Below are 72089 nucleotides of genomic sequence, written 5' to 3' on the forward strand. Positions count from 1 at the left end.
CACCCGCAACAGAAAGCACAGTAAACTGAAAGACAGAAGTTTGGTAAGTGAAGAAACCTCACCCAGAAGGGATAACACAAGCCAGACTCTCCTCTTTTTGATTCTAGGGATCACAAAAGTTGTTGTGATAGAATAATCACATTCCTGAAAAAACTTCCCACGTCCCAACCCGTTTTAGAAAATAAGTGTTTGCCAGGATTTATAAAAACAGGGCCAGACTAATCACCTAAAGGACACACCAACCTGATGAATCTGTGAAAGTCAGCAGCATACTGGCTGGGCATGTGCATGCCTCAAGTGCCATTCCTTATCTCGCCTGTCACTTTGGCCTTCTTATTTTCCCTCTTCCCTTTCCCCCCTCCACCCCCCAGTCCTACCACTGAACACCCAATAGGAGCTTATTTAGAAACCGATATATGTAGGAGTAGTTCTGTTTTTCCATCCGTGTATCGCTTTGCACTTACCAATATTGAATTTAATCTGCCAATGTGTTACTCATTTGCCTAGCTTGGTTAGGGGTCCCTCAAAAATTCCTTGCATCCTCTCTGAATTTCACTAACCTAAATGAGTCAGTAAGGAGGACAGTGTGGGCCTTTGTCTAGGGCACTGGACAGAAATCATAAGAACTGGATATTTTTTCCAACTTTGCCCCAACTTGTGTGTGACCTTTTTGTGTGCATAAAGAAAGGACATCATTCTCTCAAGCTGCCACAATCTGTCACCTTTTGTGAACTCTAAATTCACTAACAAACAAATAAAAAGTTAGAACAAGGCATTTTGTTAACTTTTCCAATATGGATTGCACTTCAAGCTTTGTTCTATTAGATCAGCACTTGACACACACAAAAATTTAGAGTGATCGTTAAAGACTTTTAGGTTGAAACCATAAACAAACAGAAGTCAATCAATAATTCTAACATATACCATCTTTTTCTTTTATTAGCCAAGTGTGAAACACAGGCTCAGCCATTGAACTTGGGTTTAATTGAATCACAGTTGCTTAAGTGCTCTCAAGAGGTGACAAATTAAAAAGAGTTATGCGTGAAAGAAATAGGCATCCACAAGTTCGAAAAGCAATATAGCATGAGCTCAGTAATAAATTGTTGGTTATTCAATAAAACCAAATTACTACCAATAAACATTATCTGTGAACATTTTAAGAAAGAAGGAAGAATAAACAGAAGATTTTACCCTAGAGAGAAATTAATTCCACTTTCCTTGTCAAATTAACTATAGGTTAAATATAGAGCTGGTCAAATGATTTCCTGGAAACAATTAACACACTGAATCTCACTTTTTTGCATGTTCAAGAATTGTACACCAACAGACAAAATACTGGTCCCACTGAAGTTAATTTCAAAACCTCCATTGATTTCAGTTGGACCAAGATTTTACCCTAGGTGCCTGACACATACATTAGAAATACAATGACTAAAGATAAAATCAGCAGCTAGAAAATAACCAACCAGTAATCAAGGTCAAACCCAAACTATACCCTCTTGACCCATGTCATTCTGCCCTCCTCACCTTAAAAGCCTATGTCAATAGCCAGGCTTTGTAGCACACTCTGCAGTCAGAGTATTTGAGACCAATGTGTGGGAGTGAATGCGACATTGATGGCACTGCATGGAAAATTTATGGTGCTAAGAAAGCTAACAGTAAAGGTATCACACAGCAAGAGAGGCAAGGTGTCAGATAGGCATATCCCAACCCTGCAGCTGAAGTCCCCCTCGGGCAGGATGTTCTCCATGTGGGGCCATGAATCTGGAATTCGTTTCCACCTCTGGTTCCATTTCAAGCACACTGGTAGGAATCTAATCTGGAAAGGATAAAGGCATGGATGAAGGGAGAGAGGTTTGTGTCCAAGAAAAAGTGTTGACTTTCCAACCAGAAAAAGTATTGCCTGGAGATGGCCCAAAAAATGGAATGGGGGAGGGGGTGGAGAGAGAATGAGAATTTTAACAATTTTGATGTTGTTTCATTTCTCATTTCACAGGTGACTATAAGACTGAAGCAGAGAGCACTGCCATTGCATAAGTTCCTCCACAGAACTGTTGTTGGATAGGTATATAAAAAGGGGTGAAACCATGACCAAAAACTGTTTACAGCTATTCCCTCATCCCCTGCACATTTGTCCAGGTGTGGTCAATTAGCATATTTGTAACCTTTAAGGCAGGCCAAGATTGTATTGCAAGTAAATAACTCCTGAAGCATCAGGACACCAGGTATATCTATTTCAGCAAATGAGATATTTTGGCTGTTTTAAAAGAACGTTAAGAGACTAGGCCCCTTAAGATTTCACAGAAAGGAAACTAAGCCCTTGCAAACATTCAGACCTTTTTCATTCTTAGCATCAGTACAATGTTTTGTTTTTAAATCCATCTTTTGCATTGTGCAACTGCCTCAAAATGTTACAGATCAGTATTTCAGGTTTTCAATTGATAGGGAGCAATATTTTCTATGTAAAAAGTGTTTGCCAATCTCAATATGGTCTCCATATATAATATACACCTTATCTTACTTTTTCTGTGGGTGGTAGTATAGTCATAAGAGTTTCCAGCAGCTCACCGTAATTATCTCATTCAAACTTATAAAATACTTACATAATGGAGCATTTTATAACATAAACTGAATTAATTTCAATTACACCTCATGCTCTTTGGACTCTCCTCCCAAACTACACAGTAGAAAGAAATATATTATGCCTTTGGGGGAGTACTTGAAAAAGCATGCCTATTTTCACATTTGCATTGAAACAATTTTTTTTTTGCAGTTTTAACCAGTTTGATAATGAAATCAGAGCTGTTTAAAACTCAGTATATAATACTAACATTCCCTGTATGTGCATATAATATTATGAAAGAGCAATCTGTTCATCAGGTCTGAGGACAACTAAACAAGGCTAAGACTCAGTGGCAACTTCAAAATTTATCTCTACAAATTTATATCATTGATTATATTTTCAAATGTTTTGTCCTTGATCTACAAGTTTCTTTCTTTTCTTCTGTTAAAAAAGCGTATAAGGTATTGAAGACATTTTGTTGCAATATATTTAATCCATTTAAAGTGTGCCTATTGTGAAGAATCTAAGAGCAAGTGAAAAAAACCTAACATACTAAAAATTTATAAATAGTAACAAATATCCAGTCAGTTAATTCAAGGACTAGCCTGATAGAACTCGAGCAAAGCCAACCACTCAGTTTATAAAATCGCAACTATTGGGAAGAAAACAGAAAAATAGGGTGGCTAAGATTAAAAAAAAAAAGGTCTGCTGGAATGTCATAAAGACAGCCAGAGATATTCACCATCTGTTAAAGAGCTCCACAACACAGGATCCTTGACAAAGAATGACCTATCATCTGGCCTTGACTTATATTTAGGATTGAGAAAGACCAACTGGATGTAGAGAGAGGTACTTACATGTATAAGTACTTGAGTAATGTCACATGGTATTAAATATATATAATATTTAAGGCCAATAACCCAGGGATTAACCCCCTGGAATAAGCCCCAATAACAAGAGTCATGGAGGAAAAGCTGAGGGACACTTCCCAATGTTTTGATGAACTCTGCAAAAGGATGTTGGAGGTGGAGGGGCCTCCTGGCACATGCAGCTATGAGGATGCAGACTGAGGAATAGGGATGTTCTTGACCCAAAAGTATAACTGGGTTCAAAAGAGAACTAGCTAAGGTTATGGAGGAGAGGCCCATCCCAGAAAGTGTGTGCAAACACTTTTCACAAAGAGATCACTCTACACCTGACCTATCGGTCTTCATCCTGAAAGGAAACCTGCACTTCAAAAAACAAACCTGGGAACTTAAATTAATATCTGTGAATGGTTATTAGCCAAGATGGTCAGGGATGCACACCCTATGCTTGGGGCAACCCTTAACCTCGGACTGCAAGAAGCTGGGAAGACAGGTGTGGACTACTCCAACTGCCCTGTTATGTACACTCCCGCTGAAGCTCTGGTACTGGCCACTGTCAGACAAGATCCTGGGCTAGATGGACCATTGGTCTGACTCACTATGACTGTTCTTAGAGGAGATAAGACTCAATGAACACAAGGAGAAGATCTTGTTGGGTAACCTAAATTTAACCATTTTTCCTTAATTTTTAAGAGGATTTTTTAAAGAATGTTGGAAAACTAATTAAAGTTACATAAAAGCTATCAAGAGGACCCAAGTTAATGTAATTACATCTTTTAAAGAGCTCAATCTTGAAGCCTGCTATGGTTTAAGAATATTCCTTTAAATTAGGTAAATTGCCAGTTGTGTGCCTAACTTTAGGTACACCCATTTTTTGAAACATTGGCTTGAATTTTTTTGTCTGTAGCAGTGATAACCACTATAACAGTAGATGGAAGAGGTATAACTAACTCCATTTTTACTCTCCAAAATTAACATGTGAGCAGGGTCATTATACAAACTTTAAAGCCTATCAATCAATTTCAAATGAAGCCACAAATCAGTAGATATATTCAGGATTATAAATAAAATTAGTTTAAGTTCATGTATGAACAATGGAGAAAAAAAGCAAAATGTTACATATGCATACCTAAGGTTGTAGAAAACATCGTATTACAAATACTTTTTCTATTGTAAAACCCTGAAAGTCATCTTTCTGCCGCTGAATGTGACTTCAGTCCTTCAGCCAATATTCAAGTGGCTATACAGATTTGAAGACACAGAAAAGATGCAGATTCTCTTAACGAAAAATCATGCATACCATATAAAAAGCAACAGAGAGTCCTGTGGCATCTTTAAGACTAACGGATGTATTGGAGCATAAGCTTTCATGGGTGAATGCGCACTTCCGACGATGTGGGCATTCACCCACGAAAGCTTATGCTCCAATACATCTGTTAATCTTAAAGGTGCCACAGGACTCTGTTTCTTTTTACAGATCCAGACTAACACGGCTACCCCTCTGATACTTGCATACCATATAGTTATCCTTCATTAGGTACATGATCCCTGAATGATTAATAAATTAACTTATGCACTGCAATTTTTGGATGTTCGATTTTATCAAGTCCTCAATTAGTCTGTAAGAGTTCTACTGTATTTCTGAAATGGTATGTGATCATGCAATTAAAGACTTTAACATAATGCACACACACAAAAGGGCAGTTAAGACTGAAGACTTAAGTAGAAATGTTGGCTCAGCTATTTAGCCATATATTTCTTTAGGGACAATTGTAAGAAGGGATAGGGAGGAGTCTACATCAGAACCCCAGACCCAACCTTCTTGTCCGAGGACTGGGGAAGTCCCATTTAGATCCAAAGTGAACATACTTCTCTCCTTATAACATTCTGAACCACATCCTGGCGAGTCACACATACTCAAACTCAGGGGAAGTTTTCATTTGGTTCCAAACTTCACAGCTGAAGTCAATTTCTAATTCCTGTTTGATTGCTTAAAGTTACAGACAGATGAGTGAGTGTGGCAGCCCATCTCTGATAACATGAAATACCCAAATCATTTACAATTCAAACTCCAACTCATTAGGCAGCAGGGAAAACAAAAGATTTTCAGAAATCATGTACTGCCTATTCTAGCGCCCCTCTCCCCCACCACCACTCCCAGACGGAGATCCACATGGATGGACCTTGACATCAGTGCATAGATGCATTAAAGTTAATGGGGGTCCACCTTCACAGAGCCAGCTGCAAGAACTGGCTTTATATTGAGACAAACAAGTTGACACAAGATAATTCCTATTATTAACTAATACAAATGTTAAGACAGCATTGTATTCACTATCATACCTCCTGCCATGCTGAAGTTCACTGCAGGTAACTGAAATGGCTATGCAATAGTTACCCAATATGTTTCCAGGAAGCTTAGCCAGGCTTAGCCTGAACCTGTCCTTCTCTATAAACAAATACAGTATGCCTGCAGTTGCTTTGGTTTGCACAGCACATTCTCTCTCTCAAACGTTGCTGGCAAAATTTGATCAAGGCTTTTTTTTTTTTTTTTTTTTTTTTTTTTTTTTTTAAGTGGCTGAATTAAATCATGGAACTGGTCAACCAGCTAGGGAACTCTTTAGGAATAGCACACAAACTTTATTTATGACTTATTCTCCACCTGTACTGACATGGCTGGGAATTTACAACTGTACTGAAAATGTTACACATGGTACTTCAAAAATTCCACATTTTACTGAGCTGCATTATTATGGAACATTTGTCATGCAGCCAAACACTATGTCAGTCCTATAATTGATTTACTGCAACATCTGTAAGAATGGTGGGAGAAGCAAGAAAAAGCAATGTCCACTTTAGACTCCACTGTTTCCAAATAGCATATGGCTGTGGAGGATTTACAAAGAATTGGAAATAAGCAACATGCTTAAAGATACAGATAAGATAAATGTTACACACAAAAAATTACTACTTTTCAGAAGGGAGAGTAAATGTAACTTACCTGTATCTAGCACCTGGCCCTAGAAAAGCAGACTTTTTTCCTGAGGAAATTATGAAACTTAAACAAGAAGGCCACATAGACTCAAAACTCCTCGTTTGTGAAAGGCCATATTAAAAATAAATAAAATAAAATAAATAGTCTCACCAGGTCTGTACAGTAGATTCTTTGTAATCTCTTAAAAATGTATCCACAAATCCATCTTTTCCATTTAGGAATGTTTTGTCAGATGAGAGAGGTCCAAGACTGTTGGACAGAGGGTAAAGATTGGGGGGCAGGGAGGAGAGATACCCTTCCAGGATCTACTCACTTCAGTTTCTGTGAATCTCTCTCTCTCTCTCTCTCCCCCCAGAACTTAACTTGAATGTGAAGAAAACTGATGGGGGGTGAGGCGGGAACAGATAATGGTACTTGGGAATGCTCAATCAGATTGACATCATCTCAATAGTTTAGTACAAAACACAAAAAAGCAATTCAGGTAGATCAAGCTTTATAGAATTTATGTAGTTTCCTCAGCTGGCCAATTTGAGAGAGGACTGTGCGATATGCCATTCTTACTTCAGTTCGGCTCTTAGGTAGAATGGTCCATTTTAAACACATTTCCTGCAAGGTTGGAACAACTATAGCCACTCTAAGTTTAATTTAGAAGTAAGAATATTATGCTAGATGAAGTTTCTAGAAAATGTTCTGGGTTAAGGATACACACAGGATACCACTATACTTAAGGTACATTAGAACTAAACAAAAACAAAAACCCAGTCCATCACTTTATAGGACCGTAAAGTCAAGATATTATTTTAGCCTGGGGGTTAATACTGTTTCTTGATTAGTCATATTTTCCATCATTGGCACCATTTTATTTTTCCACCTCCTGTGTGGCCACACTTATGTAAAATTAAACTCATTTTAAATGTTACTTTACCCAGTTTTTGTCTTTTTGCCAAGGCAGAATACACTAAATTTTCTCCGCTTACAGCAAATCCCTAGGAGACTGCTGGTGCTCTTGACACCTTTCATTCTTTAGCTTACGTAGCCCTGATGTTGAGGGTTACATTTCCCTTTTCCTTGGGGAAGATTAATGGGAAAAGCCATTTACACCAATAAAAAATAGCATCGGGATATGGCAGAAGCCAGACTCTGGTACCTAAGGTTCTATTAACAATATTGGCAGACAAGCACACAGGAGGTAGATGTACAAGTGCACTTCATTTTGATTAAGCCAGCAAAGTAGCTAACTACAATGGAGAAAGAGAAACAAGGGTTGGCTTGTTTACAGGGTTCTTCTGACATTTAACCAAGTAGAAGTGGTATTAATCATAGAATATCAGGGTTGGAAGGGACCTCAGGAGGTCATCTAGTCCAACCCCCTGCTCAAAGCAGGACCAATCCCCAGACAGATTTTTGCCCCAGATCCCTAAATGGCCCCCTCAAGGATTTAACTCACAACCTTGGGTTTAGCAGGCCAATGCTCAAAACACTGAGCTATCCCTCCCCCCAATGATCCACAATTATTTATAAACCCATTAAACAAAATCTTAATGCCTCATCCTAAAAAATAAAATGTATCTTTGTTACAAGGTACTGGCTGATAAAACATAAATATCCCATGTGCTAGACAAAAATGTTCCATTATTCCAGCAATGGAGCTAGTCACGGACATAGGCAATACAAGTATTAAAATCTTCATGGCAAAAGGCAGATGGTAAAGGTACTTCTGGCTATCTGGGATGCCAGCAGGAAGAGGTGTTCCAGAAGTAGCTCTAACAAAGATTGAACGAACCTCCTTCGACACAATCACTGCCCACAAGCTAGTTGTCTCCTGCCACCAAATCAGCATCACTCCTGTCTTATCTAGACGGAGCCTCAGGCATCCATTCTCACCCAAGATCTGCTTTCAGCCATTACATTTTCTTCATTCAGCAAAAAAGCGACAAATGCATCATTTTCAGATCGATAGCAGTGCAACCTCAATGGTCTGTCACAAACTCGCCAGGATGAAGAGAGAACAAAATTTGGCACAAATTTGTACAAGAAGATCCCCCAGGGCAGATGAGCAATTACCCCAAATCAACCTCTTATCTTGCAGAGAAGGGGAAAAACCAAACCAAATCACACAATCATCACTATCTTTCCTTCCTGGGGATCGCAGGCAGACCAACAAATTAGTCATGGTCAGATATTATCAACAGCTGCTGAAAAATCTAGAAGAATCAGCATGGGCACCTGCCCTCTGTCCAGCATTAAGCTATGGGGCCACAAAGAATCTTTGTTCTATATCCAGGGCAAAAGCCACACCAACACAGACAAAGGAAACCAGCTGAAATCAGTGACTATTTTTCCACCCCATCCTTCTCAGCCCTTGTAATTGTGGACAATCAAGACTGCAAACAGGATTATAATTCTCAGGACTAGCAATTAGATATACATTATTTTGAAAGAAACTGAAATCCTGCCCTGAATGGCAATGTTAACTTTCTCAAATGAAAACAAATTCAGTTGCTGCCATTTGATTAGTCAGGTGAGGCAAATTTTCCAAAGCTCCTCCAAATTAATCCAGAACCTAAGTGGGTAATAAGAACAGGCAGAATCTCAGAATGAACACTCCATCTGCAGACAGTGAATGCCCAGTTCAGTTACACCGCCAACGTTAAACCCAACTATTAAAAATTGTGTCTTGCAATTTACAAAAATGTCAGTATATCATCTGACATTTCACTACACTATCATAAGTATAGTCAACTTCCTAGACATTAAAACTCATGTGTCATTGCAAGAACGAAGACAAGGATTTTTATTCCCATGTTAGTGATATTTAAGTTACCAAGAGAAAAAAAAAGACACCACAAATACTGATACCTGTATTTTTAGGATACCATTTGAAGTAGCTTTACATCAGATGGGAAGCATTAAAATGTGGGCCTGGACCCGATAATGAGTTCTATGTTATTGCAGGATTGGGGAATTCATATAGTCTAACAGTTCAATTCATAAAAATATTTGAAGTAGTGGAGAAGGAAAGGAATATTGTCTTTTTCTCATTTTGTACATTAAAAAAAAAAAAAAAAAAAAGCATGCTTCCAAAGACTGTTTTTAGTCACAGCCTTTTAACTTGGATTTTTAAACATAACATTTTATTTTGTAATGAACAGCATTAAAAATGGTTTGGTTTTTTACTTTCTTTCTCTAGATATTTGGGAAATGATGTCTGGTTAGAGATCTAAGTTATGACACTTGGAGAAAAACTAGAGAAGCGAAAAAACTATTGACTTAGTGAGTGAATCTATTTTAAGATTTTAAGCATTATTGACTTAGAGATTTGTGCTTAACTCAGGAAAAATTAATATATTTAAAAATGCAGTTAATTATCATCAAATACCCATACCAATGTCTGTCACCACGTCGCCACATCTGGCTGCAATGAAGGCAAATTAACAATCAGATTCAGAAAATCTGGCAATATGATAAACTAAAGCATGCAAAATCCATTCTCTACATTCAGACCACCAGTGATTAAGGATGGATTAACTTCCTGTCTCTAATACTGGCGCCTAAATTAAAGGAGGGAAATTACTCTGCAACCTGCATACCAGGTTTCTGGCTACAAACAACAAAAAGCCCTGAACTCAGCTACTTTAGGCAGGGAAACCTTTTGCTCTAGACGTATCCTCTGAAAACGTCTATGATGTGCTGGTCTAACAGCTGCTTTCAATTTAGTTTAAAAGTAAGTTTGACAACTATATAAATTTGCACCTTCAAAGTGAGCAGATTTGAAAACCTAAGTCCTGTAATAGTAAAACTTGTGAAGGCACATTGTTTTAATACATTGCTGACAAGAGGATTCACAGCTTTTTAAAATACTGGACATCTGTATCGAGGAAAACAAAAGGGAGAATTCTCATTTAGTCTTAATTACCATCACATGGTAAGTGTCTTTCTTTGGCTTAGAGCGGCTAATAATATTGGGCTCCTCAATTTAAATTTAATCTAGCAAGAATTCAAACTTATAACAACTGCTCAACTTGAGTGAGGAATGAAGTACAGTTCACATTTATCTGTATGGAGAAGAGAGCAGTCAAAAAATGCAAGAGCAGCAGAAGGTTAACCTTATTACACTGGGTGTGGAAGTGATTGGGGGAGCAGCCGAGAAAACATAGGGGAAAAACACAGAATCTGACATGCACTGAATATCTGGGAAATATTTAATATTCAAACCATTTATTTAGAGGAGAATGATACTACCAGGTAAACGTCTAGGACAGATTGTTTTTGTTTTTTACTAAGTTGCTTGCTGTGTATGTGTGTCCACTCTGCATATCCACCACTAGAGGTGTACATTAAAGTTATTTGTACACTCACATGGCTAGACAGCTGACTAGACAGCCAGTCTTGTGTGTGTGTGGGACAATTTGGGGAAGCTGTATGACCAGAACTACTTCTAAGGGCAGCGGATATCTAATATGGTGAATCCATATGCTCTACATTTTAGACAAACTGATGAGATATGGGCCAGATATATTCACAACATACATTTTCAATTTCTATCAACATACCTCCACCTTGCATTCTTCATACTCTACTGTGTCTCAAGACCACAAGGCAGCATATTTTATTAAAAGTGATGTGCAAATAAGATGCATGGTACCTGCAAACAGCATGGAACGTCCATTCATAAAAAGGTACAGATATTGGTACAAGTTTAGGATGCTTTAGTACTCATTTCAATAAAATGAAGTCTGACAGGAAATATACATAGTATTATTTACATCATTAATTTACAGGAGATACCATTTGCATAAAACAAAGCTATAAAATAATTAGAAATATAGTACTTCTCTAAGGAATGTATTCCCTGTATAAATTTTTATAACACTTTGGCAATTATGTTTTATCTGTATAAAAATGTATCCATTCTTTCTGATTTCATAGCTCCATTAAAAACATGGATTCCCCCCGCCCCTTTTAAATAAAGCTCCACATTGAGGTAGTATGTCAAAAATATTTCTTTGGTTCCATCAATCAACGGTCATTCCAAAAGCAGCTATGTGTTCAGGTCATAAGACTGGAAAGTAGGAGTCCTAAAGTTTTCAAAGGCCTGTTTATAAGTACAAATGCTGTTTTCCTCATGAGAAACCGTCCTGTCCTTTCCATCTTCCTCTGCCTCTGAGTCAAAGTCCAATGAGGCTTGAGGATTATTATTATTATGGAAGGTTTTTGGTTGACAACTTGCTGGCAGCCTACAGCTCGAAAAAGAGTCCAGTTGAGGCCTCCATAGAGACTTTCCAAATGTTCCTGCAAGATAGAAATTTGTAAGGAAAGAAATGCTGGTGTTGATCGCTCTGTGTCTTACCAAGGGCTGTACTCGAGAATACAAGCCGAGGACAGACACAGCTCAAGTTCTCTGAAATGAGATTTGGCTTTATTTCTAAGCCTTACTATTATTCCCCACCCAAAAGAAAAAAAAAAAAAGCCCTCTATACTCATATGTACCCATTTAAAACTCTTAGCTGAGATGTTAAAAGTGTTTCCAAAGTAAATAACTTGGTTGATAGCCATTCAGAACAACCTACCCCCTTTAATTTCCTTGTTTATATTTTCATGAATTTCCTCATTCTCAAACATAAAATACAAACAAAAACCTGCAAACAAGTTACAAAGACATTCTAATGCATAACCAAGAACAATCTCTTCAACATGCTTTTTGGATTAGTGTACTCTGAAAAGGGACTCAAACATTCGCTCTGTTTAGCTAGGCTGATATTAAGATCTGTTTATAAAACTTTTTTTTTTTTTTTTTTTTTTTAAAAACAACACACCCTGCAGTCTGAATGCCAGACAGTGTTCTTTCTGGCTTGTGTCACACATCAGTAACAAAGATCCTGCTAGTGAAATTCTGCCTTCATTTATACCCCATTTGCGCTCAGCTGGCTAGCACAGGAGTAACCCAAGTAGAATTTGGCATTCAACTGCATCTTCATTAAACAATTTTGTTGGTGCACGAGCCAGAAAAAAATACATTTTCTCTTCTCCCTTTTCCATGTGGAGGCTCCACAGCTAACACCATTACACTGAAAGTCTTCACTTTTTTCACAGACAGAAAATATAATTAGATATGACTGACACATGGCATAGATCTGTTGATTAAGGTACCACACCTACACATATCACCCCCCAAAAAGTGGCTGGCACACATTGATTTTGAAACACTAGATGTTATTAATAATTTGATTCTAAAATGGTTTATTGTGCTAGAAGAGTCCTACTTCTCTGGCATTGTATCCATTGACAAAATTGACATAATCACAGGTTTAAAGGGAAACTGTATTTGGGGAAAAAATATAAATGACTTTATGGGGTTTCATATTTGCATCAATGTGCAGATCATGTTTGTTTAGCATAATACGAAAGATGTTCTTTATAGCATCAATCTGGCTTCTGAACAAAATCAAGCTATGACCTTTTGGTTCATGCATCAACAATGAAGCTAATGCCAACTGTCTTCAGTGGGGTTGAACAGACATGATTGGGCAGAATTTGAAGACAATGGTGCTGCAGAAGTGATTCTACAATTGGAAATTAGAAACAAATCACCACGCCTTCCACCTCCCCACGATCAACTGACTAGGGAACGAGTGGCTAGGCAGCATGTCTGCAGAAAAGGACCTAGGGGTTACAGTGGACGAGAAGCTGGATATGAATCAACAGTGTGCCCTTGTTGCCAAGAAGGCTAATGGCATTTTGGGCTGTATAAGTAGGAGCATTGCCAGCAGATCGAGGGACGTGATCATTCTCCTCTATTCAGCGTTGGGGAGGCCTCATTTGGAGTACTGTGTCCAGTTTTGGGCCCCACACTACAAGAAGGATGTGGAAAAATTGGAAAGAGTCCAGCGGAAGGCAACAAAAATGATTAGGGGGCTGGAGCACATGACTTATGAGGAGAGGCTGAGGGAACTGGGATTATTTAGTTGGCAGAAGAGAAGAATGTGGGGGATTTGATAGCTGCTTTCAACTACCTGAAAGGGGGTTCCAAAGAGGATGGATCTAGACTGTTCTCAGTGGTACCAGATGACAGAACAAGGAGTAATGGTCTCAAGTTGCAGTGGGGGAGGTTTAGGTTGGATATTAGGAAAAACTTTTTCACTAGGAGGGTGGTGAAGCACTGGAATGGGTTACCTAGGGAGATGGCGGAATCTCCTTCCGTAGAGGTTTTTAAGTTCAGGCTTGACAAATCCCTGGCTGGGATGATTTAGTTGGGGATTGGTCCTGCTTTGAGCAGGGGGTTGGACTAGATGACCTCCTGAGATCCCTAAACCCTTTGGAGCAGTGATTGTCTCACTGTAGGTTTGTACAGTGCCTAGCACAATGATGCTCTAGTCTGGCTGAAGCCTCTAGATATAAAGCTATAATATCACCAAGTACCAGCAGAAGGGAGGATATCAGCTACCCCCCAGCCCTGAGGTTGCATTGACTCCTAGGTAGCATTCTTTGCCATGAAATTGCTCCTCCTTTAAGGCAGACAGTGGCCAGCTGGTGAAGCCCTATTTGCACATTTCCCCCACAGCAGTAATGGTAGGGTGCCTCTGCCCAGGTCTCCTGGTAACAGCAAGGTTTTATAGTCTGTACCTGTGCTTCTGCCGGGGGCAAACTACAGCACCTTTACCCACAAAAAAGAAGGCTGGGTGGGTGGGAGGGGGAGATAAAGAGTCAAAGAACTTAGACAGGAACATTCTTCACTCCTTCCTGTGGGTTTCCCTACAGAAGGAGCAATCTGGGCCTTACGCATTCTATTGATTCATAAGCCAGGATATAACCCAGCCCCTTATCTCATAGCTGTGTTCGGCATTAAGATACCACAGTGGTGAAAGCAGTATAAACAGGAAATGTAGTGGGGTTCTAAGTTAAACCAATCTTGCAAAAGAAAACGTAGGACATGAACCCTTTAGTCCCCCTTTACAAGTTAAATGTGTGAGCCCTAAAGGAGTTAAACCTTAAAACCCTTTTGCGGTTCATTAGAGCAATGACCTCCATAGCACGCTTAAAGCTTGCAGTTTTGTTTTTATGTACTTAAATATGTTCTAAAATTTGTGGAAATATGCAAACGGTATTTGGATAAAAGATAAAACCAACCAATACAAAGGTTCATGAACAAAGAAGAAGAATTTGCACAAGTGAACAGATTGTTTTAGCTAGGCTGATAGTAAGATACTTTGTTAAAAAGCTACATGCTCAGTGGAATTGGTTGTTGATTCAAGACTTATCTTCTCTAGAAAGACCTACGGAATGGCACCAAAGCCACTAGAGAAGGAGTCAGAAATGTAACATTGCAGCAGGCAGAAGGGAAGGAGGAAAAGGAGAAGCTCCTAGTCACACTTGGCTTCAATAAGTTATGCTGTGTAGACCTTTAAAAAAAAATATGGCAGGTTTGAAGTGGGGTTGCAATCAGTTGCATTTTACTGAAGAAGGGTTTATCTTAAGTCATACCCAACAAACTCAGGTCTTCTGGGAGGCAACTGAAAGCTGCATGTAGTGTGCTTTTTAGGACCATCTTATATTACAGTCGTGAACTGTTCATGCATGATTGTGTTCTACTCCATGGGGGAGGGTTACCTCAGCTACCACAGGAACTAAAAACAGTGTGTGTGTGGGGGGGTGATTAAGGTGAGTGACTGAAACTTAGACTCCAGAGACATTCCACCCCCTGGGGTACTAGTTCATGCTGGGGTTTCCAGAGGGTAGGAAACAAAGGAAGAGCTTTTGATATAAAGGGAGGAGCATAAAATGACTTATGGCTTCTTTCTGACGCAGCAAATGGACAAAGGGAGGGCCTCATGGAAAGGATGGAAAGACATTGGCCTACTCGGGCCCCATAAGACTGGTGCATGATTCCTGGTATGCTAAGTGTGTGTCTAAATCTGTTTATTGTTGTGGGTTTTTTTTTTTTTTTTTTTTGGTAATGCTTTTATCTTAAGAAAAAGTGTGCTTGCTTAGAAAGAGCTGGGTGATAGCTTGTAACCTTTGGCAATACATTTTTCATAGCCATTGGAAAGAAGGCAAAGACACAGGCACTAGTCTTTAAGACGACTGGCTTGCTGGGAATATCATAGTGTAAGGCAGGGAGATGTGCAGTCTTAAAACTCCAGTCAGGAGGGAGAGACACGTGGGTCTTCACCCAAGAGAGGTGATAGCTGGGAGCAGAAAACCTTACGTGTGTGCCCTTGAGGGACCATGGAGGGGGAATAGAGGTGCAGTTACCCAGAAACTGTGATGCTACCAACTAAGCAATACATGCAGAAGTTATTCCCTGGTATAGTAGAAGATATTTTATAATGCACTGAATTTTTTTTTTTAAATCCATCAAAAAAAAAAATCAAGAAACTAAAGGCTTGCTCATAACTTCACAATAGTCACACTACTTTTTATTTCTCATTTGAGCCCCTCGAGTGTTGGTACACTGTCTATTCAAAGGCCTTGTCAGAGAACCTTGTCTGAATATGAAGTGCCCTGCATGCTCCTGGCACAACACAAATAATGGAGGAAAAGAGGTAATACTAAAGTTAGCTTTCACAAACTAAGGCCTTGCTTAGACAGGAAAGTTTCATTGGTTAAACTGCCAAAATTTTCAAACAGTATATATTTTATAAACTGTAGTATTCCACTGAACTCAGTGGCATTTGCATGTGCTCAGTATCTCTGAAAAAAAGTCAGGCTACTTATGTGACCAGCTTTTAGTTAGGTTTCTCACAATATGTAACAATCATATAAGCAATCACTGAGTACAGCCGTGAACTACTGTTCTGACAAAAGGATAAACATGTTTTCTAGTACATGCAAGTCATAAGGGACATGCATACAAATGATGTTTGCAGCTTTAAGAAATGTAGTAGCTGAAACATACCCATGAAAGTGCTACTAGTGGTAATACAGGATGATTCCTGATTTCTGTTCAAATCAAAGATGTCTGAGTTTAGACTCAAGCTTTTCACTCCAATTCCTTCATTTGGCGGGTAAGTAGAGTTAAGCAATTTGCTACTTGTAGCCTGCATTCCAATGCTGCCAACATACTGGTCAAAGGGATCTTCTGGTGAATGTGATAATGTTCCAAGTGAATACGGATAGCATTCCTTTTTCTTTAAGTAACTAGAGTCACATAGGTCCATGCACACTGTTCTTTGGTCAGGGCTGCAGCCTTAATAAAAAGGAGAAATCAGTATTACTAGGAATCTGCTATGGCAAAACTGAAACAGAACTAAAATATTTATTTGACTTACTTGTATGGTATGCTTCAAAAGCGTCAGAGCCATAAGCATTCCCTTTTAAATATACAGTCCCTGAAGTCCCCAGATAGTGGCATAAGAATGGATCTGTAACAACCTCCAGGTCTGTTTCACTGCCATTATCTAGATGACAAATGCCTTAAAAATAAAGACACAATGTATCAGCTAACAGACTCCTTTTTTCTAGGCTTCATCCTACACAGTTAGTTTTACTAGTGGAGTTTTGTTCTTCTGCAAATAAAGAAACTACAGCGATGAAACCTGCACTGGAATTTTCAGCACATGTTTCCTGGAGGGGCAGGAGTTTTCAAGAGTTCAGTTAAACAGCTTTATAAAGCTGCTACAGCCTAACCCTAACCCTCTCCAGAATGGCAATGTCAAGATTTCTCAGTATGTCACCACTCTGTTGGCCTGCTTATCTTCTAGGAGTATAAAATAAATACCAAGAGAGCCAGGATTTTATAATTAATTAATTAATAAATAAATAAATAATCATGCAATAAGTTCATTTGCAACAAAAGATTCTGCTCTGAATACTGAAGCCATGATCCAAATAATGGCTACAAGTCATCAAGTGTTACAGAGCAGATTACTGCTCTAAAACACAATGATCATTTTGAGGTCCTTTCACAAACTAAGGCCTTGCTTACAGGGGAAAGTTTCATTGGTTAAATCATATAGTAAAACAATATAATGCCCCCTAGGGGCCACTTATTCCTGTATAAAAGAGTGCTTTTGGGAAGTAGGGGGGTATAGCTTAAGTTATAATCCCAAGAGACATAACTAAAAACAAAAACAAAAGGGTACTCTTACACTGATAGAGTTCATGTGTAGACTTAATTTTTTTTGGTGTAAGTATGATCAGTTTAAATTCACACCTGAAGTGACACTGAAGAAGCTTCCCTATGTAGATAAGGCCATATGTCAAGTGGCTCAGTAAAACCAAGTTTCTGTTATCAGCACAAGCATTTCTCATTCCTGTATTGCATAGTAAAATCTCAGCTTCAAATATTATTTTAATGTGTTGAAGCAATCAGTAAGTCAGTCACAGGGCCTACATGGCAATCAACAAAGATGCTTCACTGGTGTCACTATAATTCATTACATTAGTTAGGAAGACAGTATCTGATTTCTAGTAATGAAAAACAGTGCCAAGTTGTATATTTAAAGTATTTACCATTACTATCTCTCTGCTGTAAAAAATATCCTCCCATTGAAGAAGTTATGAACTGATGATGACTTCCATTTTCTGATGACCCATCCTGCCTTTCAGCTAATGTTCCCTGGGATGACAGGTAACTTGGAATGTCAGCAGGCAAGTTTGTCTCATCTGTGATTTAAGGAGGAGGGGAGGAACACACATAAAACCATCAGTATATATTTTAGGTTTCTTTGAAATACTTTTAAACCAGCCAGCAACATGTTGAAGGCAACAAATGATTCATCGTTCTGAATTGGAGTCAAAACACACAAGCGTTTCTGGAAGAAAGTTACTGCAGAACAACCACAAACACATTTGATGACTCCTTTGCGCCGCCAAGCTTCAGTTTACACACCTGTATTTGTGATGCTGCAATCTTCATTTCTTCTCCTTGTGTGGTATATGATGACCACCCACACAAGGGAAGTGCCCACCACACAGCAAACCACTGCTATGATCACTACGCCGACTGTGGCCCATCCATCATTATCCAATGATGGAGCAATGTTTTGAGGCGAATCACAGGTGGGAGTGGGAATTACATTTAGACGAATGTTGCCTCTCTCTGTTCCAAGCGTATTAGACATTTCACAAGTGTATTTCCCAGCATCTTCAGTGTCTGTGTCCACAATAATCAGTAACTGGTTGCCTGCAGCGAAGAAGTGCCTTTCTGTTACCACCAATGGGCTGTCATCTTTAGTCCAGTTCAACCGAGGCGGAGGGCTACCACCAGCAATGCATTGCAAGACTGCAGTTTCACCTTTCGTTACTGTTCGGTCTAGCAAGGGCCGCAAAAATGACGGTGTTTCTGAAAAAAATAAATAAATTCTAAATTACCTGTACAAGAAAACATAGGTGGTTCCAACCCTCACATCGACCCAACCCACAGAAAAAAAACAAATGAGTTGGGGTAATATCAAATCACAGAATTTCTAACATTTGTGTTGTTCTAAACGTTAATCCTTAGAAAGATGGCATATTTTAGACAAATGACTACACAGTTATGCATCTGCTACATATACCTGCTCCTTGCAATCACCCCAAAATGTTTAAGACAAGATATCTAGGGTGTTGCCAAGCACCATTCAGAAGCAAATTTCTACACAAACGCTGAGGTAGCTAACAGTTTTGGGAAATGATTTAACTAAATTAAAAACATCATTAAGGCCTAATTATACTTATAGTTGTGAAGGGGAGACATATTCCAGGAGTCTGAGTTAAAAGATTGGCGTCAGCTAATGTGTTACTGGTAACAACTAGATGCTCACTAGCCCAACAAAAGAAAAAAAAACTAGGAAATAAGTTACATATAGCATAGTGTTCTCTAGAATATATTATTAGTAGAGATACCAACTCTGAATTAATAGAAAAAAGGAAAAAAGGTTTTGTTTTGTTTTTAAACTAAACTTTTCAGAAAAAATCCCAGCAACCTGCTCCTTTCTTTGTGTATACTAAATAATTTCTATTTTAAACTATGCATTTAAATGGAAAATGCAACTATTTATTAGTAACAATGATTGTGTATTAAAAATTATAAGTATGTATTTCTAACCAATAGCCACTGATTAATGAATGATGACTTCAGGAAATGCATTACCACTAATCTGAAAAGACATTTTTCAGCTAAATACGTGCCTCCAAAAGCACTCATTAGTAGTGAATTGATACATCTCCCTATTAAGCCCTAAAACACATTTTATTAAGTAACATCTAAAAGTATGGAAAAACTTGTCACACCACTTCAATAGAAAAGACTTGTATCATTACATGTTGACAGTTTCTCACCTAGTACTGTCAGTGTTGCATTAGCTGAAATGCTCCCAGCAGTGTTTTGAGCTGTACAGCTATAAACTCCAGTGTCCTCAATTTTTACATCAACAATAAAGAATACATCATCCTCGGGCATGACATGCATACGTCTCTTGCGTGCTGCAGGAAAGTCTGTGCCACCATCTTTCTGCCAAGCAATCTGCGGTACTGGATGACCAACTGCAGCACATTCTAATCGTGCCGTTGCCCCAGCACGAATGGTTAGGTCCATGGGCATCTTTGTAAATGAAGGCAGCACTAAAGCAAAGCAAAACAAAAAGTTTAACCAGATACATGTTAGAAGTAGGTTTGTTTCCAATTTTGGACCAATTATTTTTCCTCCTTTGCACTGTATTTTCTCAATTTCAGTACACCCAACTCCAATAAGTGTAAAACTTATACCAGTTTCAACAACAGCGATGTGCAAGGCTTTGCTGATAGGTTCTGGTGCATGGAGATGTTTAAAAAACCTTCACAAGACCTAAACTTATATCTGGACAGAAGATGGTCTTATGTTTAAATCAGGCGACATGGGTTTCATCCTCATTCAGGAAGCCTGTAGCAGAGTTGACCTCTGCCAAGTCACAGTCTGCTTACCTCAGTAGAGAAGATTGTTGTCCCCTGTAAAAGGCGGACAGTAGGACAGTAGTTCTTCCCTTCTCCTATCCTTTCCTTAGTCTATTTAGATTGCAAGCTCTTCAGGACAGGGATCGTTTCTTAACTGTGTTTGTACAGCACCTCACACAATAGTGACAGATTCTGGTTGGGCCCGTTAGTGCAACTTTAATAATAAACAGATTTTGGAAGCAGCATGCTTTCATGAGCTGAAATTAGGTTATAAAGCATTTATATTGTATTTTGCTTTACAATTATTTCCTCTTCAAATGCACAGGTTAAAAAAAAGGATGCTTACTGTTAACTGTAAGCTTGGCTTTGACAGAGTAGGATGAACCAAAGTGATTTGAAATAACACACTGGTATTTTCCTTCATTGCTGAATTCAACATTGCGTAGCCGAAGTATGGTAGTGTATTCCATCACTTCACCACCCTGTGCCCGGAGATGTGCATAATTCTCCATTTCAGCATCATGCAGTAATTCATTGTCCTTTTTCCATGCAAACGTCATAGGGGAGTCACTGCTGCTGGCTGCTGAACATATAAAATTCAAATTGGAGCCTTTGATTGCTGACTGGGTTTCTGGCTGGACAGTGATCTGTGGTTTAGGAAAATCATCTGTAAAGATGGGAAAGGGGAAAAAGTGTGACACTGAGGAAGAGAGGCAAATACCTGGGTCCACAGGACTCTAAAAGATTTTGTAAGCTTTGTTTTATAGGTTTGAGAGAAGAGTCAGACATGTAGTTATAAAGCAGAGATACAGTGGTTTAGTTTTAGATTTCATTTATCTCCAGGCATTTAAAGATGTCATATTTATGAGTTTACTGTGCTAAGCCATCTCTAGTGAAGAGAAAGCACATCTAAAGCAAACTATGTGCTATATATATATAAAGAGGAGAGAACTACAGTTTAACATCTGTAAAAGGTACTTTGACTGTCAGTCATGAAGCCAAGACTCTTTTTTTCCTATATCTTAAGGCTGCAATAAGTTTTTCTTCACTAAAACACGGTTCTTTCTGCCACCAGAGATTGTCAGGCACAGTCCAGGGTTCTCCCCCAACCTGCACACAGAAGTTGTGGTTCCAGTGATTTGTAGTCCTTTGCTCCAATTTTCAAATGCAGCAGTGCTGAAAATCTGCTAAGCATACTATACAAAGATCAAGTGTGGGTTTTTTTATGATGTGGGAGCCCCTAACAATTGTATTTTGTTGGATTCCATGTTTCTTGTCCTTCAATTATTTACAAGTAAAAATGTGTTCTACAGCCAATTCTTCAAATGCAACCTGGGATCTGAGAGTCCTGCTGGATTATTTCTTTCTTGTGCATCATACCTATAATAAGTTCCACAAGCCAAATTATGTCCTTGGTGACATCTATGTCACCACACTGCCATCAGTGGTTTTGCATCGGTATAATTTACTGAAACATACTACATGTTTATACTGATAATGTGAGAGGCGGAACAGGATCCATCAAGCTCATTCTCTTGTGGCCACGCTGTCTATGCTCTGCTAACAGACGTTAAAAGTATTAAAAACATTTGTTTGGTGGAGGGGAGGCACTAAAATAAGCATATGTGATTCAATATACATAAGGAACTGATCTGTTGAGTAGGATTCTGCCATTTTCACATAGCCCATTTTCAGAGTAGAACCACACTTTAAAATAAAATTGTGAAGGATATTTCTCATCATCTTGTTCAAGCCATTAACTTCAACATTTGACTTATAAGCAATGGAAAAACAGACAGCTATTAAGCGGATTGTATTTGGTTACAAAAATCACTATAGTAAGACTACTGTATAATTAAGCAGTTAATACAGGTCACTTAGGCACCTATTTTCAATTGCTAACAGTTTTCTCAAAAGTTAACTTTTGGCCTGAAATTATTCATGCTTTGTTTCATCTTGAAAGGCATAATTTTAGAAAGTGTGAAATACATCAATTTGGCCATTTTTGAGCTACACTATTATGGCCCACTCATCTCATGTGTCCATCCCATTAACAAATTTTAAATGTTTTTCCTCTGAGTTGTTTTCAAAATTCCAACTTGGCACTGAAGATTTAAATTTAATATACGAAGCATACATCATTCTGAAGTTAAAGAAAATAATTTGTTGTGTAAGAAGCATTTCTCCAGATCTCCAATCATTCTATTTGAAATATACAAAAGGAGAAGAAAGAAGCACACCTTGATAGAATACTAAACACTGCAGGAATGCACCTTCTCCCACTGAGATGTTAAATTAACAAATATGCTACGGAGCCAAACAAGGTGGCCTCTATTCAATTTGGAAGTTGTATTCAGGGAAAGGACTCTGCAACAATAACTCTTTCCTTTTAGTTTGTCACCAGAAATCCAAACAATTTTTAGAAAATAAACCACAGAACAGATAACAGAGCAGACACATAAATGCCATAAATTATGGGGGCCACAATGTGTTGCCTAAGGGCTGGATGTTGAGTGTAGGTCAATGGTACAAATGCATCTCCATTTCAACAGCCTCAATAACCAACTCCATTGGACAAGCACCACCAACATCACTGGCCTTGCCCTCTAAGTTAAGATTTCATCTGTGTGCTTTCACATGACAATGCAGGACAGCAACTTACTAAGAGATTTATTTCTTTGCCCTTGCTTCTTTTTCCTGGTCCAATAAAGGCCAATTTTATTAACCTTTTAGGCACAGTAAAAAAACAAACAAACAAACAAACACTTCTGTTTAGCCAGACTTTTATCTGACATGTGGAGAGGGGTCTCTTTATTCTTCTTATAAATAATGTCTTGTGCAGTTAATATATGTTATGTTAATTTTGTGTCTTTTTATGAACACATATCTAGATACATTGTGATTGCTGTATTTTAAAGATTTAACTGGCACACACCACTTCATTTATTTAAAGGATTGCATCTATTCCTGTTTCACAATTTACTTTTCTTGTTAAACTTATTCTAGTACTAATTTCCTTTTAGGTTTTCCCCTTTTAGTGGAAAGGGCTATTGTGCTTATTTTAAATGATTTGAAATCGATCACAGCTGGCATCAAGCTATAAACTACTGATAAAAATTACCTTTAGTTAAATGTAACCTGTCACTTAAATTAGCCTCTGTACTAGATGACAGGAGGCTAGCTAATGTAATGCTGATTATTAAAAAGGGCTCCAGAGGTGACTGTGGCAATTACCGGCCAGTAAGCCTAACTTCAGTACCAGAAAATTGGCTGAAAGGACAGTAAAGAATGGAATTATCAGAAACAGAAGAACAAGAGGAAGAATCAACATGGTTTCTGTAAAGGGAAATCATGCCTCACCAATCTGTTGGAATTCTTTGAGGGTATCAACAAACATGGACAAGGGTGATCCAATGTATATAATGTACTTGGACTTTCAGAAAACCTTTGACCAGGTCCTACACAAAAGGCTCTGAAGTGAAGTAAGGAGTCATGGGATAAAAAGGAAGGTCCTCTTATGGATCAATAACTGGTTAAAAGGTAGGAAACCAAGGACAGGAATAAATGCTCAGTTTTCAAAATAGAGAGTGGCAAATATCAGTGACCTGTACTGGGATGTGAGCTGTTCAATCCATTCATAAATGATCTGGAAACAGGGGGTGAACAGTGAGGTGGCAAAGTTTGCAGACGATACAAAATTATTCAAGAGAGTTAAGTCCACAGCTGAATGCAAAGAGTTACAAAGAGATCCCACTAAATTGGATGACTGGGCAACAAAATGGCAGATGAAATTTAACGTGATAAATGCAAAGTAATTCACACTGCAACACATAATCCCAACTATACATACAAAATGATAGGTTCAAAATTAGCTGTTACCACTCAAGAAAGGTCTTGGAGTCATCGTAAACAGTTGTCTAAAAACAATTTCTTAGTGTGCAGTGAAAGTCAAAAAAGCTAACAGAATGTTAGGAATAGGACAGATAATAAGACACAAAATATCATAATGCCACTATGTACATGTCTGGTATGCCCACACCTTGAATACTGCATGCAGTTTTGGTTGTGTATATATATATTATATATATATTAAATTAAATTAAATTAAATATTAAATTAATGGAGATATCCCATCTCCTAGAACTGGAAGGGACCTTGAAAGGTCATCGAGTCCAGCCCCCTGCCTTCACTAGCAGGACCAAGTACTGATTTTGCCCCAGATCCCCAAGCGGCCGCCTCAAGGATTGAACTCACAACCCTGGATTTAGCAGGCCAATGCTCAAACCACTGAGCTATCCCTCCCCACAAGGTACACAGCAGAGAAGGATAACCAAAATGATTAGGGCTATGGAACAGCTTCCATATGAAGACAGATTGAAGAGACTGGGACTGTTCAGTTTAGAGACAACTAAGGAGCAATCTAATAGAGGTCTCATCATGAATGGTGTGGAGAATGTGAAGAAGGAAGTGTTATTTACCCCTATAAATAACAAGAACCAGGGGTCAGCCAATGAAATAAAGAGTTTTCAAACATAAGGAAATATTTCTTCACACGACACACAGTCAACCTGTGGAACTCATTACCAGGGGATGATCTGAAGGCCAAAAGTAAAACTGGGTTCAAAAAAGAATTACGTAAGTTCATGGAGGGTAAGTCCATTAATGGCTATAAGCCAAGCTGGCCAGTGACGCAACCCTATGCTCTGGGTGTCCCTAAGACGCTGACTGCCAGAAACTGGGACTGGATGACAGGGGATGGATCACTCAGTAATTGCCCCTGTTCTACTCATTCCCTCTGGGGCACCTGGTATTGGCCACTGTTGGAAGACAGGATACTGGGCTAGATGGACCTTTGGTTTACCCATTATGCTCATTCTTATGTTATGTTCTTAATAGATAGTGCTATTTTCAGATGTCAAATTCCTCGCTGGTTTTCCAAAATGATTTCCTCATAAATAAGGTATATTCTTCATTAGCTGTCTATTAATTTGTTTACTTTCTGTTCTGTCCACATCAGCTTTAGAGGTTTATATATTAGCTACTCTAATTTAATACTGAAATATTAAAAACACTTGTATAAGATGGTAATGTTAATAGCTGCTGTTAAGACAGCAACAAGACCCTGCAAATTCTGTGCTCCTTTATACCTAGGCAATTCCACCAAGACTCGTGAGGTTGTATAGGTATAAGGATAGGATTAGTAAAAATTAAGCAATGTTGAATTTGTTGGGGTAACAAAATTATAGTGAAGAAAGATCAAATTTCCATTTTACCTCTTTAAATCCAGGACAGTAGAACGTTTTTTGTAAACTTTAATTTTTCCTCTATTAATGGAAATTGCAAGCAAAAATATATATGAATGTCAGATAAAGTACCAAATTTTTATCTTAAAACAGTCAAGAAATTAAGAATTAAGGTTCCCACTTTGTGCATTAGAATAGGGTCTTCCATTACATGATTAGACAACAAAGTGACAATATTTGACATGCAATATTTAGCATCAGTGAAAATGTTACATGTTAAGCTATTGTATAATTTACATACTGAAAGACTATTACGAAGTGATACTTTCAACCCAAAGTTGATAGGCAACAAATAAAACCTACGCTGAAGTATTTGCAGCACTACAAACCTGAAAATAAAACTGATTCTAATTAGTATTCACTGTTTAACCTGTGACAAATGCAAAAGGTAAAAACGTTACAGAAAAGTGACTTGGATTTTTATAAATGATTTTGATTTTATTAAAGTGAGGTGTTAGTAATGTAAACAAGAAATGTATATGCGGTCACAATGATTTTTAAAGTTGAAAATAGTGTTTTGAAGCCCACATAGAGAGGTCAAGGTTACCATGGGAACTATACTTCAATACTTAACTTCTGTGCAATTAAACTCAGATTTAATAAAGCACAAATGCAATTTGCATATATAATTAAATATATTGCATATATTAATAGACATGTCAGTTAAAGTACATCAAGCTGCACCACATTTTAAAATGGTGCTTACCTAAACAATATCCATATTTTAACTTTAACAGCACATAAATTTACCACCACAAACCACTGATCTTTCCTTTGTACACAACATGTAAATATGAAACACATGAAATTAAGTCAGAAAAATGTTATTCCCCATCTGGAATGAAACCACAAGCTCTGAGTACCTGCAGATCAAAGTTTGAGGAGCAGAGGACAAAGCATTAAAACAAAATATTAACCCCACTCAGTCCAACTAGAGAAAACAAAACATGCCAGATAAACCAGTGTAAAATAAATTCACTAAGCAAAACCTATGAAGGTGAGGAGAAACAGTTATACTCACCACACACAAACTCATCTGGGCTAACAGCAAAGATACGTCTGCCTTTTAGCAGCGGAGGATGGGCACAACTGGCATTCACAAAGTTCTGAAAGTTGTTTTCTGATACCCACTGTGGTAGCCATTTTAGCTGGCAGTCACACAAAAGACTTGATGTATTTAAATGCCTAAGGAAAACAAATTACATTCAATGTTTTCTGTATAAAATGCAGATCCACCCAAACAGTACAAGTCAATAGTATTTTTGTAAAACTTCATGTTTTAATGATTTATTATAAAAGAAACTAATGTCACCCAGTACTCACAGGACACCATTATTGGACTTCAGGTCTACAAAGCAGACATTTTCATTCTTATTCAATTCTTTGAAAAATCACATTTGTGACTCTTTACAGTTTCATGTCTCCATCTTGAGTCAGGACAAGGACAGTTACGTAAAGGGGCAGGGCAGTGATGTAAAGAGGGCACCTGAGAGGACACTCAGAAGAGAGGAGTTCCAAAAACGACATAATGCGAATACCCTCACAAAAGAAAAACTTTGGGGGGCGGGAGAATGTTCAGCCCAACTACAAGCTGTATCCCAACTGAGGTCTGTTGGGGTACAGCTATCTAAACAACTGTACCAGGACTGATGAAAGGAGCATGAGTAAGGTAACAGTGGTATTTATGTGAACAGTGGGTATACACCAATCCCTATGTTGTGATATGAACAGCAGAAATACTCATCCCCATGGCCTTAAGAACCCTGTTGCCAAGATGAAGACCAAAAGATCCACTTTGCAGTATCTTCTGATACTGCAAGTAAAATCTTGCCCCTGACTTCATTAGGCCTGGATTTTTACCTCAGATTCCTGGCTTTAAACCAAGTCTCCTGCCCTCTCTGCCTCAGACGTTGCTGGAGATCTTGTACTGAGAGTCTTAACGTTTGCTGGAGCTTGAACATCCAGTTTTGTAAGCAAGTGAACTGCAAATGCATCCAATTGCAGATAGTACATAACAAAATTTTGTTTAATTTAATCTCAGATTCAAGGTCAGAAACAGCACTAAAAACTCACAGCTTCACATCAGTTCAAATAGCTAGAACCCTAAATATTCAATTTATGTCATCTTTTCTCCACAGGATTGGCGCTAAAAGATAGATCTCAAAACAATTGGAGTGATGGAAATTACAGTTCATCTTGGAAAGGAACTAGGAAGATATTTGAAGGACCACAAATGCAGACATAGTCCTCCATTGATAGCACAGTACTACCAAATCTAGGAGAACAGCCACATTCAAAAGGAAGAAATGGGAAGAAACCAAACTAATAGTTTCAAAAGAACATTCTGTGAGTCCATATAGGACCAACTTAAATTTCCACTAAAAAATTGAACTCTTCCTACTTGGAAGAGTTAGTTTGAAACCTCTTACAAATCTGGACCAAAAATAATGAGGAATCAAACTTCTCCCCGAGGACTACTGATTAGCTCTATCTAGATCCAAATACTTATTATAAAAGCCTTAAAAATTATCTTGATGAAGGAAAGACAGTATTAATTTGTGTGTGTCCATGGCGATAAACATGTGTACTTGTAGTGAGTGAAACATTCCCATTTATTAGTATAGAAATTCTGTGATGACTACTTTCCAGAAGCAAAAAAGGAGGACATTACCAGCTCTGAACATTTCCTTTTCAATCAAGTTTTTCCACACAAGTGCTCTGTGCTCAAAACCTAGAAATGCCATATCATCAGGCAGAACTGGATCCAGAAGAAACAGGTATTTTTTAATAGAAAATTGAAGAGTGGTCTTGTTGCTATTCTTAGGATGGAAGAAAACCATGGCCGTCTTGACCACTTGATGCAGTGAACATCAGTCATACCCTCACCCTGCTAACCTTCTCTAGGGTCCTTTGAATGGGCGAAATTCCTGGGAATGCATATTATGAAGAGTTAATTTAGCAAATTTTGGGAAAGCACGTTCTATCATCTGCCCAGTTATTTACCAGCCATGAGGGAAACACACTTGAGAACTTTGGGGAGCGGGCAGGGGAGACATTAGAAAAATCTCTCGATAAACAGAGGGAATGTCCAAGTCCCTGAAGGACTCAGAACTTCCCTGAGCACGATGTCCTTAAGCATCTTACTTCCCTTGGTGGATGCTACTGTCTGAAGGTTGCTCTCTGCTTTCTCTCCGTGGCCTGAACACTGGGAAATGTCATCAGGTATGGGAAAGGAAGAAGAGGGCCAGCCTCTAAGCAGTTCTGAGTTTGACCCAGAATAGCAATCTTGAGCCACAGCAGAACACACATTTTTTCTCCAGCAAAGTTTCAGGTAGTTTCTCTTCACAGAAAGAGCAGCTTCTCTTTTTGACTTATTCAGCTTTGTCATGTTGCAAACTCTTATTTCCAGAAACTAGACTGGGAAGGGCTGAGACAAGAAAAGTTAGAGAAGGAATGAGACAGGAGCACCGGAGACAAGAAATTAGCTGTGCCTCAAGGAAAGAAAACAAAGGTCTTTTCCGTTTCAGCAAGAGTTAGCTGTAACAGCTGCTGCACTGCTCAACAGAAAAAGAGCTTTTACAGCATTCCCTCAGAAAGGGGGACTTTACCTTGCAATTGTTCGTATGTTGCCTCAGGACAGAGGGAGCCAATAATAAGGATCTGCAGATGGGTCTTTGGTAAAGAATTACGATATTGCATTTTACTGGTCCAGTAAGTGGTAGTTCAGTGATACCAGTACTCACTTTACAATACATTAATAAGTCTTTCTTATCTCATGCATTAGGGATCAACCAGTTTAAACTCAGGACTCTAGGTACCAAATGGAGTAGAAAATGAACACCTGCCGCCTGATGCTACCTAGCTTATATGCAGCAACTACAGAGAAAAATCTGTTGATGCACCATTTGTTACATGACTTCAGAATTGTTGCAATGAGAGGTTAACACTGAATCTATCAGTATCTTATATGGCTTACGTATTTTCTAATATGGAGATTTTAGGGGCAAGAACTTACAATTCTTCAAGTTTCTTCATTTGTGAAAATGCATTTCCTTGCACTGACATGATTGCATTGTTACTTAGATCTCTGGGGAAGGGAAAAAAAAAAAAAAATCAGGAAAAAATCCATTTTATTAACTCAAATAAGGTTAAAGTAAAGATTCAAGCTATACTTCGCTCCATTCTGTACTGATAATGTAGAGATCAGCTCAGTAACCAAAAGAACAAAGACCAGTTTCCATAGTATGCTGATGTTCACTTAAATATATAGCACTTTGAGCAGAACTCCTAGACAGAAAGTTCTTAAGAAGTATCACACTACTGATCAACAAGGTAAATCTGCTTCATTCAGACAGTCATGAGGTAACCTTGGTAGTCTTATATTTGTTTTGGTTAATCTTGATATTTGCTTTGGCCACTGTTGGGTTAAATATGAATTTCAGCTACTTACAGGTGTTCAAGTGCATCCAAACCAGAAAATGCTTTCTTTGTAATGGACCTAATCCTGTTTCCTTGGAGTATCCTGGAAATATAAATACTTAATGCAAAACAGATGCAGTAAAATGGGGGCATTTTTTGGAACTATGAAGAAAATCTTATACAATTGCTTTTTTAGGCAATTATTACTAAACTGTGACTAACGTTCTCCATTCTGCCTTTCTTGCTGCAACAAAATACCTCATCTCTAAAATATACCCATTTATTCTGCTTCAGTAACTATATAGATGATGGTATGATTTTCAAAGATGTTTAATGAGTACAGTTCAGTAACGTGGAATTTTGTTTTTTAAAATCTATAAATGTAAGCATCTTTTCATTCCATAGCTGTGTATTTGGAATGACATCTTTGCATTAGAGCAGAGCCATTGCCACTAGATGCTGGATTACTTTATCAAAGACTTCCCTTGGGCACTGTGCTTTTGTAATCTTTGAAAACACACCTCCCTTCATTTCCTATTATGAACAATCCTAATTCAGTGTGAAAGGTTTCTATGCAGCAACTGCATGAATCTCCATATTGATAACATTCAAGAAGGATCATATTCTTCAGATTTTGTTTGACTAAAAAGCTGGTGTTTTGGTTTCTAGAAAAGGAGGCTTCAATGAAGAGCAAAACAGTAAGGAAGGAAGTCACAAATTTCAGAGACTAATAAAATTCCCAAGGTTGGGCTCCCTCACAGTATATTTTATCTGAGCTAGTCCAATATTAATTTTTTTTTAAGTAACTAAGAAAATCCAAAATCAGGTCAGTCATACTTACAGCATTCTAAGTTTGTCAAGTCCAGAGAATGCACCATTCATATCTTCAATAGTCCATGAGATTTCATTGTTCTTCAGATCCCTGGTTGAAGAGATCAGACCCAATCACAAAAAGTACATTATATTTAAAGCAATTTCTAGAATAGTCTGTGTAAGGAACATTGTGCAATATAATATCAATTTTAAAAGATGCTTGACCCAATTTGTTTCTTTTTCTAGTATGTCTGAAGTTCAAGGGCCTAACCCTTTTCACCACTACTTTAAAAGATGACAAGAATCAATTTATTTAAAAGAAATTCAAGGGCATTCAAATACCAGAAGGGAAAAGGGAAAGTGGGGATGGTAAGAAATGAGGGGGCCAACAGTTGTCATATCAAAATAAAACCTAAGACAAAATCTTTAGAGAGTCAGTTAAATATGGTAACAGATGGATGTCAAAGGGAACAAGTTTCACACCCTTGGGCCACGACAGCAAAGGTGTGCGACCAGATCTGTGAAAGAGGAGTGGTGTCTGAGCAGAGAACTAGTAGGATAGGATTTAAGAAAAAACTCAGAACCAAGTCACAGGAGAAGAATATACAGAAAGTCTGAACCCTAAACGTAAAAAGTTTAATGTACACTTTTCCAGCCCTTGGAATAAGTTCAGCATGCATACAGCCAAGCTCTAACTTATTGTTCTGGCCATTGGAAATGTCAGTTATTAAACTGATAAGAACAGATAGTAGATAATGTTTTCACCCCTCAGCTCATAGAGAGCCTACACTGACGCTGAACATCCTCCAGAGTATTACAATTTTAATTCATTCACACACTTCTCACCTCTCCCCCGAATCACAAATTTAGTAAAACAACATTATTTCAAAAACAGTGCTCAGACAAATGCTAAAGGCTGACTAGCTGAATAACCCAAAGCCTTGATAATCATCAACCCCTAATCTTTAATGACCCACTGAATCTATCTATGTCTGGGCTTAGGCTTCTACCTTCATGACATCTACCAAGAGGGAAACTCTTATTTAATTAGGTGGAACCTATAATCATGGTGCCTAATATGTCAGTGCTAGGCTCACAGCAGTGCTGTCTTAGCCTTTCTGCCACTCCCTCTTAGCTCCACTGGAATTTGCAAGAGTCTCTGGAGCATGGCAGCTTCATGCTTTAGACATAAATTATGACATTTAGCAGTTAGGGTATTCATCTCATTAGATTTAAAGGCAACTTTTTTAAAAGGTTAGACACAGGACAGAGGATGGTCAGATTGCAGTCAAGTGACATAGGGGCTGACAGAACAGCTCCTCACAAATCCTTCCCTTAAAAGGCATGAGGTTGTGGGGAGGGGACAGGGATTGGGAGCAATGTTGGCAGAGCTGCCCTCCACGTTCCCTTACAAGCAGTACCTGGAGAGGAATGTTTCTGGGGGCTACGAACTGGATGTGAGGGAGGGAGCAGGACTTAGTCCCCCCCTCCAGTCTCTAAGTGACAGCCAATTGCCAAGGCCACCCATGTGCATCCGAAGAAGTGGGCTGTAGTCCACGAAAGCTTATGCTCTAATAAATTTGTTAGTCTCTAAGGTGCCACAAGTACTCCTGTTCTTCTTTTTGCGGATACAGACTAACACGGCTGTTACTCTGAAACATGTACATATAGTTCGTTTGGGGTGCACATGTACAGCAGATGCCACGATGCGACTGCTGAGAGCTAGTATTGTGCTCCCTGCCATGAGGAGAATAGAAACAGCCATTATTAGTTTCCTTTTCTCCCCTCAGAGATTCTTTTAAGAAGCTTCCTTATGAAATCACTGTGACAAATAGGAAGGTCTGGGGACGTATAAATTTGTACACAACCTGTATTGCAAGAAAAAAAAAAAAAAAAAAAAAAAAAAACATACTACTATCCTGGATGAAATCTTACCAAAAAAAAACAAAAAAAACAAACAAACAAACAAAAAAACCCCCATACTAAGGTCTAGGAAAGATTAAAACAAACTTCTGTAGTTCTGCACTTCCTTCAAAACAAAATAAAAGTAATTCAAGAAAAAAAATGGGTATATTTATGCACCATCTAGGTTTCTGACCTTAAAATAAATTATGTCAACTTACAAAGTCTTTAAACTGGAAAGTCCCCGGAAGGCACAATCAGCAATGTAGTTTACTTTGTTGTTCCCAATATATAGTCCAACTAGTAGGCTTAAACCAACGAAGCTTGAATCATCCAATCTTGCTAAGTGATTAAATGTTAAATCTCTGCAAGTTCAAGATGGAAAAATTTCTTTCAATGGTTGAATATTTATTACTCATTTCTCCCTACCACTTCATTTTTTAAACAAAAAACCTTCTTAGTTGCAGCTATCACAAAGCCTCCTACACAATTTTTGGTTATTATACAGCTTGTGTATTATTTCCTGCTATTCATAAATGGATTTCTTTCATTTGAAAATTGCTGTGTCAAAGCCCTAGCACAAGTGCCATGGAAAACTGAAATGGTCATGGTTGGCTTCAACTTTTCACAACAAAATAGGACTATCTTGCACACAAAAAAAAGCTGTTGTCACTTTGGAAACTTTGTTATGAAAAATTCACAGATCAGTGGTAAGCAGCTCATGCTTTGGCATGTACCCTACTCTCAGAACTGGAATAGAATAAAAGCTACTCACAGCTCGCTGAGTTTCTGGCAAAATTCCCAGGCATCGGGGCTGATCCTGCTGATGGCGTTTTGGCTGAGATGGAGCTGCTGCAACATCAGCAAGCCATAAAGCCAGCCTTTGGTAATCTCTGTTAGGTTGTTATGGTCCAGCTGCCTACAAAACACACACAGACAAAATGTAGGGTAAAAAAATAAATAAAGTGCATGCTTCATCATGGATCAGAAATTGATTGTGAGATGTTACTGGCTAGATACCTGGTTACCACAGAATGAATATATAGAAAAAAAAAAAAAAAAAAAAAGAGGCATGCAGAGTTGCGAGAACTGCATTTACATATTAATAATGCTCACGACTTGTCAAACCAAACCAAAATATTTTAATTTGAAAATATCTTCACATTTGAACAAGCATGTCTATTTATTTTGAATTACACAAATTATGTCTCTTATGAAAAGACTGAAAGTTTATACTTACAAGACTTCCATGTTGGTTAGTCCCCAGAAAGCTCCATCCATGAGTCTATTTACTCCATTTCGTTGCATTTTTAGTGATTTCAAAGCAGTAAGTCCTTGGAAAGTAAGCCCATCTATTTTTTTTATTTTGTTGCGATTCAGCTCCCTGCATCAATAAATTTTACAGTTACAACAGAGTAAGTTTACCTGGATGCCTGTAACATTTCTTCATCATCAGACTTTAAAACACCCACGCTACACATAAAACAAAGTAAACAAGATAAATGAGAGACCTTTTTACTGTAACACAGAATAGTCCTAGCACAGTTAATCTTAATGTATTTCAGCTATAGAAGGACATGTGTTTGTTATTACATTGATTTTTAAATTTAAAAGGTCCAAGCTGGTTTAGGAGATAACAAATCACCTTCTGAAGTTTACATTTATTTTTAAGTGCTTGATGTTTAGTTAGCAGCAATTAGTGTGTAATCAGGGGGTTAAATAAAGAAGGATCATTATAAAGGGACCAAAGTTGGTCCTCTGTTTTCTCCATAAGGACTACTTACCTGCCTCCCTAAGAGATTTCTGCTTCTACACCTTCCCACCCAGAAACACAAAACGCTATACCTCCAACCTAGTTCACTTTTCAAATTTGTAGCTTTTCAGGAATTAAACCACCACCAGGAATTAAACCTGCTCAATCACCCAAATTCTGCATCTGGGGTTAATGTACAGAAGCACTAAAAGAATCACACTTAATAGCGGACGCTGGTGTTTCCCTGCTCCTCCTCTGCCTAGCTTTGCAAGTCAAGGTGAACATGATTATGAGATCACACACAGTCATACAATTCCTTTGCCTCTACAGTGGTAAGTAAACACACTACCTAAGGTAATAAATCCACCTGCATAAGGATTGGCTTTCCATTCATCTGAATCCCTGCATATCAGAACAGGCAGGAATGACAGTTTCAGATGGATCTAAAGATCAAGAGGACCACGGAGATCATTAATACACCCTGAATTTTAAAGTCTACTTTCACTTCCATTGAGATCTGATTTAAACTGCTTTTCAATATCTGTGGATGGCACACAACCACCTTCCTCAACAGTGTATCCTCCTGCCTAGCTGCCTTTATTATTTATTACATACTTTTTCTTAAAAGCTAATCAAATTAAGTTTTGTCCCTTAAAGGGGCATTATCAATTTGAAATCCAGTCAATTAAGAGTTATTTTGGGTATCACACTACAACTCCCCAAACTCATGTAAATCCCCCTATCAATTTTTGTGGTTTCAAAGTCACATTTGCATACTAAGAAAGATGTATAGGAGACCCACACAACAGAAGAGTTCTATTCAGGAGAAATCCTGAAACTCGCTAGACACAAAGTACTATCAAATGCACAGAGAAAACAAAAAAGCCTCTTCTCTAATTCCTTTCATTTATAATAGTTTTAGATATTACTTAAAAGATTAAAAAAAAAAGTTCTGACAGAAGTATATCATCAGTCAAGATGATGGTGTCTAACTTTAGGCTATTGCTCCCTGTCTTATTTTCTGAAAGCATGTGATTTCTCTTCATCTGTTTTTGCCAAGAAAATATGTAGAGGCTGATCTTGTCTCCAAGTTATGTATATTTAGGGCTAGTATACACTGGCAACGCTAAAGCACTGCCATGACAGCGCTTTAACGTGGCTTGTCACGGCAGAGCGCTGGGAGCACACAAACCCCCACCTCCACAAGGGGCGTGGCTCCCAGCGCTGGTGCACTGTTTAAACTGCTGCTTTACAGTGCTGAAACTTGCTGCGCTCAGGAGGGTGTTTTTTCACACCCCTGAGTGAGAAAGTTGCAGTGCTGTAAAGCGCCAGTGTAGACAAGCCCTTAGTACCTCCTCAGGTGTCTAAATACTGGAGCATTTTTGCTGCCCTTGTGTATTTTTCTTGATCAGGCAAATCCAATTTTAGCACAAAGACTATTCCCATCTCACCCATATGTGACAGTATTTTCTTCACTATAAGGCTGCAGTTACTAGAAGCTGCAGTACAGGTTCTCTGTGTCTGCCTCACTTAGTGTCTGGTTAAATTAAGGGCTAAAGTTCTAGCACTGCCAGTGCTGTGCAAGACCTGAAAACAATCAGCCAACTGTAGGTTGCACTTACAGGTGCTGCAGATGGGACAGTTTAAACATCTTTTGAGGGATGGCTGAAATTTTGTTCCTGTTCAGTTTCAATACTTGAAGTGTGCTAGACAAACTGTCAAAGGCACCTGGCTCCATGGAGGTTATTCGATTACTGTTAATGTACCTGTTGAGACAATGTCTAGGAGGTTAGATATACCACTATTTAATAGAATTTTAATACAAAGCAGGAAGATATAATGATCATACACTGCCTATCCCAGGGTAAATAACTCTTACATTTACCAGATTAATCACTAATCTAACCACAGTCCTCACCAGTTGGTAATTGGAGGGCGAAGAGTTATGTTCAATTCTGTAAGAGTCTGCTGCTATGAGAGTTGACAAGTATGTTATCAACATATGCCCCATAACTATGCTGACTAAATGCAGCTACGGATTAATTTAATTCTCAAATCAATGATACTGTAAAGATTCAAGAAATGAATAAAATTCCAAATGTAATTCAATATAATTAAACCCAATTGAAAATTTTTTAAACTTTATTTTGTAACATTTTTAGGCCTCAACAAGTGATATTTTGTTAACCAGTTTAGTATTAGTACTTTGACTTTTTATTTTTTATGAACTAAAAGCTCTATTGCAACAGTCTATGTGCCTATATCAATGATCTATAATGGAACAGGTAAAGATGGGACTAAATATTTAAAGTTAGTATCAAACTGAAAAAAATACCGCCTCAGCACAGAGGCAGGATAGCTATGGTTTGCAATGACGACCAAGATAATTTGATGGTATATTCAACATTTTGAAAGCACTTTGGAAAAATTTAAAAATGAAGTTTTGCTTACAGATACTTGAGCTGCAAAGAAGGAAATGATGCAGTTTTCAACTCTGAAATATTATTGTTGCTCAGGTCCAAAGTCTCTAGAGAGTGAAATGGTTTCAGATGTTCAGGCAAGATGCCCCCAATCTTGTTACTGGTCCTGCAATTTTAGGATATTAGTCAAAGATTCTGCCATTCTGGTGATAAACATTTGCAAACAATACATCAACCTGGCAAAAACTAGTGCTCCACTCTCCCATAGAGAAATTAACTTTTTGGAGAAGAGATACTGTTCAGCAAGTTCTCTTTAGTAAAATGATTAGCTATCATCATATACCAAGTTACAATTCTGCATGTTCTGAAGAAACTTGTTTATCTGTATTTCCTTAATCATACTGCCAGGACAGAAAAAGAATCTACTTGTATTACAAGCTGATTACTGGGATTCATAGGTTTTAAGACCTAAAGGAACCACTGTGATCATCCACGCTGGCCTCCACAGTGCAGGCTATAGAATTTCATTCAGTAATTCCTGCATCATTTCCAAAAGGCTTGTGGTTGAACAACAGCACATCTTTTTTAAAGCTATACAGTACTGACATTGAGCAATAGGACACTCAGCATTGCAGAGAAATCAGGTCAAGGTTTAACCAAGTCATACACAATGTTGTTTTAAAATAAGTGTTACAAGAATGTTCATCCACCCAAACACCCATTAAGGACAAAGACCTAGATTAGAAGATAGATTGATCACTATGCACCACCACTGAGAGAGAGTAGCTATTTTGTAAGTGGAGTTGATATTTCAATTCATCTCAAGTAATTAAGAAAGAAACTAGTACATATTACATAACCCATATAGGAGTGTCTCAGATTGTGTGTGTGGTCATCACAACTAATGGTATTTCCTGTCTCCATGCACACCACAACAGTAACTTTGCAACTGGGTTAGAGACATTGGCATCATAGCCTGTCAGAAGAAACGTATTTTTTCTTTTATCATAACCATATTTCCGCATTCGTACCTGCCATTCTACCTAACCTTGTTTTTATATTGGTGCACTCCAGGAAAATCTGAGCAGCAGTCCTATGCTGCTTCAGTGAGGAATAGCGTGCCCAAGAGACAGGCATAGAGACCAGAAGCAACAGTACACAGGGCAATACGTTCTGGGATATCCCACTGTAAGGAGCTGGGGAGGTGAAGGGGAGAATGGAGCTCAAATGGTTATAGGAATGTAACCATCTGCCAGTGTCTGCTCTTTGCTGGTTAGGTTCCAGTCTGCTTCAACCAGGTCTAGTTGAAATAGTTCATATACCTACTTTTAGCAGTGTTCAAAAATTGGGATTTCCCCACCACCACCATTTAGAGATTGCATGCTAAGTAGTTTAAATTAAGATATTAACAAGTATATAGGTTCTGAAAAAAACATTAGCAATACTGGCCTTAGATCAAGTGGTAGGCCACAGATTCTGGGGTGGTTGCTTATGCACATGAGAAGGGGTTACTACTCATTAGGACAGAAAAATCCAGACTCAAAAACTTAACCAGAAGTTATAGATTAATAGGCCCTCCCATTAAGAGTAAATGATCTTGCAGCCTCTCCAACATTACTCTCCTTCTGTATCATGTTTCATTCCTCAGGCTGTCTGGTAAAGGTACACTGCATTTTTTTTAAAAAAAACCTCTTAGCTGGAAGTATTTATAATAAATGGTAACAAATTACTTTAATAAAAAACAACAACAAGCACAACCATCATGTGTCACTTTCACTGGCCAAATAAGGCTATGATTTAGATAACGGGTCATAGAGCCTTTCGTTTATATATTAGTTTGTTTATAAGGTAATTACTAACTAGGTATTAAAACTGCCAATTACTTGAGTGATGAATAAAATTTTCCTTGCAGTAAAAGTGTGCTCCAGCAGAAGCCAGCAATTTCCTGAACTGCACGCCTCCTAAATTGCAGTGTGAAAGTGTTCAGTTATAGACACGGCTTACACAGTGCTGTCTTTGTGTCAGTACTGCTCATAAAACAGAAATTCCTTACAACTGGCAGGAGAATAGCCCCCTGTATCACAAAGTTCAGTCATTTCTAATAGAACTGAATAAAACCCAAATACTATCTTCAGATTACTGCTTTAACTAACTGGCCCATTACTTGACATAGACCAGCATACAGAAAGTCTGTTTGCTTTTTGGGGTAGGGGAGAGGGGGACGGTAGTGGAGTCACATAAGGGGGAGAGAAAGTAAACTCATTTGTTCACGAAAATAGGGCTACATATCAGTGTTTTTATTACAACTCTATGTGGGTCAAAGACATGGTAATTAAGCTCCCACTGTGCATTATGTTGCCTCTTGACCGTGGAATATACTTTAAGATATTTGAACGCTTTACTACTGACTGCCCTCACTTCTTAATCCCACTGCCTCTTAAAACAAACAAACAAAACCCCACAGTGAATTAAAAACTACCTGAACAAATTACACCAAAGGAATGGGGTTATATCTAGAAAAAATGACGAAGCTAACTTAGGCTGTAGCATAATAAAAGAAAATTTCTTAAGTGGCTATTTCAAATGGTACCTCAAACCAATCAGGTTATAGCTACAGATACATAGAGAGATTGAATGAAGATAAATGTTGGAGAAATTGTGGTCAAAGAAGATTTTATGCATATATGGTAGACACATCCAGCCATTACTGTGATGCAGTTTGTAACCAAGTATCACAAATTATTAGATATTTATTATCAAATGATCCTTTGGTAATCCCTCCAGGGGCTTCTTAGCAGGAACAATCATACAAAGGAAATGAAGAATTAATCTTTCATCTGCTAATAGCTGCTAGGCTGATAGCTTCCCACTGGGGAAAAAAACAGTCCAACTCTAGAGCAATGGTTCCAAAAAAAATATGGGAGGCGTTCTTTATGGAAAAATTGATGTGCCATTTACATACCAAGGAAAATAGACAAAGGACTTTGGTATATTCACCTGCAAAAGAACCTCTGTACACTTGCCCACTTTTTTAATATTGACATTTTATAGGCAGGCCTTGTGTGAGAAAGGTGTATGTAATCAGAGATTTCACTCAACGTAATAAAAATCACTAGAAATGACATGTAGTGGGTAGTGTAAAGATGCTCATTCTGTAACACAGTAACACCTGTTAAAGAGAGATCCAATTATTATACTACTGTATGATGTCTCACTGTTGTAATGATTACTGGATTGTCTCGGATATTTACCTGTTAAAACTTCTAAAATAAAGACGGGGGTGGGGGAAAGTAATGGACTTTCTAGTGCTGGAAGCCTACTGAACCATTCTAATTTGACTTTCTCTTTATAATCATTGTAGCAAATTAAATAGTAAATTATATCAGATGCCTATCTTCCAAGTTATTTTTTATATTAATCACAAAGAACATTTTTGAAAACACAAGCCTAGCTAACATCTCAGAGGAGAAACAAACAATATCCTATATCTTGACATAATAAAGTACTAATAAAGTACAAGACTCTTCTTGTGGTGGCTGAAGAGGAGGCAAAAGATACCAGGGGCTGCTCTACTTGCAAACACACCAAAATAACTAGCATTGATGTTTGAACTCATATCTTTTGTTATTTAAGTGCACACGCACAGGCTTGTACAAAAACAAAATGTCAGAATTCAAACTGGATTTAGTTAGATCCATACAAGTTTGTGTGTAGACCAATGCTAAAAAATATTAATATTAGTAACAGTTTAGAATGTGCCATGAATTAGTTTTAGATTAGGATTATTAAAAAAAATTTATCATCTCAGCATTCATGACTTTTACTACATCACTAATGTCCATGAAGTTTACAGCAATCCAATCAATCATGAAGCAATGGGTCATCCCATACAAGCAGCAGCAACAGCATATTCAACATATTGACTAGTACAGTTTCCTTGCCTCTGGGGGAAATAAAAAAATGGGACAGCAACTTCCATATCTGTCTTGTAATGCCATTAGAAAAAGTATTTAAAGGATATATTTACAATGTAGCTGGGAGTTGTGTTTCCCAGGGCGGGTAGATAGACTTTTGCTAGCTCATCTTGAGCTAGTGTGCTAAAAATAACACTGTGGATGTTGAGTCACTGGCAGCTAGAAGCCCAGACCCACCTGACCCCGTTTCCAAGCCTGGGCAGCTAGCTCGAGTCATTTCCCATGCTGCAATGTCCACACTGCTATTTTTAGCAAGCTAGCTCACACTAAGCTAGTGTGAATCTGTCTACCTGCACTGGGAATCACACTTCCTAACTGCTGTGTGGACATATCCCAAATGTGTTGAAGGAAACCACTACTTTTTATTCCAAATACTATGTCTAAATACCTACTGATAAATATTTTCAACCTGTATGCCATATGTTAAAGAAACACCTGTGGAACTCTGAACTCTTATCTAGGCTATGGACTCCTACTCATGAAGGCTGACATTTACTACAACAGGGAGAGAATTGGTGTCCTCTCTCACCCTTATGCTGAACTCTGTCCAAAGTCCCAATATGCAACATATTATTGTTCCCCCTTCCATCAGTAAAGTTCTCCTTCGAACCTGTTCTTGGTCCTTGTCTTTTGCTACACTCCTAGTCAGGCCTTACTTCATAATCTATTGAGAATTGCGGAAGGTGAGGAGGGGAGACAGGTGGAGGTAGAAAAAGTGGTTAAAAAAAAAAAAAATCTAGTCACATTCCACTTGGCACACAATCTCCCCTCTTTGGTTCCCCCAGCTTCTCCTCTCCACCTTCACTGGTGCCTGCTCCTTTCATTTTGGCTGTTACCCTGTTCTATGGTTGGTTTCTTCTTCCAAGTCTCCTAGTGATGGCTCCCACTATGCTATGAGAACTGGGGCCCATGACAAGGAATAATGGGAGGAAAATAAAGAAAGGAAAATTTAAGCTGGAAAAAAAAAAAAAGCAGGACAATTTCTGTGCAATAAACTCCCAAGGTAAATGATGGGAGCCCGGTATTTTGTGGCACATAGAACTGCACAAATTACTGCAGCATTTACTGTGGCAAACAATTCTCCAGTGGCCACAGGAGAGAAAGAGAGACAATGATCTCTGACGCCTTTTCCACTGTTATGGGATCCAACTTAATAAGCACGTTAACTAGGATGTTTCTGCTAAAATTATCAGTAGTGTAATTAATAATGATGTCATTTAAACTGTCATGTTTCAAAGTTAACACCCTACTGCCATAAATGGGACTATGAACCTTTCTCACAACCGTGCACCTGACTGCCGCCTGAGATATTTATAGTTGGAACATTCTCTCTTCAGTCATTAAAATATTATGTTTATATCCTTAAAAGACACTCATATCCCAGAGAAGCAGATGCTAAAGTAGAGCCAGGACAGCATTCTGGCTCCCTTTAAGTCAGCTGATAAGTCTACAGGTCTGCTGCCTGGTTCACACACAGACACTTCACACTCCTTGAGCCACATTGCTGCTTTCCTTGTGAGGATCTCTTCCAATTTCACATTCTGTGATATTCTTGACAGGCTTTCAGATCAGACTTCACAGCAGCCCTGGCTCTACGCATTTTTATTATGCCTATATTTGTGGTATCTAGGCACAAAAGTACAAAATTAACATTAAGTCCCCTCCTTTGTCATGCTAGTCTACTGAATGACCCTGGCTGCTTCCTAGGACGGAAGGAAGGGGCAGAGAGGATGTCATGTGAGTGGCCATGAGTTTCTTGAAGGGAAAGATTTACTGATGCCCAAGCCAGGCATGGATGTGGGGAGGAAAGGAAAGGAGCTATGAAATGACACACACCAGGAAAAGTGTCCAGAGAAGAAAGGATGAGGGAAAAACAAAACACCCCCCCCCATATTTTCACCCTATCAGAGAAAGCAATGCTTTACTACAATATTAACTTTTCCCTTGCTAAACTACAATCTGGTGCCACCCTTTCCCCACTCCACTGAAGCTGCTTTTGTCAGTCACCACTGACTTAGCACTAAGTAGCAACAGCTCTTCATTTCCCCTAGATTGCTCCCTTTCACAAACTATCCTCTCTCTGAGCTTCAGACAGCGTGCTTTCCCCCTGGTTCTATGTCCACCTCCAGTCTCCACCTGCTCCTTTAGTGTGTCTTGGGGCTCCTTTTCTTCCCACTCCCTTTCAGGGTTTGTTAGGGCTGTATCTTCACTTCTCATTTTAATGCCTTATTCCTGGGTGACCACATCTACCATCTCACCCAGACCTTGCCCCCACTCCATTCGGGCTCATCTGACACTTCTTCCTAGATGCTCCACCATCAAGTAAAATTTAACATGGCAGCAAATGAATTCATCACCTTTCCTCTCTTTTTATCACCACTGAAATTAATATCCTCCCCATTCCTTACACCTGCAGCTTCATACTAATTTTTAAATTTACTTTGTCCTCCAACACTAATGCTCACCAAATCCTGACAGTTTTTCCTCTATAATATCTCAGAAATCTAATTGATATCCTCTGTTATCTTTGCAAAAGCCCTTGTCTTGGCTCTGTTTATTTTATACCTCAGCTACGACAAGTTGTCATCTTCCAGGCACGTCTTCCTTCTCCTGCCATTCAATCTATCCAAATTGCTGCCACAATAAAATCCATCTTCCCTGTTCCTCTTCAAATCGTTTTATTTCTTTCCCCTTGTTCGCCACATTGAATTTAAGTGACTGCAAAACCTAGCTCCTGTCTATCTCTTTGCTCACAACCTTTGCCACATCACTCACTGTTCACCAGCACTCTCATTCTTGGGATTTTCTCCAAATCACACCATGCCCGAAACCCAGTCTGATATGGCTCTAGCCTCTTCTTCTTGAGTCCCTCTTCAAAACAAAACTTTTCCAGAAAGCCTACATATCCTAATCCTCTGCTTTCATCCAGCATTCTGGCTTTGAGACAATGCCATTATCTAGCAAATACAGGAGGCTTAAGACATCAATTTCTATAGAATTTAAGATTTTATTTTAAAGAAGTCATTTCCAGAACTCATACTTGTAAAGATAACCTTTGGAATGTGAACTGATACTGCTTCCATACATGCTTTTGCTATTGCAAGATGGCAAAGAGCTGGGTTCCTGCCAGTTTGTAGCCCTGGATCTCCCTGATACTTATCCCCTCCAGACAATCATCTTTGATGATTTTGTCCTCCTGCTTTAGGCATTTGTTAAGATTCTCTCGTTAAGATATAGCCAAAGATGCATCAAATTGCCACCCTGATTCAAACACTGCCCCTACACAGTGCCCATTACGCTATATTTGAGCAAGTGTGGAGGTGGACAAACTATTTTGTATGTTTTCTTAAATTTGTGTAATTTCATTTGAGAATAAGATCTTGGAGCAAAATGGCCATTGTTTTAAAACAAATATTTAACTCACATTTCCATCTCTACTTAAGAAATGGACAGAGTGGTAGTAGAAGATCATCTTCAAACATTTATAGGAGGTTACTTAGATTAGAGACATAGTTCAGCAAAGCACTTAAGCACACAATTTACTTTAAGCACATGAGAAATCTCACTGAAATTAGTAGGACTACCCAGGCATGTAAAGTTAGGCATGTTTAAGTATGCTGTATTTCAATGAATCAGGACCTGGATGAGACAATGCAAATTCTAACATCTGAAGAACATTGTTCGGGTATTCCATCTAGGCAATCAGTAACACAAATACCTTGAAATTATGTGAACTTTTGATTGTTGATTGCCATATGTTTTTTTAACATGGAAGCAAGGATGAGAATAGCTAGCTAGTAAACCATCCAGCAATCCTCGAGAGAAGCCATTTTTCATTCTTCCCAGTAATGGGACTTGGCCCTTAAAAATTCATATTAGCCAGAAGAATTAAACCGCCTAACACTGATCAATTTATGCACTTTTAGCTATATAGCAGGCAACTTGTTTAACCGATTTAAACAAAAAACTTCTTACAGATAAGAAACAGCTTTTCTTCTCCATTCTTAAGAGTTAAAAGGCTAGCTAAAGGATAAATACCTTTTTAGATTAGATGGCTAGGTTGATTGCATCAAAGGCCCCAAGCACTCTAAAACCCCCATATGCAGAGAGAACTGTGTTATACTTTTGTCTACTGACATGCTTAGAATACCAGAGCATGTGGCAAAATTCAGATTGCCAAAACATAGTTAGGTCCTATCTACATCACATAATGGAGCAATTGCTTTAACCATCTCAAGAAACAATCATGTTGTAACTGGTTCCCTTGTCATCTGAATGTGTAATCCAAAAAGGACTTAAGTACACTGCCCACTGATGAGACTTTGGTGATAGCTAAAGTCAGAATCAATGGCAATGAGGCAAGATAGAAGAAAAACATCTAACATGTGCAAAGATCAACCTTGGCTCCTCCTAGTCAAAGCTTAATTTCCATACTGATGGCAACTTATTTTTAAATTTCACAAGAGTCACTCACCAGTCCTGATAAAGACTGAAACCTAAAGACGCCTTGAAAGTTTACACAGGCTAGATAAGCAATGAGAGAAAAACACCTTTATAGAACTCATTATTTTGATCCATCACAGCTTTCTAGAATTTTTCTCTCTGAATATATATTTATAAACTGAGCAACTGAGACAATATTTTTAAAAAATCATTATTGAGTGCTGCAAAATTTTTGATTGCAATCAAAATAGAATCATTTTACATTTTTCCAATGCAGCAATTGATTTTAGCTTTTAGGTTAGCATCACCATTACTGACAATTGCCCTATTAACACAAAAGATTAATAATTAGATGAATTTTAGAGCAGCTGACCAGAAAGTACAACTCTCAACTTGATCTGGGCCAAGAAAGTTGGAATAGTTTTGTCAACCAACTTTTAAATTTAACCTTCCAACCTCTGTGACCACAGAGAGAGAGAGATGACTAAAAATAGCAACATGCACACAATAGTACAAATCAGCAAAAATAATTTTCCCAAAAGTAAGTAATATGTATAAAAATAAAATGCTTGTATTTAAATTCAATTTCAGTGCATTCGGTAAACCGATCTAAAGCTCTTATTTTAACAATACTATCTGGAATGCAAGGGATTTTTTTTAATACTGAACATTGCCTCATTACCAGTGTGCTTGACAATCTGTGGATGCACAATCTTTCAACTCTGGGTCATGTATTCAAAGTAATTGCAGTCTGAAGGCTGTCTGATGACCGTTAGAAAAATGACCATGTGGTTTCCTAGTGCCTAGTAAAAACAAGTGGCTACATCACAAGAACTTCCATTAATACTGACACCTGACTGGGCCATCACAAAGCTCAGAATTGAATGGCCATGGTATTTAATGTGTTGAACCTCCTCCTAAAGGTAGCTTGCCCAGAACATGTTGAAGAATGTTTTTAACATACTAGTCTGACAAATTGTATAGCCGATGCAGTCCATGCTTAACCTATCCTATGGATATAACAAAATATTTCAATCTCTCTAGGGTTGTCAATATGGTACTTTTCATAAGTTCTATATTAGAAGAAATATTATTCCACTTGAATCAAGTATTTTCTCATTCCTGCCAATGCTATAGAGACACTAAAGACATAGAAAAGTCTACAAATTACTTCACATATTTTGTCAGAACTTTTAATTTTCCAGTTTAGCTTTAGCCAAACTTGATTTTTGCTTGGTACGGGTCAGTGATGTACAATGGTTGTAACAAGAATTTTTCCATCTGAACTTATCAGCTCTGTACAAAAATAATAATAATAAAAATCTAAGCTTACTATTTAAAGAATTTCACTAAGATTTCAGACTTCATTATTTTAAGATATTCTAATTGGAGTCTTTCAAGCTATATGCAATACACATCTCAGAATGTGTGGTTTCCTTATTGTGAGAGACAATAGCCCTTATATAATATATCAATGGCTTGTGAGTCCCTGAAAGACCCTTCACATTTTGGGTCTTAGCGTATAATTCTGATGTTGATGTATTTCTTTCTTTCTCTTTAAGCTCTAAGTCTATTTGTAAGTTTAGGTATAATAGGTTTAAGGCAAAAAAAATACCCCCAGTATCCCAATACAACAAAGGTCTTTCAGGGTCTCCAAAGCCACTGATAGCTGCCTTTCATTTTCTGAGATACTGAAGGATGACCTATGGTGGTGACATCACATGTGTAACACCATAGGCTGTATTTTATATGATCCCATAAATAAAGTAGACTCCAGTTTGGTCAATATTTTTGATATCTTCAAAGAAAACTTAGGTGTTGCAGAAGTGTTTGCAATTTCACAGAAGGCCCTCTTCCTTTTGAGGGAGTACTGAAATCAATGAAAGTTAATTTTTCAGACAATATTAATATATAAAGATAGAGGTCCCTAAACACTTGTGGTAATTAAATATCAGATTATACTTTTTCAAACACATTTATTATACCCTGGTGCAGAGACAAAATTATATCCCACATGCCTAAAGTCTCCCTATTGTATAGTGCCCATTGTGTTGGATACGGTATAATTTTCTTCCTTTCCTGAACTGCTTTATAATGTTGTTATGCACTGAAACAATAATGTGTCACCCCAGAAGTAGAGTCAAGTGTTCTTAGCTACATCTTAAGTAGTTTGTCATCCCTTGGGATTAAAGTTATACCAACCTAAGTAATCATTATGAACCATAAGGCTCTTCTAGAGCATGGACCCATGCTATGAAGGACAGTGGCCAAGTGACTTTTTAAAAACTGATTATCTGTATGTTTTTGCAGTTTTTAATTTCAAAGTTTCACCCCACATTAGGTACAGAATTGAGAATTAAAAAGTCATGCAAGACTCTGGCTATGTTGTTACTGCAGAGTTAGCTCAAATCGACGCTCATATTACTTCTCTCCAGTTAACCTCTCTCAGTCACACTGAGAAAAAACACAAATTGCGGGGTGCACATCAGTAAGCTGAGCTATTCTATGAGTTCTTTTCCAGTGAACTGCAGGAAAATTTATCTGCCTTTCTGGGCATGGGGGGTAGGGGAAATGTGGGAAGACATTGGAGGACTAGAAGCACTTGAATGTTGCTAACCTGCGTCCACACAACAAAGTGGTTGTGTTAGCTGGCAAATTGTGTTCCCTTTAGTTTTAACCTATGCACCACATCATTCATTTACCAGGTCCCTTCTCCCTCACCAAATCTCCCCAGGATTAATATGACACCATCAGTTTAGTTGACTTTAGAGTGCCATGTAGAGCAAGAACCAGCAATACAGTATTTAGGTGATTCAGAACAAAAACATGTTTAAATTTTATTCAAAGATGTCCCTAACTGTTGGGGCATTTAGCATTCGCTTCTAAGCTTGACAAAATAGCAAATAAGTGATCAACAACCAGCAATAATTAAAACATAACTTGCTTTTTTCCTCAGAATTCCAAAATTGTGTAGCATGAAACTATCACAAATTTTAAAAACAGTCCTATGTTCGTTGTAACTGGCTTTACAAGCATTTGAGGAATGCAAATAAGGAAACATCTAAAATACTTTAGTTCTAGTGATAGATAAATGAGGCTATATTACTATGTATAGCCAGTGTAAATATTTGTGGTAATTTAGTTGTTAATCCAGTATACCCAAAAATGTTTACATTGTATTAACATTACATATTTAATAATTAAATTCTAGCAACTAGAAGTATGTTTTAGTTTTGGATTACCCAAATTTGCAGGAAACTAGAGACTGAATTGATGTAGAGCTCATTTTTTCTCCTGCAGAAAATAAATTATATTGTATGTGTAATTTGAAGAGTCAGAAACAACCAAGAGTAGGTCAGACAAGTCAGTTCCATTTTTGGTTTAAACCATGGTCATTTTTTTCAAAAACTAAACCTGAAAACAGTTTGGCTAAAGGGGTGCTACTACTGATAAAAGGCCCCCTCGGGAATTTCTCAAGGAACATCACAGTGTGCCAAGTAATGTCCTGTTATGCCGCACAAGCGCATTTACTAGACATTTTGAGTATATTCTTCAGCAGTTACGTGAGTCAGTGTTAGTTATGTCAAGATTTACATTGCCTATCGAGCCCTTACAACTGTACATGCCCTGCAGCTTAGGGAGCATCTGTTACTCAGGCTAGGTCAGCAAAACTTATGTCACTCAGTGGTGTGAAAATTCCACCCCCTGAGCGACATAAATTACACGAACATAAGCACTTGTGCGCACAGCGCTATGTCAGCGGGAGAACGTCTCCCACCGACACAGCTTCTACTGCTCGCAGAGGTGTTTTTTTTATGCCAACGGGAGAGCTCTCTCCTGTAAGCATAGAGTGTCTTCTCCAGATGCGCTGTAGCGGCACAACTGTATCAGTACAGCTGTGCCACTGCAGCATTGTACATATAGACATACCCTCTGTGGAATTCACTCTGCAGAATTGTAAGGTTCCAGAACTGTACTAATAGTTGCTAGGGAGGAGAAGTTTTCACTGCTTCGAAGAGAGATCCTGGGCCATTAGAGTCTGGCAAGGAAAGAAAAGCGTATCAAGGCACCCTACGCAGCATTCCTAAAAGACTTGTTGAACAAGCTAGCTAGCTTTTGTGCGCATCTTGTAAGAAATGTAATCAAAACAGAGCTTCAGAAGGATAACTCCCATTTAAGTAAATTCACACACCCTTTTTTCTGCTATTGAGAGTCAGAACCAAGACTAAGGAACACAATAGTTGTTTGCACTGGGAAGATTTCACAATCTCCTTTTTCCATGAAAACTAAGATCCTACAGAGTTCATCAGAAGTTTGCTTCAAGCAGTCTCTGAAAACCATCTCTAAAAAGTTACATCATACTGCTGTATATTGTTCTTTTCCACTTCCTCATGTTAAAATATGTTAAAATATCCTCACACCTTCCATGGATCATCTCGATTATCACTTCCAAGGTTTTTCTCTCTCTCCTGCTGATGATAGCTCATCTCAATTGATTGGCCTCCTACAATTGGTATGGCTACTCCCACCTTTTCATGTTCTTTGTATGTACAAATATCTTCTTTCTGTGTGTTCCATTCTATGTATCCGATGAAGTAGGCTATAGCCTACAAAAGCTTATGCTCAAATAAATTTGTTAGTCTTTAAGGTGCCACAAGTACTCCTGTTCTTTTTGCAAATTAGCTCAGTTTACAAGATTGGGTTTTTTTGGTTTTGGTTTTTTCCCCAAAACTGCCAGCACTAGAAACTGAATTTAGGATGAGAAAAAAAGTCAAGCAGTATTACGTTTCTTTCTTTATCTCCAACACCAAAAATTATGCCATTAGACTGATATGTGTTGGTGTGATACTGATATATTGTACATTCTTTTATAAACCTACCAACCAGCTACAGCCATCCACTTCTGCAAAGAGTATGTTCATTCCTCTGTTTATTTACATACTAGTTTATTTAATGAAGTTGTGACCCTCTGTGCCCTTAACAATTCCTAGCTTGTGAGGTGTCTTTTGGGGGAAAAACCTTGGGGGCAAGAGATTTTTTTCCCCTGAACCATGAAATACCATTCTCTAGTTTTCTTTTCTGACTATCCATTCCACCTGAGCATTACATAATATGCTCTAAGAATTAGTCTTACACTGATAGTGGAATGCACTAGATGGCTTAATAGGTCTCTTCCATTTCTAATTCCAATGATTCTCCACAGTGGTCATAAGGTATATGGTAAACATTAGTAACTTTAATTTGGCCAGGAGTTTCCTGACATCATACATAGGCATGGCATGGGCTTCAAAGCAGAATGGCAACAAGCCAGCTCCCAAGCAATACCTTCAGTGCATTGCAACTGAAACACTTTTAAGAGGTACTTTAAAATAAAATAAAATAAAATAAAATAAAATAAAATAAAAAAATCAGAACACAGTGCACAAATCAAATCCAATAAAGATTTCTCCATGTTTGGCCAGGTGGGTAAACTAAACTAAGCTAGTGATCCATGGGTGTGGGACAAATATCCAGCAGTGGCTGGATTAATTCATTTTATCAAAAAATTCTTTTCACAGCTGCAGAAGGATAATTTTAGGTTCCTCTGAACTAGAGTTTAATTTCCATGGAAAGGGGTTGAGGATGCTTTAGGACAAATTCTCAACTTGGCATACATTTTTAAACAAGACAGGAAAGATTTCTAATGCTTTATTATGCAAAGGTTTCTAATCTCATGGTAAACAGACTCTTAAAAAGAAGGGCACTTAATAGTTAAATGTATATTTGAGACTCAATACAATGATTAAACTATAGAATGATGTGTCATTAAAAAAAGCGTCAACACTAATGTAATATGAAAGTAGATAGTGTGTTTAAATTCAGTAGTTATTTGTCAGACACCATCTGCTTTTTCTTTCATTCTTTTCTGATTTTGATCTGTAGAAAAACCACATCAGTATCAAATGTCACCTAATTCTTATTCAAACAGAGCAGTGCAGACACAGCGGCTGCACCAGCTGACTTAGCTGACCTAGGATCAGAGTAAAAACAAACCCCCTATAAATCACCAGATGTAAGCAATTGAATAGTGATCAATTTAATTAATTGAACAGCTTCCCAAAATGTACTGTATTGTTTTAACTCTTCAGAGGCCTCTTCTGAAAGGCAGCTTGCAATTTGTATTAAGAGTAGGGCTAAACAATACTAGCTTTAACACTAAAAAATCCTGCTGGTAAACCCCTCAGCTAAATACCCATGTTTTAGTATTGAAGTATTTGACAGTTTATGAAAAAAATAATTAAAATGTAGTTAGACATTACTATTTTAAGTATCCTCATACACACATTTTATGAAAGCTGATCAAGAGCCATGAACAGAAAAGAAAACATAAGTGTTATGCAAGTTTCCCATTAAAATGAAAATCAAGTCATCTCTGTTTTGAGTCCCTTCATTTTAACTTGATATCTGCTTTTCCTGAATGTACAAATTCTGCCTTTGAGCGCAGGTGACATACTTTTAGTAATATGATGGTTCATTATAAACATATTGCATGCAAACTAAACCAAACAAAAGCTTGTGTAACATCTGCAATAACAGGAAATAATTCTCTCTCTCCCACACACTCGATAGACCAAACAAGCTGTAATAAAGTTACTGGCACTTGATTTATTCTGAATCCTAGTCTACATATCATATATGTGTCCTAAAATTAAGGGGTGAAATCCTTGGTCCACTAAAGTCAATGGGAGTTTTGCCACGGACGTCAAAAGAAGGCAGAATTTCACCCAAGGTACACAAACTTTTGTTTTGAAGACCTGCATTATACAAGTTTTTGCATGCTAGTTACTAGTGTTTGTACAGTGCCTAGCACAGCAGAGTACTGATTGTGGTTGGGGCCTGCAGGCACTACCACAATACAAATTAATACTAATACAGTCTGTCTATATCTTAGAGAAGCATCAAAAACTACTAGGATTAAGTTTAATTTTGTATGTGTACACACACAAGCATCTGTGTACATACACATATATATTTTTAAATAACCTGATGCAATGTCACATTAGCAACTTCCCAGCCACAATCTGAGAAACTTCCAATTTTTTTAACTTTAACATCAATGCAAATTTCCACTATTGTTTTCATCTTTACAGTTAAAAAGAGCGCCATCAAAATCTACTTACAAGGACAGAAGAGTAATATTTGCAGAGACTGGTCCCAGATTAGGTATGGTCTCCAATTCATTATTATTCAGTTTTCTGCCAAGATCAAAAAAAAGTCTGTTGCAATATAAACAAGGAGTGCATACTCTATATATCTTAAATTGCTGAATACCACCTAAAATTCAAAGTTAATTATAAACTCACTTATTGCAGCACACAGCACTCTAAGAGCACACACCTTTGTCTCTCAGTCAGCCACCCTTACAGAAAAGAACATTATTTTTATACCCAAACACACACAAATCACTTACATTTCTCGAAGACTATGAAGGTGACTCAAGGAACTGGCCTTGATTGAAGATAATCTGTTGTGACTTAAGTCCCTAGGAGATTACAAAAATAAATGAGATGTCACTTTTGAAATATCAGGTATATTTTTACTAGCTCTCATAATACATATTTAGACTGAACCTGCAATCTAATTAATCACTGACTATATAAAAATCTACATTATAGTTTTGCTACCAATAACATTACAATAGAAACTCACTCAAGTATTATTTTGTGAAAACAAGGAAGGTGATTTTAAATGCTTTGACCACTGCTAATAACTGGAAAGAAAGGCCTTTAGTTTGTATGTGGTGTTTTGTGACTGAACAATCCCTTTAGTTTTTTAAAAAAGCAATAGCACGAAAAAGTCTTAACATCCATGGGAAGCTTCATATATACACATTGTCAAGGAAACCTGTCATACAGAAAAAAAAGTGTAGGTAAAGTAGCCTCTTGGCTACTGTAAGAGAAATTCACAGATAGAGCTGCACTTGAGTCTTAAATTTTAATATAGGCTCAAAAGAATAGGATGTGTTAGTTTCATTTATAGTTTTTAACGAAATAATCTAAAACAACTTGCAAAGCCTAGACACAACAGCAAGGAAGCATGAAAACAGAATTGATGTTTTCATTTGATTTGGAATCCTATTCTCATGTACACAAATTTAATACTGATCATATGTAGTATCAGCAGCTGTAAATAGACAAATAGGCCTGAAACCAACCTACATTTAAAAGCCAGTCTCTATCCTACTCAGAACTTCAGCATAAAATCTTGTATTTAAGGAAACAACCTTGTGCCATAAAGTTCAGCTCTCTTCCACGCCAGACTGAGAACCCCACAGGGCTTCATGTTAGCATGGTTTATTAATCAGAAAAAGTGCAAATGATGTCAGTGAAGTTCTACATGTGTCCTCTTGGAGTGAGCAGTGTATGCTGTGTCCAGAGACAGCAAATGGACTAAACACCTAAGGAGCTTCATCTGGAAGATGGGAAACCAGTTCAGTTCTAACATTTTCAAAAACCTACAAATGTTAGTCTTGTTAGCATGACTGAGTTCTCCTGTAAATGAGGTTGGTCACACTTAAACTGGAAGATTAATTCTTTCACTGTTTAAAAATCCAGAGTAGCCATCCATCAGACCCTAGATTTGAGAAAAATCCATTTATTTTACATTTTAAAACCACACTCATATATTTAATGACAACTTCACCCTTACATTCAAAAACAAATCTTGAAGAAGTGTCCTATAACAAAGAGATTTTAAAAGTGATCTGAATTAAACTTTTTACTTAGTAAGGACTCCCCACCACCACCTCAAACTTAATTCAATATTTGGCTTTGATCTGTCTGTAGGGATTATGAGAAGTATGCAAATAAACAGTCAAAATTCTATGAAGTCATGGTTATTAGAGCCTAATATGTTACTGCTCGTCATCATTAGACAAGAATTAGGAATCAGCATTTATTTCAACTAAGAGCTTTCAACATCACCGCTAAAAACCTGCGTTTCTTCATTTCATCTAAAAACCCTGCAAAAGGTTTATTTAAAACATGTTTGCTTAAGGACCCACCAGACAGTAACAGACGTGAGTAGATTTGTTCTGCTAGAGTTATAACATGTAAAAAAATTGGCAGAGTCTTTAAACTATAAAAATCCTGCAATTACAACCACTGCTGTGCATGATCACCACACTGGAGCCAGACACTTTCACTCATAGCTCAAGCTCACATCCATCTGGAGTCTATCAAGGCAACCGTGAGTGTAACAACTTAAATTTTGTTTCAAAACAAAATTTGTGTTTTTAATGCTGGAGATGCCACATGCAAAATTTGTGGGTATCTACTTTTTAAAATACATACATCCAGAAACTCCACATTGATTCACTTACTTTTATCTCCTATTTGAAAAACTGTTGTAACAACAACAAAAACAGTCAATTCTGAGCCTTCTCTCTCAAACACACATACTTGTATAATTTTTTTGTTTAACATTACATACAATAAAAATAAAAAGCATTTAATAAGGCCACAGTTTCAATGTTAATCTTTTTTTAGAAATGTTATGGGGAAGTTTGTTCCTTGCAGGTGAACTATAAGTGAAGACAGAACTTTTGAATGTGAATCAACTACAGTTAGAAAAAGTATTTTAAGTGAAATTTAAATCTATAGTTTCTCATGAGCCCTAGGCATAAAAATGTAAAATACAGATTTAAAATAATAATAATAATAATAAATAAATAAATAAAATCTAACTAACGCCCTTGAATTAAAACCCACTGATAAGAAAGTGAGGTGCAAGTGGACTGGTTTTTTGGGTTTTTTTTTTTTTTTTAATTATTATTTCCACTTAGAAATAGGAGTGGGAAACACTAAATACTATGGTTGCAAAATATTTTCCATTTTTGATTCTCCCTCTCAAATCTAACTCCTCCACATTAAAACCATATTAAATGGGGAAAGAAACTCTCTCTTATGGTTACTTTTACTACTGGAGTTCTAAGAGCCATGAAAGATGTAATGGGGACTAAATTCAGAGACTTTATAGACACCAAATTTACATTTAATAAATTCTTACTAGACAGTAGAAACTATATATTTCACTCTTCACTTAAAAATTTATACTGCAACAGAACAGTAATACTTATGTGCTGCAGTGTTTCAAGCCTTTTTGGCCCTGTCCTTTAAGAACCTGTTTTATGAAAGAAAATTATTCATATTCAGTTACTTTTGCATTAACAATCTTTCATACTATGCTTCTTCATTGGAAAGCTGAACTGCAACTTTAAAGTGTTAATATTTATGTAATGAAAAACCAAAGGCAAGGCCTAATACAGAAGAGGTGGTACCTCTCCACTTTCACACACTGTATAAATACAATTTTTAGACCCTAACTTAATTTACAACACTTAGTTGCAATTATCATCTTCTTCCTTAGAGAACTCAGAAACCTGAGCCTCAAGTGCAATTTTAAAATGCAAATCTAGCAACAGCTTCTTAATCAATCCCACTGGGGCCTTTAGAGCTGCTAATTCAGCAGAAATCAGGAAAGCTAAAAAACAAAACAGCTACAGCCTGGCTTTTTAAGACACTGATCCAAAGTGACTCATAAATCAGCTTGCTATGTTAAAGTTTTGGTCTGGAAAATATTGAAAAACAGCTGTGAAAACCATAAGGAGTTTTTTTTCTGGCAATTCCGGTGAAGAACTAGAGGATTTATAAAATGTAAATACTAAAAATGCAGTACAAACACTAGCTGAAACCATCTTTTAGATGCTCCCTTCTGTCTCATTGACAGCTTTGGCATTCCTAGGTGAACCTGGTAAGGCATACTCTAAAATTCCAATGAGAATTTAAAAATAATGAAAGCACGGGTGAGTATTTGCTTTCCCTTCCCCAATTCTGGCTTTGAAACATTAATTCTAACAAAGCAACATTCTTTCAATCTCAAAGCACATATGCTAGAAGTAAACTGAAATCTAACTTTAAGGATATTTATATACAAAGCCATTACAAATATTTATCAGTTTTCAGTTTTCAATGGACTTCCATTAAATTATGTGAAGATGGCACTAAAGAAGATGATGCACTTTACTCTAAATCCCCAAAAAAGCTGGTCAAAATCTCCTATTTACACTACATTTCATGAGGTTGCTTCTGTATCAATGGAGCAACTACAACTTTGACAGCACAGTAACAGAATGCAAACACTCAACCTTCAGACAGTGAAGCTCATTTTCTTAATGTAGTCATAAGGTCTGCTCCGATACAGCATTTTCTGCACAACATTCAATTAATTTTGTGAGAACTTGAATGAGACAGGGCCGAGCCACCACTTCATAATGCTAGATATTACTTTATATCAGTAGACTTTTTGGATGCATTGGGGGATAGGGAGACAGAAGAGGAGAGGAAAACATTCAAAATGGGCTTAGTCCTGAAGTTCTAACTCAAGCAAGAACTCCCACCAAACCACAAGGGAGTTCTTGCCTTAGTAAGGTCTTGAGAATTAGGTCTAATGGATATTACAATATTTTCTAAAAAGGCTTGGCAGATTTTGAACTAAATTACTCCCTTTCGAGATTATATATATTTTCTTCTATTTGTCAACAAAATACACAATCTATTACTATTTGTAAGTAAATAGTTTGGAGTAACAATCATCACATTAACTCAAACTTTATTGGCTATCTGAAACTGAAAATTATCTTGCACCTTGAGCAGTCAAAATTCCAAATACTAAACAGGAGGAGGTAAAGGACAATGCCACATGTTTCTGCACTCTCTTATTAAGGGGAAGGGGAGGAAGAAAGAAACAAGGGTACTTCTAAGGCATCTGACACAAATAAAAGAAACATTTACACAAAAGCAGCCAAACCACATGGTTTGGTGACACCTACAAAGATGTACTCCTGTGAGTTTAAGACCAAATGACACAGCTGTCCAATGAGTGATCACAGCAGGATGTCTTACAACAGGCCCAGTATTTATTTATACAAATGGAACTTATTTTCTCTCACTTCTTTAAAGGAATGTGAACTTACATAAAAACAATTTACACTTCCAATTGTGCTAACCAGAAAACCCTCTAATTTATTTTAGTCTATCACTAAAATAATTGCAAAAGGCAACACATTTGGTTATTTATGTTAACACAACATATACTTCTAAAAGTCATCTTTAAAATAAGTTCCAGTTAAAGGTTCTATACTTTCCTCTTAGTTTTAGTTTGTCGTAATGTTAAATCTAAACATTAAGTTAGCTGCACTAAGGTAAAGGAATGCTAATTTTCTGACATATTAACAAGTTTTGTCAAAAGATTTATTTTATCTTGCTGAGACAACTCAAAAGAACCAGAAGGATCAACATTCAATAGGAAGAACAATGAATTGTTGAATATGTATATAAATTGAAACATCTTAACCATATCAACCAAAAGGAAAATTTAAGTTTCTTTTCTCTCACAGATTCTTTCCAATACTACTCATGGAAATATTCACCTCCCAAAGTCATTCATATGTTCAGTTCCATATGTTGTCAATACAGCCATCCATGTTTCATGAGTAAAGAAGCATGACCTCCAGATGAGGCAATTGAACAGAATTAGTCAAAACTAATTGAAAGCCTTCCTGTTTACGTTAAAGTCTTTATCTCTATCTGTTTTTGAAATTTAATAGAAAATTAATAAGAAAAATATAGAAGTCAAATGAGTGAAAAGAAATTAAGAAATGTAAAAAAAGGTTCCAGATTGTATCATTTTTTTTCTTCCTTTTAGGAAATTTCAATATCTTATGATTTGTTCAAAAATGTTTGTTACTAAAATTAAATATTCTAAATGTGACATTTTAATATTTGTTACTAAGTAGTCTTCAAAAAGCAACAGAGGGTCCTGTGGCACCTTTGAGACTAGCAGAAGTATTGGGAGCACAAGCTTTCGTGGGTAAGAACCTCACTTCTTCAGATGCAAGAACCTCACGGCTACCCCTCTGATACTTAAGTAGTCTTCAAGTTTGTCTTGCTAAATTAACTGATAAAAGCTGTCTTCTTAATACATTTCTTAAAACTACTAGAGACAAAAAAAGATCAATAGGAAAGATGATATAAATCCCACACTAGCTAATATGGCAACTTGACTCTACCTACAAAGGTATCTTTTTGTGAAGCATAGTGTAATTGTAAATAATGTTAATTAAATAACATCACCAGAATGCACTTTTTGTTTTTCTGCTAACAGCAGTATGAAAATAATTGGGCCCAGAAAAGTTTCAATGCCTATCAGCAATCAGTTTTTTTAGAGAAGGTTTTTTTCCCTAGGTTTTTTTTTTAAACACTTAAAACAGAAACAGACATTCAATCTTAGCATCTCTCTTCCTCCCCAGCCCTCTCTCCAATATAACGCCCCCCCCCCCGCCCAATTTCAGTTCAGTATCAGTTTTATTTCATCCTATTGGCAGGATACCAGACTCTGCCCCAACTTGCGAAAGAACAAGTCACTTTCAATAGCTTCCAATCCCGCATTATTCGTCTCTATAAAAACTTTCTCCCTCACTAAAACACTCAGCCCCTTGCAGAGCCTTATAAGGGACAAAAAGCCCTCACACCCCTTCTCCTTTGGGCAATTTTGTGATCGGGACCGTGGCCCCCCCGTCCCGAGTCCCGTCCCCTCAAGTCAGGACTACTGCGTGGGAGAAGGCCGGCGGGGTGATGGATAAGGTCACATGTGCGGGGTGAGACGCTTCCCTAGGTGACCCGTGCCCCGGCTGAGCCGACGTGAGATGGGCAGGGGCTGCAGAGGGGGGGCGCTGGGGACGCCACTCACTACAGACGTGGAGGGCGGGAGACAGGTCCCCTCCCCCCGCAGCTGTAGGGCCAGACCCTCCAAATCCAGCCCAGAAACAAGTCCCCGAGGGGGACTCGGGGGCTGCTGCGCCGCCGCACCCCGCCGGAGCGGTAACGAAGCGAACTGGAGGTCCCCCCCCCGGTCATGCCCAGCCCCCCCTTGCGCAGGAGCCGTGCTGGGGTCCCGCTGCCGCCCCGCCGGATACTCACAGCTGTACCACCCCTTGCGGGAGCCGCTCGGGCACCCGGCTCAGCTTCAGGCGGCTGCAGTCCAGTAGGTCCCCGAAGCAGCGGCACGGAGCCGGGCACGAGCGGGAGCCGGGGCCGCCGGCGGCCGAGCTCCCCGCCAGGCGGCCGAGCAGCAGCAGCAGCAAGCCCAGCGCGGCGGCCGGGGCAGCGCGGAGCGGGCAGCTCATGGCCGGGGCTCCCTGGCCCGCCGTCCCGCTCTCGCCCACGGCGCCCGGGCGCAACCTGCCGGCTCTCAGCGCGGGCGACAGGTCCTGCTCATGCCCCGGGGCCGCAGGGAGAAGCAGACAGCGCCCAGCCCGCTGCAGTCACCGCCAGCCCCAGCCGCTGCACAAACTTTCCGCCTCCTCCCCCGGAGCCCGGCCCGCCCCCGGGCCGGAGCCCCCTCCCCCGGCCACGTGACAACAACAAGCCTGCAGAGGGGGGACGAGCCCCACGAAGGGGCCCAGCAGCCAGAGAGTAAATCCGCGAAGGGGGAAGGGTACTGCCAATAGAGCCACGGGGACGTAGCGGGGCTCCAGGCACTGTCAGAAACCTGGCAAAGTCACCGCCACTTGTATGATTTCACCTGAAACCAACCATTCCCCCTGCGCCCCCGTGTTAAGAATCCGGCAACCCCAACCTTGAGCCCCGGGGAAATGTATTACCACCCTTTGTTTTGGCTAGCACCCAGAGCCCCCCCCCCCCCGCCGAGATACCAAAAAGATAAAGGCTGCCCCATAATGCAGAGGAAGGATATGATCAGATAATGGGGCCAGATGCTTAGCCCTTGCTAAGACCCTTCTGCACCCTTCCAGGGGCTTACTTCACCCCTTGAGGATTTCCACCAGCAAAGGAGAATCCCTGGTACACCAATCCTTCAGTACTCAGCAGAGGGGTCCTGGCATGGGAAGGAGCGTGAACAAGCATACTGTTGTGCTCCAGGGACCTCCAGATATTACACCAACTGACACAGTTAGAGCAACCCTGAGGATGCTCCAGCTTATGCCAGAGTCCAAACCATCTCTCAGTCAATCCTAAGGTCAGAGGAACTTAAAAGGTGGTGACAGGTCAGCTTTGTCCCATCCAGGTCCAGCATAGCTGGGCCAGACACAATGATCAGAGCTCCAAATTTCTTCTGCTTTGTTCACTGTTCAGGTTGGATGGTACATGGAAATGAGATAGGGACAATATTTTCCCCATCTCTTTCCCAAGACTAAGGTAGCCTATATTTTATAAGTCAATATTAATTATTGCTCAGAAGTCCCACATACCCTGATCCTACAATGGAATCTATTACACCACGTTCCACTCCCTGCAAGCAGAGTGCCAAGCAACTCCAGGTTGGGGACATCATGTAAATTATATGCTTCTCTAGCACTCACCTGAGCAATAATATTCACCTACACATAGAGTTGCCACCTCAGGAGCTGATTGCAGCTTTGCTGCTAGGAAACCAAGTGGGTCTTGTATGCTTGGTGGCTCCACTGCACAGCAGGGTAGGGCCAAGATTTGGTTTGTTGTCTTATTGTTTTTGCCCCCACCTATCCTACAAAAAACAAGCAGGGAAACCATTTTTAGTCTCTTTTGGAAAAATACTTTCTGTTGGCATGTTTTTGATGCCATTGTGAATGGGGCATAAATGTGTTAAAACGGTGGTGAAAAACTATTTTCTAATACTGGGATTGGCAACCTTTAGCATGCGGCCCATCAGGGAAATCCGCTGGTGGGACAGGATGGTTTGTTTTCCTGCAGTGTTCACAGGTTCGGCCGATCGCAGCTCCCACTGGCTGCGGTTCACTGTTCCAGGCCAATGGGGGCTGCGGGAAGCAGCGTGAGCCGAGGGATGTGCTGGCCGCCGCTTCCCGCAGCCCCCATTGGCCTGGAACAGTGAAGCGCGGCCAGTGGGAGCTGCGATCGGCCGAACCTGCGGACACGGCAGGTAAACAAACCGTCCCGGCCCCCGAGGGTGCTTACCCTGGCGAGCCACGTGCCAGAGGTCGCCGATCAATGATCTAGAGCAATATTGGGCAATTTTACAGTGCCTCTCTGTGGTTAAAAACAGAGGATTTCTGTAACTGGTGCTGTCAATCCAACATCTTATACAAGGACTCAATTAACAGAAAATCTTTTTAACCCCTTCATTATCCATATTACAGACCATTCTATCCTTTACCTATGTTTCGNTTCACTGTTCCAGGCCAATGGGGGCTGCGGGAAGCAGCGTGAGCCGAGGGATGTGCTGGCCGCCGCTTCCCGCAGCCCCCATTGGCCTGGAACAGTGAAGCGCGGCCAGTGGGAGCTGCGATCGGCCGAACCTGCGGACACGGCAGGTAAACAAACCGTCCCATCCCGCAGCACTTAAATCATATAAGCTGAAAACATTTCAGATACAAATTGCTCTCCAGACTGTTTTGGAGTGTACCTGGTGTCATGGTAGCCAGCGGAGTCAGTGGGAAAAGGCTGACAGGACACCACAGGCAAGATTTTTAAAACCACTCACCATTGGCCTAATTCTGCTTCTATTGATGTCAATGGTAAAATTTCTGTTGACTGAATGCGGCCAGGATTTCACTGCACAGATGTGTGACACTGGCATATTAAGATGTAGATACATCCACACGTTCCATGGTTAACTACATAATTTAATATTTGTCTCTTCTTCAAAGTAATCTTGTTTAAAGAGGAAAATCTTTGTCTCTATCACAGTGAATTATCAAATGCATGTATTAAAAAATAAAATTGAATATGAACAGTTCGGTAGCACACTTTACTACAATTCCCAGAATGAACAGTAAGTGCCTCTTTGTTTGGAATATGTGAGCTTGTCTTATCTTGAGTGTTGGCAAGGGCAGTGACTCAGAGATAAGTAGTAACAGAAGTGTTAAGCTGGCAGTTTTAACATCCAAGAGGAAATATAAAAGCAAAACATTCTGTACTTATTTTATCATAACACTGAATGATATATTTTGCGTAAGTGTGAACTGTTAGAAAGGAAAAGAGATAGCTGAACTGAGGAAGTAAAGCACAAAAAACACAGCTTAAAATACTGCAGAGGGCAAGTGTTACTATTTTATGTAACAATTGTATAGTGTCTTTTCTGGGTCGTTAAGCATAATTTTAAAAAAACTTTATTTCAGTGCACAGTCTTAAAACTTTATACGGTTGAAGTGTTAAATAATGCGTGAAACGTCTTTACTTTTCCTAATTTCTTTACCTTCTAATTTAATTATTCAGTTGGATTTTTTGTGGACTCTACTTTTTTCTTAATGCTCAATAAAGCAATTTAAAATTTAGCATATTGTGTATTTTCTTAGCAGAATTGTTGTAGCTGCGTTTGTCTCTCACATATTATGAATTGTAAAATAAAGTAATAATATCTAGCTTTTATATGGCACATTTCATCAGTGGATCTCAAAGTCCTTGCATTTATTAATACAGAGCCTACTACTGCAAACCTCTATTGACATAAGTAGTTCCTACTCTTCAGTAGTCCCCAGAGCCAGTTCAGCCAGTGCTGTTGTCAAACCTGCAAGAGCCTGGGACTCCACCAATGGGGACACAGAGGTTCTCTCACCAATGCTAGTTTCATGTTTACTGCTCAGACTACAGTGCTCTGCACATGAGTAAATAAAAGAGAGATGGGTTCATGGTTCACTTTAGTCATAGCTCTGATTGCAGGACATTTGAGTCTCTTCTTCTTGTCTAAAAAAATACATCTATTCCCCCAAGCTGAGATCCAGTTTCAGATGCTATGCCCTTCCTCAATCTGATATGGCACAGCGCACAGGAGTCTGGGGTAGGTTGGAGCAGGGAAAAGAAAGTTGCATAGTGACTCTTGGGTCTTGTACCTAGGAAGTCAAATGGCTTTGCAGGGGATCCCAAGTTTCTTCGTACAGGCCATGATAATTTTATTTAAGTCTGAATAAGGATTTGCAGGTTCAAGTGCTTAATTTGTATTTCTTGAAAGGTCCATTAACTTTTAGGCAGACTAACATCTACAAAGTGTTTAAGTAAAATTTTATAGGTAGCATTCATTAATTTAAATTAAGATACTGCTTTAACATAAACAACTCTGAGTTGAGTCTAAATCAGACAGATGTCAGATATTTTCCTCTTATTAATACTAAATGAAACCAAGTTAAAATTTTGCCTTTGACTGAATTGGGGCTATCCTCTGTTGCAATTGACATATAATTTACATAACTAATAATGGTTGATTCACATCTAAATTGAACTGTTCAGTCCATTGTCAAAGGACTCTTTACTGCACCATCAAAAGCATAGTTATATCCGCTGGGATTTATGTCAGAACATCAAAAAGAATTACCAATCACATCCACCAAAGGTTATGTCCTGTATGGGAAAACAGGGGATAATGCTTCCCCACAAACTTGTATTAACAGCTAATCTCCACACTAGTCAAATATTTCAGATTTTCCACTCATCTATGCTTGATAAAATTATTTAGAAAATGAATGACATTAGTATGAGAGGACAGCTCCATTTATTAGTAGATACATAGATAATAGTATCTCTCTCTCTCTCTTTAGATATATATATATACACACATTATAAATCATTATATATATGCAGAGCTGGCTCCAGCTTTTTTGCCGCCCCAAGCAGCAAAGAAAACAAAAAACAAAAAACGATTGAGCTGCCACCGAAGTGCCGCCGAAGGAAGAGAGGGACTGAAGGACCTGCTGCCGAATTGCCACTGCAGACCCGGATGTGTTGCCCCAATAACGAACGGAGTACTGCCCCTTTCTATTGGCCGCCCCAGGCACCTGCTTCCTTCGCTGGTGCCTGGAGCCGTGTGTGTGTGTGTAAAAGGACTCAGGGCAAAAAATTCCTAAGATGCATATGCATTCTGACTGCACACATGGCCAACCTATTCTAAAGAATGTTGGCCCAACACAAGGAATAAAAAAGCTAACTCTCTCCTCTGACTCTTACCACATGACTAGGCCTGGCCTCTCATGGATCCTGAAAGATCTACCATTTTAGGGATGAAGAACAGGAGTACTTGTGACACCTTAGAGACTAACAAATTTATTAGAGCATAAGCTTTCATGGACTACAGCCCACTTCTTCGGCTGCATATGGATTTTCCAAAGGGAGTAAACTCTATATCCTTAATGTAATCGAGAAAGAGAATCTTTGTAGTGAAATTCTCAGAGCAGTTTCTTTGCAGAAAGCCCTTTCTGGTGGCTTTTAAAGGAGAAAGGACAATTTAGGGCTGGTTAGTAGAGCTGTTTGGTATACAGGACAGAGAACTCACACCCTGAAGAGTACTACACTCCTTATCTGGAGTTTCCCTCTCTCCTGGCTACTTAAGTTGTATGTAAAAAAAACCCAGGAGTTCATACAGCCCTAGAGCTAAAGCAACTCCTTCTGTGGCCACAACTGGGGGAGAAAGAGCACCGCAAAGTCCACATGCTGCTTCAGTTTAAAAACAAAAACATACATGTCTTCTTGTGGGTGGAGATGGAGATCTTTCATATACACAAAATAGCTTGCAGCAGACAGTGGAAACTGTTTGCCCCAGGCACCTGTCTGGAAACTAGAGACTCCCAGCAGAATGCCTTGTTGAACATAGGGCTCTCAAGATTCCCATCTTATGGAATCTTACTGTAGGATATGACTGGGATTAAAAGGGTAATTCTCCCCCCATGGATATACGAATATCAACTGATACTAGTTTTAGTTTATAATAGCACTAAAACCTGATGACCATTTACTGCAGTTCCTGTGAATACTCATTGCAATTTCACATGCCTTTGAGAAAAAACAATAAACGTTCTTAAATAATTTCCTAGTACTGTAATTGTGAATCTCTTTTTGGTGTATCATAAGTCCATAGTGTATGTCCCAAAGTGCATGTAGAAGTCTCTTTTTTGGTAGACTTGACTTTATGTGTTCCAAGAGACAAACCATGAAAACCAAATTATGCATAATTTGAATGCATATTACTCATTACAACCAGCAAAAAGCTGGAAAGTTTTGCCTTGAGCAGAAAATGTTCAGCTTTTATAGAATTCATCCAAATGCAGAGTATTTGCCTCCATTACAAATAAACTTGAATCCTAAGGCAATCCACATGTAGTAACGATTGTTAATGTCTTCAGGTCATGTCCTGCATGTGGCTAAGTGGGAAGTTAAAGGCATGAATGGAGGGTCAATTAAACAATCAACATTTACAATTGTGTAACTTCAAAGAAGAAAAAGGTTTCATTTTAGAAATCTGTAAAGAACACTCAAGTTGAAATCTAGTCAATTTAAATAAAAATAAGTTAAAAGTAGTTGCAGGTAGGTGCTGCCATAATATTGGTAATAAATAAATACATTAATAATATGCCTACCCCTCCCGCACCAATTTCTTTTTTATGACATCTTATTATTTTTATAAAAACAACAAGGAGTCTGGTGGCACCTTAAAGACTAACAGATTTATTTGGGCATAAGCTTTCGTGAGTAAAAACCTCACTTCTTCGGCTGCAACAAGTAGCAGCCGTGTTAGTCTGTATCCACAAAAAGAACAGGAGTACTTGTGGCACCTTAGAGACTAACAAATTTATTTCAGCATAAGCTTTCGTGGGCTACAGATCACTTCTTCAGATGCATAGAGTGAAACACACAGACAGAAGATATTTATAGATTTATAGATATTTATACATACAGAATCATTATTTTTATAAGTGTGTGGCTATGTGAAAGACCACAAAAACTGCAGGAGAAATAGATTGACTGACAGAACAGTAGTGCTGATTAGACTTTGCTTATCTCTCTTTCTCTAATCTCTGACAGTTACAGTAATCTTAAATGCTATTTGTAATAGTAGCAGGTAAATTTTCACAGAAGTGAAATGTGAAATTTTCACAGAAGTGTGATTTTTTTCTAAGTTGACAGTGTTCCATTAAACAGGTAGTTTTGTTGTCGAATGTCTACAATGGTAAAACATTCCATAAGGGATACTTATTAAATATATTACAAAAATAAGTAATAATGCCACATTATCCACTTTTACCTGTTATAAATATATCACACATGTATATAATATACACAAACAGTAAAAGATACTGTATAGATATGGTTAGATATAGTCTGTATATACAAATTAGTGATATTGTGTATTGATAATGCATCTCTGACTGTCTCACCTGTACAATAATCTATCTTCCTTGAGACTTATTCTACCATTTCAGACACCTGAGCTGCTTGAAAACTTGAAATATTTTACTTTATTTTATTAAAGTCAATCTGCCGGAGAAGTGTTTTCTACTTTTAACCCTAATTTTTCAATTTCTCCCCTAAAAGCACACTACTTTAAACACCAGAAATGGAAGTACTCAGTCCTAATTGAAAGACTTGCCAGAAACAGACAGGAGTGGAGGAGCTTCGTCACTGCCCTAAATGCCAACGGCATAATAGGAACATGATGATGATGATGATGATCTATACCATTGCTGGGTTTGAGGTCCTGTATCTCACAATTCATCATGACTGTACTTGACAGGTTTCAGAGTAGCAGCCGTGTTAGTCTGTATCCGCAAAAAGAAGAACAGGAGTACTTGTGGCACCTTAGAGACTAACAAATTTATTAGAGCATAAGCTTTCGTGGACTACAGCCCACTTCTTCGGATGCATATGCTGTAGATGCATATGCATCCGAAGAAGTGGGCTGTAGTCCACGAAAGCTTATGCTCTAATAAATTTGTTAGTCTCTAAGGTGCCACAAGTACTCCTGTTGTTCTTTTTATGACTGTACTTGGGGATTCCCAGTTTTACAGTTGGAAAGCCACAGTGTTTGTCAATAGCCTTGGAAGTCCATGGAGACTAGATTTTGAAGTATTGACTTTCTGCTGCACAGTAAAGTTATTTTACATCATTTTTTCACCCTGTGAGACAGCTGGTCTGATCTCATAATGCTTGATTCTCCACTGTCTTGCACACTGAACTCCTCAACCCTGCCACCAGCTGCCACCTAACTCTGTAGATGCCTAAGCTCCCTTGGTATCTAAATTTTTACTGTGAAAGCCCCTAGGTGCCTACATGAGACTCTAGATGAGCACTGATGCCTCAGGCAAGTTCCTAGATGCCTAAGTCCCAGTGTGATTCTCAAACCAGGTGAAAATAGGCATTCTCTCGGCTGTGAGTCCCGATATGGTAGGCATACTCTGAGTATGCCCAACTCCACACAAAACAGCTGGCAGGGGAGTGCTCACTTATAATCTTTAGCCAGTGATTAAGAATACTTACGCAGAATGTGGGAGAAGTCAGTTCAATTCTCCCCTCTGCCTGATAAAAAGAAAGGATTTGAACATGGGTCTTCTACATTTCAGAAGTGTGCATTAACCACTAAGCCATGGGATATTCTGATACATTAGCTCCCCCCTTAGTCTCTTCTGTTAAAGCTGTTCCACTTTGTCTAAATGAAATATGCATTGGTCTAGAGAGAGAATCAGAATGACTCTATAGTCAAGTCAGGGCCCAGCTACTACTCTGTGTTTGTATAGCACCCAGGGCAGGCTCCAGGCCCCAGCCGACCAAGCACGTGCTTGGGGCGGCACCTTGTAAGCGGTGGCCAATCTTGGGGTGGTGGGGCGGTGCTCGGGTTTTGTTTTGTTTCGGCAGGGCGGCACTCGGAGGTATTTTTTTTTTTTTTTGGTTTGGCGGGGTGGCACTCAGTTTTGTTGCTGTTGTTGTTTTTGGTTCAGCGGGTCAGCACGGGGGGTTGTTTTGGTTCAGAGGGGCGGTGCAGGGGAGTTGTTTTTGTTTGGTGGGGTGGCGCTGGGATTTTTTGTTTGTTTTGTTTTTGGTTTGGCGGGGCGGCGCTGCGGGGAGGATTGCTACAGGGGGGCAGGTTTTTGGGTTTTTTTTGCTTGGGGCAGCAAAAAAGTTAGAGCCGGCCCTGATAGCACCTAGCACAATGGGGCCTCATTCTTTGTTGATTCCTAGGCAATATCATAATAAAAGTCATAAATAATAAATTTCTTGCCCCATAATATAAATAACTATATAACCCCAGCAGTTATTAATTGCAACTATTAGCTGCAGTGCAGATCCTCAATAGCCAAATGGGAGTGAGATGTGATCAAACAAGTCACTGTAAATGTGGCTAAGATAATTCCACAATATGATCCCCATTTTCCTGAAACAAAGGCTAGTGGCTAAAGAATGTTCAATGAGGTTTAGTCAACATTTTGGCTCAAGCTACAAAGGAACTTAGGCGTTGCTCAGTGTTGCAACACCTACCAGAAACTCACAGGAACAACACTGAGATACACAAAGCTGAGTGGGGCACCTAGGCTCACTATAAAATGAATAAGGAGAGATAAACACCTAAGAATAGATTCCACCCAAGCCTGCATGTTAGGCATGGAGCTGCCTAAACTAGCCAGTGGGAGATACTGACAAGAAACTTGTGTCCTAAACCATGCCCCTCTCACAGAGATAGATACCTTATTCTGGGCTACAGTGTGGTGCCTATCTCTGTTCAGCAATCCACGAACAGGAACTCATCTCCGGGAGTTAGGTGGCTTAGGCATCTAAGTTGTTTCTTGTGGTAATGAGTTAGGCATCTGCCTCGCTCCACACAAAATGGGCAGAAGAGGTGTGACCCAAGAACCTCTTGATGCCAACAGGCAGAGGACACAGGGGTACACAGGGATCCCATGAGTTCACCAAAAGGAGTCATGTAAGGTCTCTACTGAAAGCCTGTGTCACATTGGTGATCATAATCACTGTGAGATGTATGCATGGAAAATATTTGAGGAGTTATGCATATATACAAAAAATATGTTCTCTAGGTCTGTAGTTAAAAGCAGATCACTCAAAAGTAATGTGTCTTAAGACAAACTTCTCCAGACAAAGTGTGGGAGACATTTATCTCCATGGGGAACCATTGTGATACAGTAGGAGTCTATTAGCTTATTAAGTCAAATGCTAATGAAGAGCTGGCAATTTCCTTCTGAAGTCTATAACAAGAAGAGATACATAGTGGGGGTGAAAGGGGACCCTATTTTTAGGTAAGCATCAAAGGTCTGTTCTGATATATTTGGAGGTACAGAGAGACTCCCTAACATTCTTTTAATCTGCGAAGATGAGATACCAGCAGGCTTGATTTTATGGGATTTCAAACAAACTGGTTGAAATGCTGGGGAAAGAACTTGGAGTAAGCTATCTGGTAAGAGATAAGGGAATGCCTTGTAAGTTAAGATTAGTTTCTAGAATGCACATTACGATTTTGTTGTATATGTAACCATTTTTTCCCCAATATCCTCACACTGGAATCTCTGGTCTTTGATAATAAACTTATTCTTGTTTTCACTGTGTGTGTGTCTGTATGTGTGTGTGTGTGTGCATGTGTTAAGTAAAGGGGTGATCCTGATGTGAATGTTACAAGCTGGTGTGTACTGTTTCTTTGGGAAGAGCTGATCCAAGAGTTCTGTGAGTATTCAGTGGAACAAGGGCTGAGCACTCCCAAGGAACACTCAGAGGACTCACGGTTGGTGTGTCTATTGCTAACCTGTACAGACAGAGGGAGGCCTGGAAGGTAGTGCTTGTGTTGTCAGAGGCAACTCAAGGGGTTTCCTAACCACTAGCTTACAGAATTATTCTCTCTCTCTGGCCAATGTCTATAAGTATTTATCCACAGTCATTGGGCCAGAGAAAGTGAGACAGAGAGAGTGACTCTGCAGCCTGCTGGTTAGGACACTCATCTAAGAAGTTGGGAGACCCAGGATCCCATGTCCCTGAGTCTCCCACATTCCAGGCAAGTTCTCTAACCACTGGGCTAAAAATTATAAGGTAGGCACCACCACCTTCTCCTCCAGTAGCTGGATTTTGAATGGAACACAATCCTGTAGGTGGCCTCTGAGCACACCTACCAGGTTGGGCCCCGGCCCCCGCACACAAGACAGGCATTCATCTGCCTATCTTCCATGGTCCATGGATCACTCTGAAGCCTAGGTAGAGATGGTCATCTGGATGTCTAACGTGGGGGAACAGTGTGCCTTCTCAGAGGAAGAAACATAGGCACTGAGGGAACTTTTACCATGAAAAATTAGGTTAAATTAGGTGAGTTAAGTAGCCTACAGGATTCAATGGGAGTTTCATAGGTCACAATGAGCCCAAACCTGGGACTTAGGCCAGTGGTGTACCTGGAAGTAGACATTTTGAGTGGGCCCCAACTTATGGTGGATGGGCAATGACCCATCCACAGGACAAGTCTGGATGGGTTGGAGCTAGAAACCAAAGCTGTGGCTGGACTGCACCCTGCACTTTGCAGCTGAGCAGATCCTGCATCTTCCCTACCCACAGGCCTGTGGGCAGGACTCACCAGTGAGTTGGGTGTAGGAACTGTCCAGGTACATTTCTGCCCTTGTTCTGCATCTTCCCTGCCAGCCACATTCTGGAGCTGCCATGAGCCTGGCCAGGTATGTCTGCCAAGAGGAGAATTCAGAGCTGGGATGGGATGGGAGCCCTAGCAGCCCAGCTCTGGCTGCATATGGGAGGAACCAGGCATGTGTCCCCTTCTGCCTGGCAGTGGACACATTGGGAAGGGTAATGGGCAGCAGGCAGGGGTGCAGGGTAGGAGTGGGTGAAAATTGGATGAGTCTGGATTCTAATTGAGTGGATCATGACCCACCCAAGCCCACTTGAGGCTACGCCTGTGACATAAGCATCTATACCTGAGATTTAGGCTATGTCTACACTGCAGACCACTGGCAGTGGGGAGTAGTGTATGTGTAGCTACACTGCAGTGAAAAACAGGCTGCATCCACAATGTGGTGTTTAGCTACACCATACACGTGTCAGTGAAAGGCTCTGGTGGAGGGAGGCAGCAAGGTAAGGTTCCAACAGAGGGGAGCTGCCAGAACCTTTTCCTGCTGCCAGAGCCTTTCCTCGTTACTGGACTGTTTCTCTGCGGTGGGGAAGGGGTCCAGCAGCACACTGTGGCAGGGAAAGACTCAGCAGTGGGAGTCTTCACAGCTAAAAATAGCAGTGTAGACAAAGGAGGCACTTCTTGAGCATGTAGACAGCCCTGTGTACATACCCACAGAGATCAGGTGTGCTTTTACTCGCTTAAGCAGTGCTTCACCGTCTACACTGCTCTTTATACCCACAGTAGTGGGGCGTGCAGTGTATGTACTCTACACACCACCATAAGAAGTATCCAGTGTAGACGTACCCTTAGGTGCCTAACTACTTTTGCGGATTGTAGTCTTTAAAATTTTTGCAGAATTGTATATTATTTTAAATATTCAAAAATATAAGCAACCTCATCCTAACATTTTTCACTGTGAGCCTTTAAAAAAACCTGCTAATGATAAACACAAAATAATTCTTTCTAGATTTGTCCTTACTAGAGTTTTTCTTTGAACAAGTCATTTTGATAATTTCTCATATACAGTCTCTGCTTCCCACATGTGAGTAATATTTCAGCTACCCCAGCGATGTCATTGAAATGGAATTAAAAGTGCTGAGATTTTCAGTGATGGATATTTCACCGCAGCTATGAGCAACGTGTTCCACAGAGATTATAATTCTCCCAAGGGTCATGTTAACCCTTGGACTTGCATCTTTCTAGTTATATAATAGAATTTAAAAATAGAATCACAAAACATTTAGTTAACAAAGTGAGCCTTTTCTATATTTCAGACAATATAGGACATAATCCCTTAAATTACAAATAAATAAATAAATTTTATAATTCTGTATAAAATTAAACCATAGAAATATGATGAAA

General features: G+C 38.9%; 1 protein-coding gene across 2 annotated transcripts; it reads right to left on the reverse strand.

Annotated features, from left to right (window-relative positions):
* Nucleotides 1-9526: 9526 nt before the first annotated feature.
* LRIG3 (leucine rich repeats and immunoglobulin like domains 3) lies at nt 9527-59680 on the reverse strand. Of its 2 annotated transcripts, XM_034770214.1 has the most exons (19): nt 59321-59680; nt 52753-52824; nt 52463-52537; nt 36917-37051; nt 36088-36231; nt 33953-34096; nt 33488-33631; nt 32934-33077; nt 30839-30919; nt 30029-30100; nt 29594-29665; nt 26600-26763; nt 20622-20942; nt 19685-19966; nt 18255-18707; nt 17876-18028; nt 16693-16836; nt 16320-16610; nt 9528-11716 (listed from the first exon to the last, which is right to left on the reverse strand). In XM_034770214.1, the coding sequence occupies exons 1-19, from the start codon at nt 59524-59526 to the stop codon at nt 11466-11468; spliced, it is 3348 nt and encodes a 1115-aa protein (XP_034626105.1). In that variant the 5' UTR covers nt 59527-59680; the 3' UTR covers nt 9528-11465. The 2 variants fall into 2 exon arrangements, with proteins under 2 accessions (XP_034626114.1, XP_034626105.1); XM_034770223.1 differs by lacking the exon at nt 30029-30100 and having other exon boundaries at nt 9527-11716.
* Between the last annotated feature and the right edge of the window lie 12409 nt (nt 59681-72089).

Source organism: Trachemys scripta, chromosome 1 (assembly GCF_013100865.1).
Source record: "Trachemys scripta elegans isolate TJP31775 chromosome 1, CAS_Tse_1.0, whole genome shotgun sequence".
Classification (NCBI taxonomy): domain Eukaryota; kingdom Metazoa; phylum Chordata; order Testudines; family Emydidae; genus Trachemys; species Trachemys scripta.

Bases quoted from the DNA above. Each gene is read 5' to 3' on its own strand.
- LRIG3 (XM_034770214.1), bottom strand. From the start codon at position 59,526: ATGAGCTGCCCGCTCCGCGCTGCCCCGGCCGCCGCGCTGGGCTTGCTG. The intron at 52,825-59,320 runs GTGAGTATCCGG...GTAATCTCCTAG, and splicing joins CCGCAAGGGGTGGTACAGCT to GGACTTAAGTCACAACAGAT. The intron at 29,666-30,028 runs GTAAGTAGCTGA...TCCCTTCCCCAG, and splicing joins TTGGATGCACTTGAACACCT to AGATCTAAGTAACAATGCAA.